Source organism: Labeo rohita, chromosome 10 (assembly GCF_022985175.1).
Source record: "Labeo rohita strain BAU-BD-2019 chromosome 10, IGBB_LRoh.1.0, whole genome shotgun sequence".
NCBI classification, from domain to species: Eukaryota; Metazoa; Chordata; class Actinopteri; order Cypriniformes; family Cyprinidae; genus Labeo; species Labeo rohita.
The window spans coordinates 27365417-27427159 of record NC_066878.1 but is presented as its reverse complement, the minus strand read 5'-3'; the positions used below and the strand labels follow the sequence as shown (position 1 = coordinate 27427159).

Genomic DNA, 61743 nt, shown 5'->3' with positions numbered 1-61743 from the left:
GAAATAAAAAGACAGGTACACATGCATCACACTAACGTACGATAACAACTCTACTCATATCATGCAAAAAGAACGGTCTAGTTTTCGTCGTTTTTTTTTTTTCCTCTTTTTGAAATTTCCCACGTCGACCTGACATCAAAACACAGTACAATACTACAGTAGGTACATGTAAAAGGCCAATCCCATGAGTATGTCTTTCTGAGGGGATCCGTTTGCATATTGACACGTCCGTTCGTTCAGCGACGGTGGTGAGGGACGCCTCGCAAAAGTCACCTAGCTCTCGTTTGGAAAGGAAAAGTAGATCAACGGTCCCGGGACGAGCTTGACCTTTGCGTTCGGCTCGCTTCACTCGGTGACCGCCGCTGCTTTATTTGGTAGGCCGAGCAGGTCGCCCGCGTTAAGGTTTCAAGGGCAAAACATGGAGAATCACAAATATCTGTACGCACTTTACCGGGTGAAGCTTACGAAAAGCATCAGAAAATGGCCAGCTCACATTTCACTCCAAAAATCACAAGAAAAAAGCAGATAAATATAATTTGCAAAAAGATAATATGCAATATATAGACTTTTTTGACATTTTCATTAATGTGTGTTGTCATGAAAATGTTAAAAAAAATAAAATAAATAAATAAAAAAAGGGGAAAAAAAAAATTATATATTTTTGTTTTGTTTTTTTTTTTTTTTTTTTTTTTTTTTTTTACATTTTCATGACAGCACACATTAAAGAAAATGTCAAAAAAATGTATATGTATATATATGTAAATATATGTGTGTATATATATATATATTTATATATATATATATATATATATATATATATATATATATATATATATATATACACATACACATATAACACATTTTCATGACAATTATAACAATGACAATAATATTTTTTAGCCAATCTGACATTTTCATACATCTATAAAAGTGTCTTAAACATTTAAAAAAAAAGCTAAAAGTTAAATTGTAACTTTTTTTTAAACAATAAACTCACGCACACTATGTATATATATATATATATATATATATATATATATATATATATATATGTCAAAAATATGATGCATGTTTTTTTAATTATATGTTAGTTGTCACGAAAAATGTAGAAAAAGGCATATATATATATATATATATATATATATATATGGGTGTGTGTGTCTCAAACATTTTTTACAAGGTCAAAAACTTTTAAATTTTTTCATAACTCACAAACACACTATATATATGTACGAAAATGTCAAAAATGATGCATATATTGTAAAAAATTACAATAAAACAATAAATTTACAATAATAAAATATGAAAATGTAGAAGAGGCAATTTTATATATGCACAATTACATTTTCATAACAATTAACAAATACATTATAATAATATTATAATATATTAATAAATATTATTATAATATTAAAATACACTTAAGCCAATCTGACATTATCATATTATATAGTGTCTTTTTTTAAAAAAAACAACAACTTGTTTTTAACAGTGTCAAAAATATTACGCATATGCTGTAAGTCTTAAAAAAAAAAAAAAAAGATAACGTGTTGTCATGAAAAATATAAAATGTCATTCATAATTTTTGAAAACATTTTTACTTTATTAACAAGACATTTTAGAAATCTTCTCATATATATATATATATATATATATATATATATATATATATATATATATATATATATATATATATATATATATATATATATATATAAATAATGCATCATGGAAAGATTTAGATTGATTAGACTTTACACATTTTTGAGAATTTGAAGAAAATTGTGCTTAAATGTCATGAAAACAATGCTTTTTTTGCAGCACATACTGTCTAGTTCCTTTCCTTTGATTTTGGAGTGTAATCTGACCTGTGCATTTCTTCATGTCACCCTTCTAGTGTTGTGCATCAAATGCAGTAGACAGCGGCTTGAGAACAAGAGAAACGCTTCATGTAAGTGTGAAAACGGGAACGCTGTAACCCAAAGCAGCACAGAAAAATGCAAAACACATGTAGCTGCGAGGACTTCTTCAAACAACCGTAACATTCCTCGGAGGGGGCCTTCGGGTCATTTCGTACGAGTCTAATGGGAACACACACACACAACCTTCAGACAAAACACACACGTTAAAAAAATAAAAAATAAAAACATACTGAAGTCAATATCGAGGCACAGACGTTTAGGCTCGCAGAGAGGCAAAGCGACAGAGAAATCTCCCCAAGGCTGGTTAAAAGAAAAGCAACGCAAAAGTCACGGGGTGCAAAGAAAAACTCCTGAATACTTCCTTCGTTATTGCATGAGCGCTTTCTAACGGTACGGGATTAAACACTTTGTGCAATTAGTTTTGTGTAACATCTCTAAATACTTCGGGGCATTGGGTAACCGTAGTTTTTTTTTTTTAGTGCTAAAGAGCCAAAATCATGTGTTAAGTCACAAGAAACCCATTAATCTACACCATAACAATAACAACAACCCAATATTGCAATTATGATACAATTAGTGGGCATTTTGTACATTTTATGACGTGAAACAAACGTTAAATCCAAATATGAAATGCAAAACGTTTCTTTCATTCACTGAAAAACAGGAGCAAAACAACTCTTTAAATTTAGTGCTTAAGATAATAAAAGCTGCATTAGCGTTTACTCGTGGTGATGATACATATATATATATTTTTTATATATATATATATATATATATATAATAAAAAGTAAAAAACAAAATACATAAAAACAAGACGGTGGGGTTTCACGCCACAAATGCCTACATTTCATTGACAGCGGAGCTCGTGTGCGCAATTCTGGCGAGAACCAGAAGACGGAGGGATAAAACAAGAAACATCTGGCAACCGACTCAAAGACACAAGGGACAGAAAGATGTCTTATTTACAGACATTTTCTCCCGCCCTCCACCTCCTGGCACTTTTACGAGGTTTGGGACGTCCCGAACGCTCCCCATCCTTCACGGGCCACCGCGTCTGAAAGGATAAACGCCTCGTGTGCTCGCCTCAGGATCGGCGCACGCCGCTAGCTTGAATTTCGACCCAAGACGCAGCTGTAACAGTCCAACGGATGAACACTTTAACGTCCCAGAACGGCCAGACGGGTTTTTTTTCCGAACCGACAGGAATGGGAAATGCTCGAGACGAACCTCTGAAATATGAAGCTACGTGTATGTCGGGGGATGTGATGTCCGTTCATCCTACAACGATAAGAGACACTTGACTAGCGGTAATCCACCGAAATATCCAGCGTTCCATTTCCAAGAGATGTTACGAGAAATGTTCCGAGAGAACTTTTGGCAAAAAACGTTTGTGTGGATCACATGGTTTACGCGAAACTCCTCCCCCTCTCCTCGTCCCGCGTCGTCGCCGCCTTACGACGTTTTCACCAGGTCATAGACGTAAATGTGAAAGTCGTCATCAAACTTGATGAAGTAGACGGAGGGTTTGGCTTCCACCTGATGGATAACCATGCCAGTTCGTTTAGAGCCGTCCTCTTTGGCGTATTCCACCTGCTTCCCCACCAGGCTGTCCACCACCTCTCCGGGTTCGCGCTCCGCCGGGGGCGAGTCGTCTGAAGCGCACATGAACGATCATTAATACAGATAGAAATTACTCTTTAAGTAATAAATAAAGTGCATCATTTAACTACACACTGAAAATTCTATACTTAATAATCACAGAAAATAAATAATTATAAAAGTAAATATAAATAAATAAAACAAATAACAATTTTAAATAAAATTTATGTAATAGAATATAATTGAATTTTTTTTTTAAAAACGTTTATAACTTTTTATAACTTTTTAATTTCACAATTCTGTCTTTTTTTCTTACAGTTCTACAAAAAAAAAAAAAAAAAAAAAAAAGCCGAAATAGGTAAATATAAATGCTTTTTCTAAATTTCTAAATAAATTGATTTTTTCCCCCCAAAAGAAAAGATAAAAAGTTGCAATTATCATCCTTTGGTGGAAACAAGCTTCCATAACATTAAACAGAATTCACAAAAACAAAAGAAAAAAAAATTAAAAACTAATTATTTTGATATAAACGAGTAATTCTAAGAGGAAAAGTCACAAGTCACAATTACATAATAATAATAATAATAATAATAATAATAATAATAATATGTATAATATGTATAATAATGTGTGTGTATTTATTTATTTTTTTAAATTTAGTAAAAATTGTAAGATTAAAGTCACAATTGCACATAATAATAATAATAAAACAAACTACAATAAACATTATTTAATTGTACATTATACATACATTATATTATATTATATATATATATATATATATATATATATATATATATATATATATATATATATATATATATATATATATATATATATATATATATGTATATACATATATACATATATATATACATATATATATACACACATATACATATACATATACATATATACATATACATACACACACACACACACACACACACACACATATATATATATATACACATATACATATACATATATACATATATACACACACACACACACACACACACACACACATATATATATATATATATATATATATATATATATATATATTATATAATGAATATTTACAATATCTACAATTAATAATTAATAATTAAAGTATAATTAAGTTAAATATTATTAACTGCAAATATCACAATTATACAAGTTATTTTTTACATAATATAATACTATTATTAATTATATTATAATACAAACATTGAGCATATAAAAGTTTGGGGTTTGGAGGTTTATTTTTTTTTTAGTTCTTGAAGGAAGTCTCTTCTGCTCACCAACGCTGCATTTATTTGATTAAAAATACAGTAAAATCAGTAAAAATTTAAAATACTATTACAATTTAAAGTAACTGTCTTCTATGTGAATATCTGTTAAAGTGTAATTTCTGTGATCAAAACTGAATTTTCAGCATCATTACTCCAGTCTTCGGTCTCACATGATCCTTCAGAAATCATCATAACATGCTGATTTGCTGCTCAACAAACATTTCTGATTATCAATGTTGAAAACAGTTGTGCTGTCCAATATTTTTGTAGAAACTGTGATACATTTTTCAGCATTCAGAGATGAATGGAAAGTTCCATAAGCTAAGAACTTCAGAAATGTCTTTACTGTCACTTTTGATCAATTTAATGCATTTTACAAAAAAAAAAAAGCCATTAAAAAATTATAAAAACCCAAGGCAAGCTCTAAAGACACTCACTAGAGTCTGGCATGATCCTCAGATCTCCGTCTTTGTAGTCATCAAGCAGCTGATACATGTAGAGTACGGGGTCTTTCTCATATGTGATGTAGAACCACGTGTTCATGATTGGCGCCCGGGCCAGAACCATTCCCCTCCACTCGTTCTTAGTGCCGTCCTCCGTCTCGAACATGTGCTCCACGGCTTTGCCTATCATAGTGTCGGCCAAGTGAGCGTCGCTGATGCGCGTCGAGGCTGAAAGACATACGAGAAAACAGTAGTGTGAATGGCAGGACCGGAAACAGTCTGGGACCAATAATTCACTCAAAATACAAGACACATGTTTATAGCTGTGCATGAACATAAGTCATGCTGTAAAAGTCCACATGTAAAAGTCATCAGATGTCAGAGATGCTTCAGACATATTGAGCTTTAGGCCTTACTTGGAGAGAATCCAGCTTACACTGCAGCTTTAATTAAACACTACAATACATTTAACTGAACATTAAATCCAACAACATTTCAAGAAAAGTTAGTTTGATGGTGAAGTTAAATGATAGAGGTTTTATTTGCTTGTGTTTGAGAAGAATATTATAAAAGTGCAACATTTAAAAACATTAACATAATTTTGTATAACTCATATTCAAACATTCAGCCCTAAAATAGCAGAAAAAATGTTTTACCTAATATTGAACTGTAAAAAATGATAATTAAATGTATACATTAAAAACAATACTTCATCTAATATTTAACTTCAGAAATTATAATTATTAAATGAATAAATGTTCTATTTATAAGCGACATAAATGCAACATTTAAAAAATATCAATACCTAAATTTACACATTCAGTCCTAAAACACAAGCAGGAAAGTTATGCTGTACCAAATATTCAACTCTGAAAATTACTTACGCTCTTAAACGTTATACATAATAATACATAATATAATATTTAACACTGAAAATAATAATTAAATATTATTCATATTTTAATAATTCCTATATTTTAATTTATATGATATTTTAACAATTTATAGTATACTTTAATTATATTTTAATAATTAAAATATAATGGTAAATTCAAATATTAACTAAATCATATTTGCATTCAGCTCTAAAGCAAGCAAAAGTATGCTTCACTATGGAATATTTAACTCTATAAAATAAAATGACTAAATTAATAAATGTTACAACTGTTATTAGTAATATTCCTGCAACATTAAATAAAAAAAATAAATAATTACATTCATATTCACACATTCAGTCCTAAAAAAGGTAAAGAATGTACAAGTAAATTAATTTCCTAATATTTAAGGAATATTTAAAGAACTTTTAAAATTATTCCATGCATATAGGTTATATTTATCATTAGCAATATGAATGCAACATTTAAAAAACATATATAATAATTAAATTCAATAACACATTCAGCCATAAAACTCAAGCAAAAAAAAAAAAATAAATAAATATTAAATTCAATATTAAATTCAATATTTACAAATATGAATCATAAACATAATAATAATAATAATAATAATAATAAATTAATAAGAATAATAAAAATTATATATTAGGTGAAGAATATTTTTAACTTGCTTGTAACTGAGGAAAATGTTTATTATAATCAATATTTTTTAAAATATTACTATAATTTAAATTCACACATTCAGCCGTAAAACACAAGACAAAAATTACGCTTCACCTAATATTTAACTCTGAACAGGTATATTTGTAGAAATAGCTAAAAATACATTGTATGGGTCAAAATCATCGATTTTTCTTTTATGCCAAAAATGATTAGGATATTAAGTAAAGATCATGTTCCATGAAGATATTTTGTACATTTCCTAGCGTAAATATATCAAAACTTAATTTCTGATTAGTAATATGCATTGACAAGAACTTCAACTGGACAGCTTTAAAAGTGATTTTATCAATATTTAGATTTTTTTTCCCCACATAAATAGTTGTGTATCGGCCAAAATTTTGTCCTATCCTAACAAACCATAAACCATGTATAAATCTTAATTTAAAAAATGGACCCTTATGACTGGTTTTGTGGTCCAGGGTCACACATAACAATGAAATAAAATACCTTTTCTGCTCATCGCTGCCCAACTCCATTAATAGTCACTAATAATGCAACTCAATTAAACTGGTTTGCACTCTTCTCTCCATGTCTGCTGTCATAAACAGGTCAATGAAATGAAGTAAAGCAGGTACCGAGTCTGTCTGGCAGGACCTCGAGTCCCTGCACCCTCTCGTCTTTGTGCAGCTCCAGGCCGTAGACGCAGTCAAAGCCGTCGTATTTGATCAGGTAGAGCGAGGGGTTGACGGGCACCTGGTCTAAAACGGTGCCTTTCCACTGCGACGCCGCGCCGCTGCCCTCTTTCCAGATGTGCTGGATACGACAGCCCACGATGTTCCTCCGCGGCTGAGCCACTGCTTTGGTGGGGCCTACGCTGCTTTTGTGTTTCCTGTCAGATGATCACATGTCGTTATAACATTTACATTCACCAGATGAGGAATTCTGAGCCCGTTTCAAGGTGAAAAGCGTCATTTCAACAACAACAACAACAACAACACTTGATTTATTTGGTATCGGTTTGGATCTCATCCTAAACACAGAGAAAATATTTTAACATTAAGAATAAAAAAAATAAAAAACACTATTATAAAAACATACAGCTTTAATATTTAATCAATTTTATGCTTCAACTAATATTTAACATTGTAAATTAATAATTATAACTACTAAATTCAAATATTTAATTAAAATCAACTAAAATTAAAATATTTATCATAATCAATATAAGGTTAACATTTAAAAAAATATATAATAATAATAATAATAATAATATAGTATAAAAAAAATACATATTTACAAATTCAGCACTAAAACAAGCAAATAAAATAAAATCAATGACATTTAAAAAATATAATATAGTGATAACAGTTCATGCTAAAGAGTTCAATATTAATACACAATCAAATAAAATAACAAAAAAAAAACTTCACCTAACATTTAACTCTGTGATAAATTAATACATTTAGATATTTATTATGATCAATATTAACTAAACATTTAAAAAGAATATTTATAGATTCAGCTATAAAACAAGCAAAAGTATGTTTTGACTGATATTTAACTCTAAAAATGAATATCATTAAATACAGAAATATTTATTTCAGGATGAACTAAACATTTTAAAAATATAAATATATTATAATAATTAAATATATCATATTCAAGTGCACAATTAAATGCAAAAATATATTTCACCTAAAATATAAATGATTAAAAAAAATAAAATTAAGATTTGTAATTTATGATAAATATGGAACATTTTAAAAATGTTAACATAATAACAAATGTAACTACAAACATGTTTTACCTAATATTTAACTCTGGCAATTATAATTATTAAATACATAAATATTTATTACAATCAGTATGAACTAAAAACATTTTAAAATATATTATATTATAATGACTTCATTCATATTTGCATGTTCTAATTTACCTGGTAATTACATTCAGAAATGTTATATTTATTATGATCAATATAAACAGAACATTTTTTATAATAATAATAATAATAATAATTTGTAATATAATAATAGAATATAATAGAACAGAATATTATAATAATTAATTTCATAATCACACATTAAGCTCTTAAACAACACACACAAAAAAATCGTAATTATTAAATGCATAAATATTTACTATAATTTAGAGCTGCACAATTAATCAAATTTCTAATCGTGATTACAATTACAGATGCCACAATTATGTAATAGTTCAAAGGCACAATTACAAAAAAAAATAAAAAATTGAAAAATCCACTTATATTATTCTGCTTGCTTAAGATGTGGGTGTGCATGTGTTTTGTTTTTTTTCATAATTTTAATTTTTTAATTTTTATTTCTTTTGTATTTAAAGAAGAAACTATAAATAAAAAGGTGGCATGCAGTGCTTCAAACAATGGCATAAAGCTATTCAAAACATCATTAAACGTATATTGTTACATTATATTATGTATATTATGTATATTATGATTTTTGTCATAATCGTGCAGCCCTACTATGATTGCTATGAGTTTAGCATTTAAAAAAAAAAATATTACTAATAATATAATTCACACATTCAGCACTAAAACACAATTAATTAATTACTTAATTAAATTCATTGCTATATTATGATCTATACAAGCATAACATTTTAAATATTTATAATATAATATAAAATAACAATTAAGATTCACAAATTCAGCCCTAAAACACAATCAAAAGAAAACTTACTTATGAGAGTTCTTTTTCTTCATCATATTTGCAGAGACACCAGCATGCCCTTCAATCACAGACACAGCAAACACGGTTAATATTAAAAAGACATTCAGACGATGATCTTCAGAAGGCTCATCAGAAATCAAAGAGGCGCTCTAACCTGCATCAGCTCTGGATCTCTGGGCCGCGTTCTTCCCGAATGGGGTCTTCATTCATCTGTGTGTGGGGGAGCAGCCCGGCTGCCGCACTAGGGTGAAAATATCGTCTACCCTTTCTGATTAGTGAAAGAGTATCAGGGGAGAAAGGGATTCAACCGAAAGGGGGCAGTCAAAATAAAAGAAAAAACGCTGGCATGTAACGTGCTCGCCCGATGCCCGTCTGACGCTGTGGAATGACTGGTGCTCAGGAGCGAGCGGGCGGGACGGGTCGCCCTCTCAGGGCCCGCGCAGATGGGTACTGATCCAGACCTCCTTCAGAAGGGCTTCAGCAACCTAAAAAATACAAGGATACTGGGTTAAACGTTTAGAACATTTAATTTAATTTTAATTAGCTAGTGAATGGGAGTGAAGAAGCTCCACGCTAATGAGCCACAAGAGCCAAATTACATGTGATTTACAGTTGAGGAGAACAAACTTTGTGTAGTTAGTGAAATATATTACAGTACTTAAAAAGTTGAACCCTAATATGTAAACATTAGGGATGTGACGATATCCTTGCAAAACATTTTGCCGTGTTTACATTGGAGCTGCACGATTAATCCTTAAAACATCCAGATCTCGAGTCAAACACCTACGTGATCTTATTCTTGAATGACAACGATTTAGCTGTGTCTATTACGACTGTATCACATCGCGAGTGTCAGAGGAGCGTGAGAAGCACGTTTTGTCGCTGCCCATGTTAATGAATCAGAGGGTCGGGGTACATGTGAACGCAGAAAGAGCAACACATTATAATCATTATTTCTGTGTTACAGACATTTAAATAATAGAAGTACTGGGACAAAAATTTATAGTTTGGGTATAAACACTTACTGTCTTACAGCAGCGATTAAAACCAAAGTATCCTAACACTTGTATGTATAGCAACGCTTATCCTCTTCCGCCAGGAGGTGGCGACAACCGCACGTTTAAAAAAAAACAAAAAACAGTATGAATCATTGAATCATTCATTCAGGAGATTTCAATAGTCAAATAAATCTTAATGACGTGAGACACTGACTCCTCCATTGAAAGTTTTTTTTTTCATTTTGTTTCAATGAATATATGTTTTTAAAAGTCTTTAGCAATGAACAGTTTGTCAGAACCACTAGTAAATTACATTATTTTGTTTCGTTTTCTAATCTTTTTTCTCCAGAATCGTGAGAGAATCACGGTCTCCAATTTATTAAAAACAACTGGGATTCTCAATTTATCCAGCATCGTGAAGCTCTTGTTTAAATGTTGTTTATTACTGCATATAATTCATTAAAATGGAAGTTTAATTTCATAAAGAATAAAATGCACCTACATTTTTTTTTTTTGCATTTTGTCTTTTCCAGTTGAATAAAAGACTATTTCCCCTATATATTTCATCATTGAGGATTTCTTAAGAAAAGTTTAAAAATCTTGTCTCGTCTCATTCTTGTGAACCCGTCTCGTGTCTCATCTTGTATCGTGGGATAAGTGTCTCATCACACCCCTAGTAAACATTAAAAGGACAGTTGACAAAAAAATTAAATTTCTGTCATTATTTACTCACCCTCTAGTCTTTGCAAACTTTGTATGAATTTCTTTCTAGTAGCTACCATCAGCTGTTTGGTTCCAAACATTCTTCAGAATATCATCTTTTCAAAAGAAGAAATAAACTCATTAGAACAACTTGAAGGTGAGTAAATTATGACCACTGTCATTTTTGGGTGAACTGTCCCTTTAAGGCAAAGTCATTGTTTTTTTTTTTGTTTTTTTTTTTCATGCACTGGTCAATTTTGAGATAGATCTAATCTGGCTTTTATAATATGCTGTTTCAGAAAACATCCAAAAAAAAAAAAAAACAAAAAAAAAACACCACATTTAAGTGTTTATTTTATTGCATTTCGTCAATTTGAGTCTGTACATTTCAATGTGTATCTTTAAGGGACACTTTCTCAAAATGAGTTTACAATTACATACATCAAAATGTACAGTTTTATTTATATCTATATTGTGAAGGTTTTTACCGAGGGGTTTGTTAATATATCACTAATTGATTTTATTATTGCACTTTATATATTTGCGTCTGTAGATTTCAATTACAATATCTTTAAGTGACCTTTTCTAAAAATGAGTTATCTCCACTTCAGTAGTACTTAAACCAAATTGTACAGTTTTATTCATATCTATATTCTAAAGGTTTTTAATGAGGGCTTTATTAATATATCATTCACCTGATTTTATTTTTACATTTTATATATTTGCGTTTACAGAGTTCAATTACAATACATATATTGAGGGGTCTTTTTTTTAAATCTCTACTTCAGTAGTACTTATATGAGCCAAATTTTACAGTTTTATTCATATCTATATTCTAAAGGTTTTTACTGAGGGGTTTGTTAATAAATCATTGCCTGATTTTATTATTGCACTTCATCTATTTGTGTCTGTAGCTTTCAATTACAATACATCTTTAAGGGACATCTTCTAAAAATTAGTTTTTATCTTCACTTCAGTAGTACTTACATAAACCAAATTTTAGAGTTATATTCATATCTATATTCTAAAGGTTTTTACTGAGGGGTTTGTTAAATCACTGCCTGATTTTATTATTGCACTTTATCTATTTGCGTCTGTAGTTTTCAATTACAATATATCTTTAAGGGACATCTTCTAAAAATGATTTTATATCTCCACTTCAGCAGTGCGTACATACCAAATTTTACATTTTATATTCATATCTACATTCTAAACATTTTTACAGAGAGGTTTGTTCATTTGTCATTCGCCTGGTTTTATACAGCATTTTATTTCTAAAAACATAGTGGAAGTTTACTGTTGACAGTATTTTCTGAATTATAGAGTAATGATAAGAGAAATCCAAAATCCCTTTTGTAAAAGCCTTTAACTCTGATATGTCAACAAAATTAAATATAGGATTTTGAACCTGGCTTTATCCATTGTTCAGATTCAAAACAGTGCAAAATCAAATATATAACTTAAACACTAGTAACAACAAAAAAAAAAAGTTTGCAATTCTAAATGTAATCAACTGGTAATATGTAATAGCTAAATGTTTTACCCTATTCAACTGTTGTGTCTTGCCTTACACGTTTAAAAAAAAACTATTAAACACTTTAATTAGCCAACAAATGGGAGTGAAGAACCTCCACGCTAATAAGCCCCAAGAGTCAAATTACATGCAGTTTTTCAAAGCGCTTTGTAGTTGAGGAGAACAAACTTCATGAAGGATGTTGGTAAACTAACCATTTTATTTCCCATTGACTTCCAATGTATTCTTTGTCCACATAATGGAAGCCAACTGTAACATATCAACATTCTTCAAACTATCTTTTTTTATGCTCCACAGAACAAAGAAAGTCATTCAGTTTTGGAACAACGTAAAGGTGAGTAAACAATAACAGAATGTTCTTTTTTGGATGAACTATTACTTTAAGTGAAAACTATTTTAAACAATAATGTAATACTTGAAAAGGTGAAATGTAAAAAAAATAGGCTCAAATGTGAAATTCAACCCCATGTGAAGGCTTATGCTTTGCAAATCGGCATTCATTAAAAATTGCACCCATCTGATGTCCCAATACTCAAAATACCAAAGAAAGCAAAGCAGATGAGCCATGACATGAGACTTGCATTATTCAGGAAGCCAAGCAGACACTGTTATACAACACAACAGGAGTACACTACAAGCGCAGGGAGCTCGGGGCTTCCTTACAACCACGTCAGCTGGCCAGACGATGGCAAACTCATTTATTCTACCAGACCGTCCAACTGAATCAAAACCATAACATGTTTTATAAAACAGTCCATTGCACTTGAACACAACCTAGTGCAATCCAACTGCAATATATTTTAAAAACGTGTAAAATGCACAAAAATACACCCGAAAATGCACTTACTGCTATTTTCCAACACAGCTGGACTCAAATAATACTGCTTTTATTTTCAACTTTACAGTCTGTAACTGTCACGATAACAACGAGCAAGACATTAACTCAAGGTCAGTCCTCCTTTTTTAAGGCATCCTGCCATGTTACTTTTAGATAAAGATGGTGAGATGATGCCAATGTTTTTAAATCACTTGACCTGAGCATTTGTAATGTCCTCAAGCACCTTTCAAACAAACTCTCATTTCAGTTTCTACTATTTTTTCCTCATATTGGGTGAATCTCATGAAAACAACATTCAAAGACACATTTTTCCTCAACACAGAAGAATTTTTAGAATTTATTTTTTCTAAAAAAAAAACATAAATAAAGATTTATGCACAGAAGTCTATTTTTGTTAGTATTTTCAATGGTGGTTCTTGCTAGGTTCCTACTCTAAATTACAGTATTTTTGCTTAATTACACTGATTTGCAACAATGCAACATCAATTTAATCAGTTACAGGCAACACAAACACCATCGTAATGCACAAATTCTTTATAGGTTCTTTGGAGAAACAGCTTAACTGCAATGAAAACCATGTCAAATCGCAAAAAAATATTCAATATTTTCTTTAAGCAAAATACAGTTTCTAATTTTGTATGGTGAAACTAGACCCAGACATGTTCTTGACAGGTTTGGCCTAGACTTTTCCCAGGCAAATATATATTTGGCTGAAGTTAACTATATTTTACATAAACCTACACACATGACAATGGATCTCCAACTCTGTCAAAATCTTGGCTGTAACTGAACTCGATGGTGTTGCATTAAAAACCCGCACATGGATGATGGAGCAATTCTGTCTATGCATTTTCCAGCGTATGAGAATCTAATATATTTTGGCTGTAGAGGCAAAAGTACTGAGCTGTATCAAATGTTGGCCAGTGGCTGCTATAATGACAGCGTCTGACAATGCTGAATGCAATTAAAGCGAGGGAATTTACAGCTCAATGATGCAGAAAAATGGTGTTATTGAACAGTATTCATAACATGGGACTGACCAAGTGAAAGGATACAGAAGGAAAACGATAGTTTCAGAGCAGTATGCTTATGCAAAGTGAGAAATATAAATAAAAGCATACATGCACACACATGCATTACGTTTCGGTTCATTTGGAGTGGTTGGTCCACAGAAACAGTGCAATTCAGATGCTAAATAAAGGCTTAAATCAAACCCACCGCAGTGGCTGTTTCTCTGCTGTAATCTCTCCTTTACAAGCCTAATTGATCAATTAATCCTCCAGAGGTGCCCTACAAAACTCTTCAGCAGACTGTCATGAAATACAAATGAACCGCCGCCCCCTTGCAAACAAACCCCCAGAATGATTCATGTCATTGTTCCTCATGGAAATTCAGCAGACTTTTCTCAATGCAACCTGATCATTGAGCATCAGATGAGACTAATGAATTCAAGACCTTACATTTCAAATTGGCCAGAACCTTCAACAATGCAGTGAGATCAGTTGGCCAGATTGGGTTTCAGTGCTGCCATTAACAGGCAAAATGACAAGCAGCACTGCAAGTTGTCTAGTTACAGTGAAAACGACCAAATATACACACTTGCATGTGTGCAAAAGCATCCTTTTTGAGGTAAAAAAGGCATTACGGAGAGATAGCAGCTAAATGGAGGACTAAAGAAAGCACTACATAGCACACAGAGCCTATCTGGTCATTTAACAATCAAAATAAAAGAGAAAAGCACAATAAAGGCGCGTTTTGTGAACACAAAAATCGCTATTTGTCATTAGAAACATTCAAATCTGTCTGGCTAACTGACACAATCTCGCTAGCTCTCTTCATTAAACGCTTTACATTCACCACCAACGCAGCCAGGTATCTTATTCCAAATGCTACGACTCCACACAAATCACCCAAGAGGTAAACAGAGGCATAAACGAGCGTTAAATGCTAAAAGTGTGTGACTAAACGCAGTGCAATAGCTCATAGCTCGACGCAGCTCAACGGCTCCAGCCGCCATTTTGGCTCAAGCTCTTATTTACAATCCCGCAGCAGAAACAAAGGAAGCACAAGAAACACATTTTCAACAGAAACGTCTGGATCAAGCGTCCCCACAGCTCGCCCCAAAAGCCCCTTCACTCCCTCCACTGCAGCCCTGAGCTCAATCTTGTCGCATTTCGCTTTTTTATTCAAGTGCAACGCGTAAATGTGGCATTTGTGGCATGGATGCTCGCTTACCCCGGGTTTATTTTAGAAATTCACGCATATTGCGGCATACAAAATATTTCCACTCCAGCTCTGCCTCACTGTGTGTTCAATGAGCAGCGTTTGATGAGCGCAGGCGGCCCCGAATGCGGCCGAGCTCTTGCCCTCCCCTCCCCCGCTGCCAAATAATGCTCCGCCGCGGGACGACGCTGGCGCTGCAAGCGGAGCCTTCCTGCCAAATAGTGCGCCGTCGACCGTTTGCCATCGGCTTTCTTCGGCCGCTTTCGGAGCGGCTGGGCGAGGATGTCTGCGCATGCGCAAGCACTGCGACAGGAGTTGGGAGACATGACTGTCCCCCTCAAAAACCCACTGACAATAGACAATAAAGTCTGTAATTTGATGGGCTGGACGGTGCTATACTTTATATGAAAATGAGTTTACGAATAGCCTACACACTGTTTTATATAGCATGAAGTGCTGTGCAGTTTTTTTTTTTTTACTAGAACACTGTAAACAATAAATATGATCATAAATTCACTGGGAATAGGTAAATATGATGTGCCGTTCTGAAATATTACTTAAAAATGTGTTTATTAAGATTTCAAGTAAGTTAACAGGATGCACTGCATCTTTACTTTTGATTATTTTATGAAAATGTGTCAGACATTGTAAATTATAAGATAAATACAGTGAGATGTTGAATGTCTGATTTAGTTATTTTTCTACAATAATTAAAATATAAACTATAATTGTTTTTTATACATATAATATTTATATTTGGAATAAATTGTCATAAAATTAGTAATGTAATACGTATAGTTGATATTTATTTTATATTTGTTTTAGATTTATAGACATTGCACTCTATCAAGCCTTTCTAGAGCAAGTATTCAAGTATTTCTAAAACATTAAAAACATATAAATATAAAAAAATACAAATGTATTTTATATATATTTGGGACTGACTGTATAAGGTTTGCAGAAAAATGTGTAATACAATATAATAACTACAGTACATATTTATAATATAGATTTAATTTTTTTTTTAAATTTTCAGAAAATATCTTATATATATATATATATATATATATATATATATATATATATATACATATAATAAATAAATAATATAACAATATAATAATTACAATTTATATTTTAATAATATTTTTAATTTTCACAAAAATGTCATATATATATATTATTTTTTTCGAATTTTCAGAAAAATGTCTTAATGTGTATATATATATATATATACATAAATAATTACAGTATATATTCATTTTTTTTAACTTTCAGAAAAAGTCTTTATATATATAATAGTATATATTGATAATATATATTTTTCTCATTTTTAGAAATGTTTTTATTTATATACATAAAATAATACAACAGTACAACATAATACAACATAATTACAGTATATAATTATAATAATATATTATTTTCTCATTTTCAGAATATATATATATATATATATATATATATAACACAATGTAATAATAATACAGTATATCTTTATAATATAGTTTTTTTATATTTTGTAATTTTCAGAAAAATGTCTCTCTCTCTATATATACTTTTTTAAAATTACTATAATGTTTTTTTTTTCTGTAATTAAACCAGTTTTGCAAGTTGCTTTGAATAAAAGCATCTGCTAAATGATAAATCTTGTGGAGAAACATGAAAAGAAAAGACGGGTCTTGGTGGTAAACCTCAGTTTACTTTATCTCTTCAAACGCGTCACAAATCATCCTGTGCTCTACAGGTATCTCTGGTAAAGAAGCTGTCTAATGCGTTGTGACATTCATTAACACACACACACACACACACACACACACACACACACAGCAGAACAAGTAAACCATCACCAGGCAGACAAACCCAAATATCTGTGAGTAAGGGAGTGGCATCAATAATCTCGCTGTTTCCCAAACAAAACTCAGGCCGTCTCCCTCTGTGGTTGCCATGGAGACAATGTCTTCACATGCCTTTGAACTGCTGCATAATGGACAGGAGCTGCTCACTGCGTTTTTGGATATTGCACTGCTCCTCTTTCAGCCTCTCCTGCTCCTGGAGCACCTCTTCCTGCAAGATTCACACCGAAGCAATAAATAAGGACCGGCATGTTGAAAGGTTAAACAGCCGTCAGTCTCTCCATGCATAAAATGAGACGTTTGCCAGAGCTCTGAATGTGAGTTCAGTGTGAACCGCTCTTGTAGAAACGTTTTCATTCATTACAGTATGAGAAAAATAGACAGTGTGCTATTCTGTAATACTACAGATCCAATCTAGAATTTTCAGCTTTGGGCTTTTTTTTTTGTTTATTATTATTATTATTATCATATATCAGATAAAAAAAAAAAAAAAAGTAAATATAAAATGTATACATACATATATATATATATATATATATAATCTATATTATTAATACATACTACAATTAAATATATTATATATACATAAAACACTTTTTAAATTTCTTTAGAAATACACTTTTTATCTGATGTGGTCACCTTAATAATAAAAAAAATTAACTAAATAAATGTAAAATTTTAAAATAAAATAAAAGTAGCAGATGAAAATTCTTTAACTTATTTCAGCCAAATAACAGAAATAAAAATAAGCAGAATAAAAAGCTGAAGTACTAAAATTGCAAAAAAAAAAAAAAAAAAAAAAAAAAAAATAACTAACTAAAACTATATAAAAATAAAACCTCATAATATTAATAAATATTGTAATAATATGAATAATATAATAATGTGTTAAAAATGTTAAAATAAACACATTGGGAATAATATATTTTGTCATATATACATATACATATACATATATATATATATATATATATATATATATATATATATATATATATATATATATATATATATATATATATATATATATATATATATATATATATATATATATTATTCATTAAGATGACCACATCAGATAAAAGGTGTATTTCTAGATAAAAAAAAGTTATCTTGAAATACACCTTTTATCTGATGTGGTCATCTTAATAAATAAAATAAAATAAAAAAATAAATAAAATAAAATAAAAATAGTGAAAATTCTCAACTTATTTCACCCAATTAACAGAAATAAAATATGAAAAAAATTCAAAATAAATACTGTAATAATATGCAATAGTAATGCTAGTTAAGAATTTCCATCTGGTATTTTATTTTTTTTTTTTTTCCTTTATTTGACTTTTTATCTGAGGTGGTCATCTTTAATAATAAAACAAAATCAAATAAAATAGCAGATGAAAATACTTTCATGCGATGTAAATTTATTTAAAGGAAAAATTTACGCAAATGAAAATTCACTAACTCACTAACAGTCGCTAATGACTTACAGACAATCAGGCAGTGAATGCTACAGTATGAAATCAGTTATTCGCAGATGAAACCGTTAAAACAAGCTCCTTGCTCCAAGCTACAACAAGCTGGTGTCTCCATCTGACAGCGGTTCGTCTGAAGTGAATGTTTGCGGTTATTTTCAGGTCACACACCCTCAGTTTACACAGCTCCTTCCTCTCCCTGTCATTCTCGTCTGCTCGCGCGCGCAGCCAGGCCTCGTTCTGCAATCTGTGTCTTTCTAGCATATCCTGAAGTTCCTGTCCAATCACAAGTGCAAGCTTCCTTTATTCATTGTGAAGAACAAGAACAAACACGTCCAAGAAAATCAATGCAATGACATCAGTTTGAGCAGCAGCACCTGTTTCTGTCTCAGCAGATGCTGGTTTTGAGCGTCTCGCTCATTCCGTAAAGCCTCCGAGTCTCGTGCAAGCGCTTCCTTTTCTCTGTTTCAGACGAGAGCAGATTTAGTTTTGCTTTATAAGATGGTTTTTAGATAATTAATGTGATCTTTACCTGTCTAGTTTCTGGAATTCCTCATCTAACATGGCAAAAGCTTTGTGGATCATATGCATGGCTTCATCACGAACGGCACTGAAATCTCTGTGAACGCTCACCTGGATGAAAGCGAAATAATAATAAATAAGCTTTCCATTGATTTAGAGATACAACTTTTTGAAAATCTGGAATTTGAGGGTGCAAAAAAATAAAAAAAAAAATCAGAAAATCACATTTAAAGTTGTCCAAATGATGTTCTTAGCAATGCATATTAATAATCAAAATTAAGTTTCGATATATTTACGGTAGGAAATTTACAAAATATCTTCATGGAACATGATCTTTATTTTATATCCTAATGATTTTTGGCATAAAAGAAAAATTGATCATTTTGACCTGAACAATGTATTGTTGGCTATTGCTACAAATATACCTGTGCTACTTAAGACTGGTTTTGTGGTCCAGGGTCACGTATTCATTTGTTTAGTCTCTTACACTCTAGGCTGCATTTATTGATCAAAAATACAGTAAAAATTGTGAAATATTTTTTGTATTTAAAATAGCTGTTTTCTTTGTGAATATCTGTTAAAATGTAATTTATTTCTGTGATCAAAGCTGGATTTTCAGCATCATTACTCCAGTCTTCAGTGTGACATGATTTTGCATAAATCATTCTAATTTGCTGATTTGCTGCTCAATCTTAAAAAGATATTATTTTTGTGTAAACGGTGACACATTTTGTTTTTCAGGATTGTTTGATGAATAGAAAGTTAAAAAGAACAGCATTTATTTGAAACAGAAATCTTTTGTCACATTATAAATGTGTTTACTGTCACTTGTGATGAATGGAATGCACTGTAGTGCCTATGTTGATTGTAATGGACGGGGTTTGTACAGATCGTCTAAAATGAATTTCCAGGACTTTCAAGGACTTATCAAGCACTACTTTTTTATTTTCAAGGACTTCAATCAGAGATCTCACTTATGTTTTTTATTTCAAATTCTAACAAAAGAGAAACAGATAAATAAAAACATACTAATAAAAAAAATGGCAAAATAAAGTGAAGCACATGTGAAGAATTACTACTTAAGTATTACAAAGTATACTACTTTTACTATAGTAAAACGGTTAATTTTCTTTTTATTCATTATAATATTTTTTGCCTTTATTTGATTGGACAGTAGAGAGCAGACAGGAAAGCATTCTGTGAAGGTGGGGTGGGGTGGATCGGCAAAGGACCTCGAGATGGGATTCGAACTTGGGTCACCGCAAGCACAGTCGCGCTATATGTCAGCACACTAACCACAAGGCTATTGGTGCTATTGTTGTAACTGTACTGCCTTAATGGTCTGATGTTTTCTACTGTTTAAAAAAATAAAATCAGAAAAAGATCACTCCGAAATCCTTATCAGAATTAAATTATTCGCAATCGCGCTCCGAAGTTCCTGAACCCGCATGAACCTGCTCTGAAGTTCTGATCTAAATCAAACGATTCGTGATCCACGCTCTGAAGTCCCGAACGGAATAATGATTTACGAACCATCATTTCAGATCAGGACTCAGAACGCGGATCGCGAATCATTTAACTTAGATTGGAACTTTGCGCATCGCGAATCATTTGTTTCGGATCAGGAATTCAAAACGCATATTGCGAATCATTTTATTTGAATCATTCAATTTGCAAAATGATTCACAAACCCGTTCCCGAAATTATTTGCAATACGCGATTTGAAGTCTCGATCTAAAACAAATGCTTCATGATCCACGATGCACCATCCACGATCCGATTGGAGTGCTTCGAAACAGTGAATCATTTAGCGACGCAATGGTTTAACTGATTCAGAGTTTCGAAAAGCTCCGTTTTACCCTTCACTACATGCTACTTGAAATCGCTACAAGCAATGTTGAAATTCAAAAATTAATGGTTCTTTAATTTGATCTGGTTTTTGCTAGTGAATCGCTTGAAATGAATGATCGAAGTCGTGAGTTTAAATCAATCAGAGCAGTTCCAGTGTAAATGACTCAATTGATTTGGTTCAACTGTTCCTCTTTTCGCATATTCAGCCATGTTTACATAACACTGTCAGTACTACTACTCAGGCCTGTTGCCAAGGGGGGGGGCAATGGGGGGCAGTTCTCCCCCCCCAAATTACTCGACAGGCCCCCCTGCACATGATCATGAGCGAACTTACTATTGAGAATGAAAAGCATTCATTGTACTGATCTAGCATTAAATATTGGCAAACTAATCATTTAGCGCAAAGAACCACTAATCTCTAGAAGCTAATAACTGTGTTTCCATCCACCTATTTTTATGCACATTTTGGTATATTGCATAAAAAATGCTGGATAGAAATGCCAAGATGTGCATAAATTCTAAAAATGCCAAGGGGGGGCAAAAAAAAAGTGAAAAAGTGAACTTAGCATCCGATGACCCCTTTAAACATTTATTTCATAGATACATTCAAGCACTTTACAAGTACCTCTTCATGAATATGCCTTAAAGGGGTCATCGGATGCTAAGTTCACTTTTACATGTTGTCTGAACATTAACGTGTGTTGTCAGTGTATGTACAAATCTACCCTACAATGATAAAAATCCATGCAGTGGTTTTTAATTAATCTGTAAAAATAATATCCCCTTTTTCAAATCGAGCCGTCATTGGTGCGTCACACCCGCAGAAACCACTCCCACGATAGTTGACTGACATGAGCGTTTTACCTCAGATCAGTTGTAACAGTCCAACCTCTTTTGTTTTGATGCCGGAGCAGGGATGTAAGTTAGACAAGAATATCTCCGACTGAGTGATTGAGGTGTTGTGTTGCTGGATGTAATAATGAACATAGTGGTCGTCATTTACTCCCGACATCTGAGCTGCTGAAGATGCAGTGGATTACGTTTGTTTGTGAAGGGAATGCGCCTCCCGATCTACATATATCCGTCTATTTTCGTGCAAATCATTCATGATCCAGCTTCACTTACAGCAGAAGTGAGTATAAGTATTTTTGTATGAATCTTTGCGATGGCCTTTTCTAATAAATGTGCTAGTTAGCAAGTTTAGCGGCTAAACGCGGCTAAATGCGGCTAAAGTAAACAGGCTCGTCACTCCACAGAGAGAAGAGAGGGGCGGGGCGATCAGAGCTCATTAACATTTAAAGCAGCCTCGACCAGAATGAGATGATTTTTGCAAGACCCTAAAGAATCATATCAACTTGTGGAAAATGGACATCCGATGACCCCTTTAAATTTCAAAATTCAAGCACTTTAAGCAACTGGTGTGTGACATCAATCACCTGAACGTTTTCACTCCTGTAGCTCTTCACAGTCACTGGAGACTGACTCAGCTCGTATTTCACGTTGGGAATCTTTGTAGGGGCAAAGCTGATCAAGTGGAAATGATTTGAATAACAGAACGTTACTTTCATGTGAAACTGCTAATGAAAGCTGTGTTTTAGTGTTTTAGAAACACACCCACCTATTACTGACACCCTGCAGTCCAAACTCAGACAAAATCTCCTTCATCACTACACAACAATCATGCATCAAACTCAGATGAGGTGAAAACAGATGACTGGTACTTACAGTAGGAGGTGGACAGGAGCGTTATTTACCTGGCTGTCTCTCTGAGGGGTTTATTAATTTCATTATTTTCAAGTCATTAAAATCCTGCTCTTCATTTTTGCCTCCAAACACATAAAGCTGCAACCGAGAAAAAAGACGCTCACTTAAAAGCAATGAAGTTAGATTTGAGATATTGAACACAGGTTTGATGTGTCTAACATGTAGTGCTGTTATTGATACTAAAAGCAAAGCTATTAAAATTGTTTTGTTAATTAGCATAAAGCTGCAACAAAATAAAACATATTTGTGACCCCGGACCACAAAACCAGTCATAAGGGTCAATTTTTTTAAAATTGAAGCTGAATAAATAAGCTTTCCATTGATGAATGGCTTGTTAGGACAGGACAATATTTGGTTGAGATGCAACTGTTTGAAAATCTGGAATCTGAGGGTGCAAAAAAAAATCTAAATACTGAGAAAATTGTCCAAATGAAGCACTTAGCATTGCATATTACTAATCAAAAATTAAGTTTTGATATATTTACGGTAGGAAATTCACTAAATATCATCATGGAACATGATCTTTACTTAATATCTTAATGAATTTTGGCATAAAAGAAAAATCGATCATTTTGACCCTACATACATACAATACAATGCATACAATGTATTTTTGGCTATTGCTACAAATATACCCGTGCTACTTAAGACTGGTTTTATGGTCCAGGGTCACATATTTTATCAAAAATGTCAACTTAAAAAAAACGTAAATGTTGCCTTGGAAACTAACTGAAATAAAATAAGTTTAACAATTACTTAAATTACTAAAACTGAAAAAGATGTAATTAAAGCTAAATAAAAAATATAACAAAAACTAATACAAATGACAAAAGCACAAAACAAAATGACTAAAACTTTAAAATTAAAATGAAAACTGAAAATATAAAAATAAACCTTAAAATGTTATATGAACAAACACTATAATAGAATATAAATAACACTAAAATAATACTACATTCAAACATTCAGATACATTTCCTCATTCTTCATATTCATAACTATGGAATCTTATTTCCACCACTGAATAAAGAATAAAAAAGTTAAAGGAGAAGTCCAGTTCCAGAACAACAATTTTCAAATAATGTACTCACCCCCTTGTCATCCAAGATGTTCATGTCTTTCTGTCTTCAGTCGTAAAGAAATTATGGTTTCTGAGGAAAACATTTCAGGATTTTTCTTCATATAATGGACTTAAATTGTGCCCCTGATTTTGAACTTCCAAAATGTAGTTTAAATGCAGCTTCAAAAGGCTCTGAATGATCCCAGCCGAGGAAGAAGGGTCTTATCTAGCGAATCGATTGGTCATTGTTTTCGAAAAATTACAATTTGTATACTTTTTAAAGCACAAAAGCTCGTGTAGCACAGGCTCTGGGATGCACGTTCTTGAATGATTCATTCATTTTTAATGAATCTTTAATGTGACTCGGGAGGAACAAGTCGTCTCAGGGAGTGATTCATTTAGTCGCGCATGCGCAACATCCTATTAGGTTCTGTACTCGAATTAGTTCACCTGTTTCGAGTCTTCGGATTTTTCGAGTCGTTCGTTCATCTTATGGGGCTGTCACGTGATGAACGAACGACTCAAACCTGAAAACTTGTCAGATAAGAGGTGAGGTGAGCTAATCATACACTAAAGACCCAGGTAAACAATGAATTAATCTTTTGTGTTTCTTATAGTATTATAATTTTGTCTTGTTTATAGTGTGATCAACGTTTGTGTAAGCAGCAGATGTGTTAGGGAAATAACACATAACATTTTAATTATATTTTGCTAAAATGAACAAAATGACTCGAAAAAAAAGATTTGTTCATTTTGCTGAACGAGACTCAAAGGTCCGAGTCGGTAAAATGATCTGAATGATCCCATCACTACTACAATTTTCTCCTACAACTTCAGAATCGTCCGACATCGTTGTACCTTTTTGTTTGTAAACAGCGTTTGACTTACTTGCAATTTCTTAGTCTTTGCGCGTTTGCTTTGTAAACACTGGGTCTGTAGTTCCGCGTGACCTTTCGATGTGATTCAATAGTACGTAGTGTCGTGAACGTGCATCCCAGAGCCTGTGCTACACAAGCTTTTGTGCTTAAAAAGTATACACATTTAATTTTTTCGAAAAAAATGACAGATCGTTTCGCTAGATGAGACCCTTCTTCCTCGGCTGGGATCATTTAGAGCCTTTGAAGCTACATTTAAACTCCATTTTGGAAGTTCAATGTCGGGGGCACAATTGAAATCCATTATATAAAGAAAAATCCTGAAATGTTTTCCTCAAAAAACATAATTTCTTCACGACTGAAGACAGAAAGACATAAACATTTTGGATGACAAGGGGGTGAGTAAATTATTTGTAAATTGTTGTTCTGAAAGTGGACTTCTCCTTTAATTGCAACTTTTTATCTTGCAATTCATTCTTTTTTTTTCGCAATTGCGAGTTTACATCTCGCAATTCTGTCTTTTCTTTCTCTGAATTGTGAGATATAAAATCTCAATTGTGTTATAAAGTCAAAATTATGAGATATACACTGCCATTCAAAAGTTTGGGATCAAAAATACAGAAAAAAAAAATGTAATATTGTGAAATATTATTACAATTTAAAATAACTGTTTTCTATTTTATTTTCTTTAAAATATACTTTATTCCTGTGATGCAAAGCTGAATTTTCAGCATCATTAATCCTTCAGAAATCATTCTAATATGCCGATTTATTATCAATCATTTATCAATTATCAAGCATTTATTCAAAATGTATTCCTTTTCTTTTGTTTAAATAAATGCTTTTGTTTGTTTTTTTCACTTTTTATTCATCAAAGAATCCTGAAAAAAGTATCACAGGTTCCAAAAAAAAAAAAATTAAGAAGCAAGTTTCCAACACTGATAACAAATCAGCATATTAGAATGATTTCTAAAGGATCTTGTGACAATGAAGACTGGAGTAATGATGCTGAAAATTCAGCTTTGATCACAGGAATAAATTACATTTTACAATATATATTTACATAGAAAACAGCTATTTTAAATTGTAATAATATTTTACAATTTTACTGTTTTCACTGCATTTTTGATCAAATAAATGCAGCCTTAATGAGCAAAACTTCATAAAAAAAACACATTAAAAATCTTACCGATCCCAAACTTTTGAACAGCAGTGTAAACTTGCATTTACAAGTTATGCAGTCAGGATTGCTTCATATAAACTCACAATTGTGAGAAAAGAAAGTCACATTTATCTTTTTTATTTTTTATCCCATGGCAGAATCATACTTCCATAGTAAACTGATGGAAAATCTGTAAAAGCACAAATGTAAAAGCACAAAATGTCTGGACATTCATCAACTTCATGAGGTGCATCATGGGATCTTTTTTAAGCATTATTGAAAGATGAGTATTTTATGATGCTTCTCTTCAATATCTTCTCCATTTTAAAAAATAATATTAAAAAATGAGTCATTTACTGTAGGCAGAACCCTTCAGATTAAATGTTTCTGTGATTATTAGAACCAGGAGAGTGTCAAAACTTTTGAATGGTAGTGCATGTAAAACACACATTAACACACACATACATGACTGTGGACGATGAAAGCTGTGTGTCCGTGGCGTCTGGAGGGAGGGATGCCAACATACAGCGGTACTTTCCATTTCATCTTTGCTGGTGAAACAGGAAGATTGTTAGCATCTGTTTTTTTTTTTTTACAGACAACAGGTTCTTGGCAGTAGAATTTCAGTCTCAGTTTCACTTCTCATCTTACCAATGCTTAATTTGTGAATTTCACTGGTTGATGACAGCACGCCATCTGCATTAGTGATGGTTCCTCCGAATAAATAAATATCCTAAATCCAAACAAAATGGAAAGTATAACATGTTTTAAGTGATTAAACTTAAGTGTGCATCCACAGCATTTTTGTGTTGTTTTTTTCCCCACTTATTCACATTTATTTCATAAAAAGTACACTGTTCAAAAGTTTGTGTTTGGTAAGATTTCAAAATGTTTTAGCAAGAAGCCTATTGCAAAAAACAAAACAAAAAAAAAAAAACAGTACAATTGTGAAATATTATTTAACAAAGCATGCACTTTCTCTTATATATTATATATAAAATGAAAATGTTCAAAATTTGGGGTCAGGATGAATTTTAATGTCAAAAAAAGTATTTTACGCTCACCAGGGCTGCATTTATTTGACCAAAAATAGAGTAAAAATTGTGAAATATTATTACAATTTAAATTTCTTGTTTTCTATGTGAAGATATTGTAAAATGTAATTTATTCATGTGATCAAATCTGAATTTTCAGCATCATTACTCCAGTCTTCAGTGTCATGTGATCCTTTAGAAATCATTCTAATATGCTGATTTCTGATTATTAGCAATGTTAATTCTGCCACGGGATAAAAAAAGTAATTGCGACTTTCTCACAATTGTTACAATTCTGACTTTATAAAATGCAATTGTGAGTTTACATGATGCAATCCTGACTTTGTAACTTGCAAATGCAAATTTACAAAGAATTTTCAGCATCATTAAACTAAAAAAAACTAGAAAAGGTAATTGCAACTTTTTTTCCCTCACAATTTTGAGTTTATATCTTACAAATTCTGACTTTTTAACATGCAATTGTGAGTTTATATTATACAAACTTGCCAAACGTAGTTTGGGATTGGTAAGATTTTGAATTTTTTTAAAGAAGTTTCTTTTGCTCATCAAGGCTGCATTTATTTAATCAAAAATGCAGTAAAATTGTGAAATATTATTACAATTTCAAATAGCTGTTTTCTATGAGATTGGCTGGTAAAATGCAATTTATTTCTGTGATGCAAAGCTGAATTTTCAGCCTCATTACTCCAGTCTTCAGTGTCACATGATCCTTCAGAAATCAGTTAATATGTTTGTGAAAACAGTGATACATTTTATTTTTCAGGATACTTTAGTGAATAAAAAGTTCAAAAGAACAGCATTTATTTGAAACGGGAATCTGTTGTAACATTATAAATGTCTTTACTGTCACTTTTGATCAATGTAATGCATGCTTACTGAATAAAAGTGAAAAAAACATGACTCCAGTAAAATAAACCTGTTTTACCTTGTCATGATGGGGCGTAAAGCTTTGACCGGCACAAACAACAGGAGCCTCTCCTTTTACCTTACACACTTCCCACACCAGAGTCTCTATAGGAAAAACACATTCAGTAGTTCATTACAGTTTATAAATTATTCTTACCACTTCAAGTGCAATCTTCACAATGTGAAAAAATGTGTTGTACCTGTATTCAGCGCATACAAGTCTTTGATTTGCGTCCCGTCCTCTGAACATCCACCAAACAGGAATATCTGCTCACCGACCACAGCTAAAGAGTGATCATATCTGCAGAAGAAAACAGAAGACGACAGTCAGATGGAAAGACAGCAGATGGTGAGATCGAGTCTCTGGAAAAGGAAAAGCACAAAATACACAGTTGATAAAATGCAGTTCTAAACAGATGGTCGACAATTACAGCTTCACCTCCAGTTCCAACAATCATTCAGTCTGATAAAGTTACAATATATGCTCTTTTATGTGTCTTTCTATACACAGATGAATCAGTATTTACCTTGTTGAAGGCAGAGCTCCTGTAGTTTTGATAGGCATCCAATTCAACGACACTAAAAGAAGTGAAGTAAGAAGTGTACACTCTCTCAGTTGTACTTTACACTTCTTTATATCACCGAACACGTCTAATAATGCAGTCTAGTGTCTGATACTGACCCGTGTTGAACATCATGAGGTCATCTGTAGGGACTCCGTTCAGAATCCCTCCGTACGCGTAGATATTTTCTCCCAAAGCCGCTGCGCCGTGTCTCAGAGTCCGCAGACACACTCCTCCAGTCAGCAGCTTCTCCCACGTCAACGTCACTGACGCACAAGACGATCCACATCAACATGATGACAACACAAGCTGTTCAGTTTCATCTAAAAGTCACATCCATTTACACAATAAATGGTTTAGAGTCGCACCAATGTCAAAGCAATAGACGCCTGGGAGACACTCTTTAGCTTCAGGATGAGAGGAACCTCCGAACAAGTAGAGTTTTCCTTTAACGACACTGTGGAAACAAGGAAAAAGATGTTTTGATGACATGCTTTTGAAAAAATCTATCACCGTTTCCAAAAAACTGCTTTCAACATCAGTAATAAGAAGAATTTTGAGCAGCAAATTAGCATATTAAAATAGAAAACAATTATTTGAAATAAAAATAATATTTAAAAATTTTACTGTATTTTTGATCAAAACCAAAAGCTGGATTTATTTAATTATTTTTATATTTTGGAATAAACAGTTTTATCATTTTATTCATTTTTTAAAAAAATTAAATTTTACAAAAAATCAATTGTTGTTTTTTATTTAACTGATAACACTTCTCATTTGAATATTTTATTATTATTATTTTAATTACTCCAAAATAAATCATTAAATACATGTTAATTATTTAAATGTTATATATATATATATATATTAATTTATTTATTTAAAATATATTAATTAAAAATGTAGAAAAAAAAAAAAAAATCCTACCAGTCAAAAGTTTTTCTTCTGCTCACCAAGCCTGCATTTATTTGATTCAAAGTACAATAAAAACAGTAAAAGTTTGAAATATTTTTACTATTTAAAAGAACTTCTTTCTATTTGAATATATTTTCAAATGTAATTTATTCCTGTGATCAAAGCTGAGTTTTCAGCATCATTACTCCAGTCTTCAGTGTCACATGATCCTTCAGAAATCATTCTAATATGTTGACTCGCTGCTCAAGAAACATTTGAAGAGTTCAGATGCAATAGCCTCTAAGTGCCATGCGAAATTTGCTTCTAAAATTAGCATTTTTATCAGACTTCTATGTGTAGGTTCAGTAATTTCACTTTAATGGCAATGAATAGGTTATTTTCAAGTGAAATAACTATACAAACCTGAGAGAGCCTGAGAAAAATACTAATTTTAGAAGAAAATTTCAAATGGCATCTGAACTCTTCATTTGTTATTATTAAAACAGTTAAGCACATTTTTTTCAGGATTCTTTGATGAATAAAAAGATCCAAAGATCAGCATTTATCTGAAATAAAAATCTTTTGTAACATTATGCATTATACCATTCAGAAGCTTGGGGTCAGTATAATTTTTTATTTTTTTTGGGAAGGAAACTTTAAACTGATCAAAAGTGATGAAAAAGACATCTATAATGTTACAAAAGATTTCTATTTTAGATAAATGCTGTTCTTCTGAACTTTCTATTCTTCGAAGAAACCTGAAAAAATTCTACTCAGCTGTTTTCAACACTGATAATAATCAGAAAGGTTTCTTGAGCAGCAATATTGAAACGATTTCTGTAGGATCATGTGACTGGAGTAATGATGCTGAAAATTCAACTTCGAAATCACAGGAATAAATTACATTTTAAAAAGAATTAGAAAACAGCTATTTTAAATATTTCTATAAATATTAAATAAAAATATTTCAAGATTTTAGTGTTTTTGTAGTTGTACTTTGGATCAAATAAATGCAGGCTTGGTGAGCAGAAGAGACTTTAAAAAAAAAAAAAAAACATTAAAATTCTTACTGTTCAAAAACTTTTGACTGGTAGTGTATATATTAGAATGATTTCTGATGACACTGAAGACTGATGTTGAAAATTCAGCTTCGCATCACAGGAATAAATAAAATTTTAACACAGGTTCACATAGAAAATGTACATTTTAATAATATTTCACTTTATTTTTTATCAATTAAATGCAGCCCTGGTGAGCACAAGAGACTTCCCTTAAAACATTAAAAATTTTGTACAGAGGAAGTTTTAGCTTTAAATATTAATATAGGAACTCTCTCATTACCATAAAGTGTGTCCTTCTCTTACTGTAGGAACGTCACCTTTCTGAGGCATCAACTCCCACGTAACTCGATTAGGTGAAACTAAAACAGAAGAAAAATACACTTGAAAAGATGCAAACTGCCATGAAATCAATAATGCATGTACTTCTGTGTTAACAGCAAAATATTTGACCAAAGGTACCTGTAATCATGTAAAAGTCATTCAGATAAATTGGAGGATCTTCCTAAGGATAGAAAAAAAAGTTGCACAGCCACTACGTTTGAATCAATAATCTTTATGAATGCTGTAATAAGAGCAGTTTTCAGCAGTTTATTGGATTCACACACCTCTGTGATCGCGCTCGATGCTCCTCCAAACAAGAAAGCGATATTTCCTGCAACAGTCATTGCGTGGCCATATCTGTAAATAGTAAGTATAATGTTTATTTTCATAATCGTTATGGGATTAAACATCTGAAAGCAGAATGAACTTACCTTGGGCTTGGTGGGACTCCTGCAATTTCCTTGTCAACCCAATGTCCACTTGCTAAAGCCATTTTAGCGTTGGTGTAAAGTTATTTTCTTGCAATTAATTTCTTTGAACTATGTCCTGTGATAATCAGCAGGGAATGTATCAGGTGCTAAATGTTTTCCTGTCCATTGGGATTCATTCACACGCAGGTTCAGTGTCTCTAGCAGTGGTAAGATGAGGAAAGCGGTTGCCTAGTGATACAGATAAACAAACTTCAGCCGCCCCTGAGACCCATTTAACTTAATGGAGGCCAACCATAAATATAATTACACTTTAAGCCAAATTGCTTCAGTAAAACCCATTAATATTAAATTGATTCACTTAAATAGACTGGTTTCTAACCTGATAATAACTTTAAAGAATGTATTTATTTTTTAAGACAATGTCATAAAACTACATCTGAAAATAGATGCAAATAAAATGAATAGCTTTTAAATAAAAATAATAAAAAATGAAATATTTTATATATATATATATATATATATATATAGATAGATAGATAGATAGATATATTTATCTATTTCTAAAACAATGTTATATAACTACATAAACTGTAATTTTATTTTATATTATACATGAAACACACTTTTAAATAAATAAATAAATTGTAAACACTTTTAAATAAAAAAAAAATAAAAATACAGAACTGCGTAATTTATTAAATTTTACAAAAGGTCTTTATCAGGCTACACAACAAAAACTGTTTAAAGTAAAAAAATATGAAACACCTTTAAGTAAAAATACAACTTACACAATCTGTTTTTATATTTTATAATAAATAATGTATTTTCGCTTTCTGTTTTTCTCATTTCATTTCTTATTTGTACTATTTCAGGTTATTTAAAACTTAAAAATGCTCAGTAAAAAACATCAATATTCACCATCTGTGTATATGAAGGACAAAACTATTTAAAATTAAATCATTTTAATATAAAATAATGAATACAATATTTGAATAAAGGTTCAATGAATAATGTCCCTACCAATATCCAGCGACTGCAATAATTTTGATCAAGCAATTAAATATATATGTATGTAACCACTTTTGTAACTTCGGCTGACATACCTGCACAATTCAGTTGAATGATTAAGTTGTTTACCCTCTATGTTTGTAGATTTGTGTTGGATGTTTCGACGTGAAATGCAGTTATTTTCGGAATTTTGTTTGTAAATATCATACTTCTTTCGTTTATTTTAGTTCTCATGAAACTAGCGAGCTAAGCTGTATCAAATAAACATGGCTGAAGAAACCGATTCAGTTGACTGAGTATTTACGCTGAAACCGCTCATTCATTTCCAAACCAGTTCAAAAGATTAAACTGAGCTTTCGAAACTCCAAAATCAGTTAAACCACAGCGTCACAAAATGATTCTTTTTTTTTTTTTTTTAAGAATACACAGATTTGTTGCCAGGGTAACAAACAAAGAAAAAAACAGCGTAATAAAATTACATCTTAAGATGACACAAAGGATGAATACAGAGATACAGTTTTCACAGCTTTCAAATTAGTAGAACTTTGGATAGTTTCCACATACATATCCAAATCCACTTTGAACCAAGAAAAAAGAGGTTTAGAGCCAGTAAACTTTTGTTTATGAATGTGAAATTTAGCTAACAGAAAACATAAATTAATTATGTAATATTTTCCTGTATTCTCCTTAGAATATTCAAATAAGCCCAACAAAGCATCTTTAAAACAAAATGAGAAGTCACTTACAAAATAAGATTGAATAAACACCAAAAAAATCAGACCAGAATTTCTCTGTGTGGGTGCATTGCCAAAACAAATGAAGTCTTCTTCAGAAGAATCACAAAAACTGCATTTCACGTCAATGTCAGGCTTATATTTCCTAAGAAAGACTTCAGTCGGGTAACATTTGTGAATCAGTTTAAATGTCATTTCTTTTACTTTATTGGTAAGCAGATACTTATGAGGCAAGGTCCGTACTTTCTCCCAAGGTATGTTCTCCACAATATTATTCCAATACGATATTACATATGGAATTGTTGTTATCTCAGCCTGGAAGAGAGCTCTGATTTTATAGTTATTTTTTGACGATCTTCAGAAAAGCAAACACCTCCAATCATGGTGTCAGTTAAATTCAGATAGTAAGAACATGGCCATGGAAATGTAAAACCTTGCAACAGAAAAGACACACCAGAGGGAATGGCATTGAAAACAATCGCATATTCATCAGCAGACACAGGAATATTATATTTCTGTAAAAAATCTGAATAATTATAAAGTCTGCCTTGTGAGTTAAAAAGCTGTCCGACTAAAAGAAGGTTGTTTTCAAACCAATCCTCGAAGAAAAGTGATTTATTCTTGTAAAGAATATCCATATTGTTCCATAAGTAATATTTGTGCGGAGAGAAGTTGTGTTTGTATACGAGGGACCAGGCCAAGAGCATCTGCTTATGGAAATTAGAAAGTTTGACAGGGATTTTTGAGATATTATAATTACAGAGTAAAAGAAAATTCAGGCCACCAACTTTACAGAAAATATAATTGGGGATAATATTCCAAAGGGAAGAGGGATTTTTAAGAAAATTCTTAAGCCAATTAATTTTAAAAGTGTTGTTTAAGGTAGCAAAATCTAGAAAATCCAGTCCCCCTTGTTTTGTTGGATTCATTATTACTGATTTCCTGATATAACGGGTTTTATTTTTCCAAACAAAGTTGTTTAACATGCTGTCAACTTTTTTTAATGTTCCTTTATCAACCTCCAAGGAAAGAGCAGCGCAAGTCAGTCGAGACAATCCTTCAGCTTTAGAGAGTAAAATTCTTCCTCTTATAGATAAATCTCTCTGCAGCCACATATTGAGTTTCCTTTGTGTTTTCACTATTAAAGGGTCAAAATTTAGTTTACATCTTGTTTTTTGGTCTTTATTAATGACAATACCTAAGTATGTAACTTGATTTTTCACAGGGATGTTGCATATAGAGGGAATTTCACAGCGTTTAATTGACATTAACTCACATTTGTTGATGTTTAGACAGAGACCCGAAGCTCTGGAAAAGGACTCGATCAGTTGCAAAGCTAAAGGGATTTGGGAAGCGTCATTCAGAAACAGAGTAGTGTCGTCAGCCAGCTGCCTAATTAGAATTTGTCTATGGTCAATTGAAATACCTTGTAAATTATTATTGGAAATATGCAGGGCTAAAAATTGAGAGGCGAGTAAGAATAAATATGGAGATATAGGACAGCCTTGTCTTACTCCACGTGACAAACTGAATCTTGGTGAGGTTCCAAATTTTAATTTAATAGCACTATTATTATTTTTATATAGTGTTCTGACGGCTCTACAAAAGTGATCTCCAAAGCCAAATTTGGCAAGAGCTTGAAATATGAACTTATGCTCAAGCGAATCAAAGGCTTTGTAGAAATCTAAGAAAAGCATGAAACTGTCATTAGGGACGAGATCCTCGTAATCTAACAGATCTAAAACTAATCTTATATTATTTGTAATGTGACGTTTTTCCATAAAACCTGATTGCGATTCATCAATAATAATACTAAGTACATCTTTTATTCTTTGTGCTAAAACTAAAGCTAAAATTTTATAATCGTTATTTAATAGGGTGATTGGCCTCCAATTTTCTAGACATTCTCGATCTTTATTGGGTTTGGGTATCAGAGTAATGACTCCTTGTGTCATGGTTGGTGGAAGTGCTTCCAGTTCAAAACTTTCCTCGAGCACTTTTAGTAAGAAAGGAGATAATTTTTCATCAAACATCTTATACAGTTCAGCGGTTAGACCATCACTGCCTGGACTTTTATTATTTTTTAAGCTCTTAATTGCCTGTAGAATTTCTGATTGAGATATATCGCCATCACAAGCTTCTTTATCTTCAAATGAAATAACTTTTTGACTAATAGACTCAAAAAAGCATTTGGCTGAATTATGACAATACCTTGAAGTATACAAGTTGTTATAAAATTTGGAGCAAAAAGCAGCTATTTCTTTAGGATTATCAAGAACACCATCATTTGTTTGGAGACGATCAATAGATGCGTTCATAGCATTGGATCTTTCCAACCTGAAGAAATAGGCTGAATTTTGTTCTCCTTCTTCCAGCCACTTTTTTCTGGATCTGACATAGGCTCCTTTAGCTTTGGCTCTATACAGTTCATCTAATTTATTCTGGAGTTTGGAGTATTCAGTATTTTGAGTATCTGTCAATGGTTCTTTAAGTGATAAAGCAGACAGCTGTGAAAGAATGTCATCTTCAATTAATCTGTTTTGTTTTGCTACATTACTTCCAAATTTTCTTAAGAACTTTCCTAATTCATATTTTAGAAGCTCCCAGTTACGTCCATAAGCTTTTTCTGATTCAGCCCTTTTCCAGTAAATTCGGATTAACTCATCAATCTGTTGCTTGACCTTTTCATATTTAAGAAGGGATTTCTTTCTTATTAAATTTTTTCTTAATGCAGACGACAGTTTTTGATCTAGCATGTTAAAGAACGTATGGTTTTCTGGAACAGAATTGTATCCAGAGATGTTGACAATGATCACTATAAACTCATTGACAACAACTACCATAAGCAGGAAATGACCTGAAGGATCAGTACTGGTTTCCAGAATACTCCCATTAAAATTATACTTCATAATCCCTACTCCCGCAGAGTATTCTGACCCGTGTGACAGCCATATTTCGTTGCCCCACTGTGACCTCCAAAATCTGGCATCTTTAGATGTAGAGTGACTTTCTTGAAAAAAACAAGAAAATAAAAATAAAGCCTTCTTTTTCTCTTAGAAAATAAAAATAAAAATAAAGCCTTCCTTTTAACATTATTTTTCAAACCCCTGGCATTTAAAGAAAACAAAGACAAAGACATAAAAATGAAACAAGAGAATAATATCTAAAGAACTAGGTACTAGAACAGAAGAAACTTCACTCGAATAACACAAAAAAAGCGATATTTCGCCTAACTCTGCAACGGGATGAGTAAAAGGGCTTGAGTAAAAGTCTTTTTCGTCTTCTTTTCTTTTATCCTTTTCTGAGTTCTTTCGTTCATCTGTTAGTCACTAAAATGTAACATCTTCTTTCAAACGAGCACTCAGTCTCATAAACAACAAAGGATGGATTTAAAAGTACATATTCCAAATTTATGACCAATGCCCTACAGAGTAAGTCCCAAAATAAAAGTAAAAATTGAGTTGAGGATCCAGCTCGTGAAATAACACTAAATAAGTAACGGTACCTTTAAGTCTTCTGGTTCCAGATTCTAATTGGCTGAATACAACACAGTGTACAGTCTGTCCATCCTGTCAGGGAAAAAAAGAACAAAGAAGCCGCGGTGCAGTTCGTGTTTACCCGCGAGTATCAGAAAAGTCATTCGGTGCGCGGAATTTCGACGAGGATGCCACAGCATCATTCAGCCAAACTGATCTTTAGCAGAGATCCTTTTACTATCAATGTAGGCGAAGGGGCCTCTGAAGCCTGCTCTCTTCCCCTCCTTCCTCGCTTGCTCGACAAGAGGCCAGAGTCGGTTCCGGGCGTCTTTGGTGCTTTGCGTCAGGTCTTCGAAAATCCTGATTTTCCTCTCTTTGAGGATGGCGGCGGTTCTCGCATCCCTCCAGATCTGATCTCGGACGTTGCGTGAAAGAAACTGCACGATGATTCTTCGGCTGGAGCGAACTCCTTCAGTCTATGAGCGACATCCAGCGTGTAGATGAGCTGATGTGCGATCACAGGAGAAACTTTACTGAACAGATCGATGAGAATCTTCCGGACGTCTTCTCCTCGCTGCTCCTGAATACCGGACACTCGAAGATTCCACCTCCTCTTGTAAGAATCCAGTTCGTCGCATTTGCCCCGCAGCACACGGTTCTCCTTTTCCAGAGATTCCACTTTGATCTGAAGCGAGTTCACCTTGTCTGTCACCTCTTCTACCTGATTGTTGATGAATTCGAGCGCCTCAGTCACACTGTTCAACGAATTCGTGTTGTCTTTCACCGTTGTCTCGAGGGATTGAATACGAGTCAGAAGTTTCGCTTGCATTTTTTCAACTCGCTCCAAAACTTCCAGAAGGTGTACATTTGAGACCGTCTGACTGTCTAGTGAAGCTTCGATCTTATCAAATGATTCGCGAACCCGCTGTGAAGCTGATTGAATCCGCTGTGAAGCTTCGATCTCATCAAATGATTCGCGAACCCGCTGTGAAGCTTCGATCTTATCAAATGATTCGCGAACCCGCTGTGAAGCTTCGATCTTATCAAATGATTCGCGAACCCGCTGTGAAGCTTCGATCTAAATCAAATGATTCGCGAACCCGCTCAGAAGCTTCGATCTAAATCAAATGATTCGCGAACCCGCTGTGAAGCTTCGATCTAAATCAAATGATTCGCGAACCCGCTGTGAAGCTTCGATCTTATCAAATGATTCGCGAACCCGCTGTGAAGCTTCGATCTAAATCAAATGATTCGCGAACCCGCTGTGAAGCTTCGATCTAAATCAAATGATTCGCGAACCCGCTGTGAAGCTTCGATCTTATCAAATGATTCGCGAACCCGCTGTGAAGCTTCGATCTAAATCAAATGATTCGCGAACCCGCTGTGAAGCTTCGATCTAAATCAAATGATTCGCGAACCCGCTGTGAAGCTTCGATCTAAATCAAATGATTCGCGAAATGAAAATGATTCGATCTTATCAAATGATTCGCGAACCCGCTGTGAAGCTTCGATCTAAATCAAATGATTCGCGAACCCGCTCTGAAGCTTCGATCTAAATCAAATGATCGAACCCGCTGTGAATGATCTCATCAAATGATTCGCGAACCGCTGTGAAGCTTCGATCTTATCAAATGATTCGCGAACCCGCTGTGAAGCTTCGATCTCATCAAATGATTCGCGAACCCGCTGTGAAGCTTCGATCTAAATCAAATGATTCGCGAACCCGCTGTGAAGCGATCTAAATCAAATGATTCGCGAACCCGCTGTGAAGCTTCGATCTTATCAAATGATTCGCGAACCCGCTGTGAAGCTTCGATGAAATGATTCGATCTAAATCAAATGATTCGCGAACCCGCTGTGAAGCTTCGATCTTATCAAATGATTCGCGAACCCGCTGTGAAGCTTCGATCTAAATCAAATGATTCGCGAACCCGCTGTGAAGCTTCGATCTAAATCAAATGATTCGCGAACCCGCTGTGAAGCTTCGATCTAAATCAAATGATTCGCGAACCTTCGATCTAAATCAAATGATTCGCGAATCTGTGAAGCTTCGAAATCAAATGATTCGCGAACCCGCTGTGAGCTTCGATCTAAATCAAATGATTCGCGAACCCGCTGTGAAGCTTCGATCTTATCAAATGATTCGCGAACCCGCTGTGAAGCTTCGATCTAAATCAAATGATTCGCGAACCCGCTGTGAAGCTTCGATCTTATCAAATGATTCGCGAACCCGCTGTGAAGCTTCGATCTTAAATCAAATGATTCGCGAAAATCTAAATCAAATGATTCGCGAACCCGCTGTGAAGCTTCGATCTAAATCAAATGATTCGCGAACCCGCTGTGAAGCTTCGATCTTATCAAATGATTCGCGAACCCGCTGTGAAGCTTCGATCTTATCGCGAACCCGCTGTGAAGTTTCGATATAAATCAAATGATTCGCGAACTCGCTGTGAAGCTTCGATCTTATCAAATGATTCGCGAACCCGCTGTGAAGTTTCGATATAAATCAAATGATTCGCGAACCAGCTGTGAAGCTGATTCGCGAATCCGCTGTGAAGCTTCGATCTCATCAAATGATTCGCGAACCCGCTGTGAAGTTTCGATATAAATCAAATGATTCGCGAACCAGCTGTGAAAATGATTCGCGAACCCGCTGTGAAGCTTCGATCTTAATCAAATGATTCGCGAACCCGCTGTGAAGCTTCGATCTTATCAAATGATTCGCGAATCCGCTTAGAAGCTTCGATCTAAATCAAATGATTCGCGAATCCGCTTAGAAGCTGCGATCTTATCAAATGATTCGCGAACTCGCTGTGAAACTTATCAGTCATTTGATTTAGATCGGAAATTCAGATCAGGTTTGCGAATCATTTGCGTCAGACTGGGACTCCTGAGCGCGAATAGCCTACCGTTAAAAGAGACAACAAAGAGAACTGAAAGAAAGAAACTAAACACACAAATCCCTTACGAAAATTAACCATGGTTTTGTTATAGTAAAGGCTTGAAAACTATGTTTTTTGACATTTTTAATAACATTTGTATAACCACAGTTTTACTACAAGTACCATGGTAAAACTATGGTTACTGTAGCAAAACCATGGTTAATTTGTGGTTAACGTGTTTTTTAATGTTCAAAAGGGATATGTTGCCCAATTAACAAAAAATTAATACATTTACACTTTATGAGGACACAGAGGATAGTTTTCTTTACTTTAGGATTAACGGAGCTTTGGATAGTTTCCACAAACTTGTCTAGATCAACTTTGAATAAAGGAAAACGAGGTTTAGAGCTATGTGTTTGTGCATGTGAAATTTAGCTAGCACGAAACACAAATTAAGCCATAGTCTTTCGAATAGTCAAACAATCTAAAGAAAACATCTTTTTCTTGCAATATTATATAACAATATTACAGTTTTTGCTGTATTTTTTAATTTAAAAATGCAGCTTTGGTTAAATTTCTTGTAAAAGCATTTTAAAAATCGTAATTATTTCAAAGTGCTGTAAATAAATAAATTAATAAATAGCTAAAGTTATTTATAGCAACCTGTAATAATAGTGAAGTGTCATCCTCCACTGTGATCTATTGGTCTGAGCCTTGGTAACATCCTCTGAAAAGGGAAAACATCATCTGATAAGGCAATAAAGTGTGACGCACCTCTGTCACTCGCCCAGTGAGAAACCGGACTATCATTCTGAGTCCAGATCAGCCGAGACCAGCCTCCTCCGCCGCGCATGAATCCACAGCACCATATGAAGCTGCTTCAGGAACAGCCGCTCGCCGTTTCACGCTCTCGCCGCGCGGGGTCGCTGTTCTGCGCGCTGCAATCACGTAACACACGGCAGAGGGGAATTGACAGAGAGGCACCATTTCATCCGTACACTCTGTTCATTACTGGATGTAAATAACCGATCGGAAGTCATTTTTTGGCCGGTTGGACGGCTGAACTCGGCGGTAAAGCTGGAAGGAGGCGGCGGAGCGCAGATATGCACGCAGCAGGACGGATTTTACGTTACTCACATGAGATGTGATGAGATGGTGATGAAGATGATGATGGCCCAAGGCGAGAAAGACCCAAAACACACCAGCCGAGTTGTGCTGGTCAAGAGAATCATAATGAAGCATGACAATCCGGTAAGAATAGCGTAAATGATGCAAACACGTCAAATTCACCGTGCCATTGACACTCGTTCATTCATTCATTCATCCATTCATTCATTGGAGCGCGTTTTTGTGTTGATATAAGCTACAGTAACTTCCGTTAAAATATTTAAATATTTAAAACAATCATATGTGTATTTACATGGGGCTCTGATTTATAAAACATGTATAAATATTAATATCTTAACAATCGTACATACGTGCGTATGAGCGCTGATAGCTCTTGGGCTAGCTGACAGATCACAATATTTTGAATTTTTAACTACAATTTAATTGTTGTTTTGTCATGTTACGTATCGTATAATAATGTTTAGGGTCATTATAACATTTGTCACGGTGTATCGATACGTGTCATGTGCGATATCGATGGTTTTGAGCCGGGTGAGGTGATGCTAGCGGATGCTACTTCGGCCGATTGAAGCGCCGCTGTCCGTTATTACGTAACCGACGCGAGCGCGCGCACAGCACCTATCTGACGCACGCGCGCCTTTCACGAGCGCAGTCTGTTGTCATGGGGACGCCGAAATCTTCATTCATTTATTCATTACTTGCTGTCTGTGATGTCATTTGCGCATCCTGTTGATCTGAAGACAGAACAATTTCTTCAAATAGGAGACATTGATCATCTTTCTGTCTGTCTGTCTGTGTATTTAATGTTTTTTTTTTTGACTTATTTATCCACCTTATTTTTCCCATAATAGTGGGTGCAGCCATTTTTTTTGTGTCTGGCTTTCTGCTTCATATTGCAAACTGGTGTCTTACCATATTATTTTAATGTATTATCTTAATTATGAACAATAAATCATGGTTTGTAGTGCAAACTGTTGTTCCGTCTAACACATTACCAGAAAACAGCTTACTTCTGCATTGTAAAATAAAGTGAATATTTGTTATATTTTTATTGTGAAGCATATATATATATATATGCCTGTATTTATGTGTGTGTATACATGTAATTAATTTTTTTTTTATTTTATAAATGCATATGCATAAATATATTTACATTATTTTATATGCAATATGAATTATATTCTATAATATAATGTCTAATAAAATATTTTTTGCTGTACAAGCTTAAATGATTAATTTAAATGAATTATTACTATTATTATTATTATTATTATTATTATTATTATTATTATATATATACACACTACCGTTCAAAAGTTTGGTGTCAGTACATTTTTATTGTTTCTTTTTTTTTTTTTTTTTTTTTTAAAGAAATTAATACTTTTATTCACCAAGGATGTATTAAGTTAATAATTAAAAGTTTATTAAAAGTTAATAATAAATAATCTACATTGTTATAAAATATTTATATTTTGAATAAACACTGTACTTTTTAAACTTGTTATTCATGAAAGAATCCTGAAAAAAAAAAAAAAAAAAAAAAAAAAAAAAAAAAAAAACACAGGTTCTTCCAACATTGATCATTCTAATAATAAATCCGCATATTAGAATGATTTCTGAAGGATCATGTGACATTTAAGACTGGAGTAACAGCTGATAATTCAGCTTTTCATCACAGGAATAAGTTCTATTTTAAAGTATGTTAAAATAAAAAACATTATTTTATATTGGAAAAAACATTTTGCAATATTACTGTTTTTTTTTCTATATTTTTAATCAAATAAATGCAGCCTTGATGAGCATAAGAGACTTCTTTAAAGACTATTACAAGTCTTACTGACCCCAAACTTTTGAACGGCAGTGTATGTGTGTGTGTGTGTGTGTATAAACGCAACTAAAATAGTTTTTCTTATTTAATTCTAAATGGATTATTTAATTATTTACATTATATTTATATAATATGTATTACATATATATTTAATGTCTGATAAAATACTTTTTGCTGTACAAGCTTAAATTATTAATTTAAATGAATTATGACATTATATAAATAATAATTATATGTTAATAACAACATCTGATGGAACTTAATTATATTAAAATATTTATATTTACTTTATAGTGTATTATAAATGCATGTATATGTGTTTATTTAATATTAAATTGAATTAATTTAGAAATAGTAAAAAAAAAGATTTTAAAATATGTGACCATGGACCACAAAACCGGTCATAAGTGTCAGTTTTTCAAAATTGAGCTGAATAAATAAGCTTTCCATTGATGTGTGGTTTGTTAGGATAGAACAATATTTGGCCGAGAAGCAGCTATTTCAGTACGTGGAATCTGAGGGTGCAAAACAATCAAAATATTGAGAAAATCGCCTTTAAAGTTTTCCAGATTAAGTTCTTTGCAAAGCATATTACTAATCAAAAATTAAGTTTTGATATATTTACAGTACGAAATTTAAAAAATATCTTCATGGAACATGATCTTTACTTAATTTCCTAATGATTTTTGGCATAAAAGAAAAATCTATGATTTTGACCCATACAATGTATTTTTGGCTATTGCTACAAATATACCCATGCTACTTAAGACTGGTTTTGTGGTCCAGGGTCACATATGTTTATTACAAAATGCCATGCTTTTCTACTCTTTTCTAAAAATACTGTAATGTAAAATATATTTTTACATATTTTTATGTGTTTGTGTGTGTTGTTTTTTTAAATATATATAAAATGTGTATGTGCAACTTTACAAGAATGTTTTTCTTATTTTATGTGTGTGTTACAAAAAAAAACCTAACTCTAACTTCACTATTCTTTTTGTATTCTATCTTTTTTTCTCTTTGTTTATTATAGAATTAACAAAAAGCAAAAATATATGGCCTCTAACACTAGCTTGCTTTTTTATTCTATCTGTTTCCAAACATCAATGGAAAGCTTATTTATTGCATAAATCTCAGTTTTAAAAAACTGACCCTTATGATTGGTTTTGTGGTCCAGGGTTACATATAATAATAATACTATAATGCACAATAATAATACCACAATACCATCTGATAGAACTTAATTATAAAATATTTACTTTATATTTTATTATAAAAGCATGTATATATGTGTGTTTAATATTAAATTGAATAAAAAATTGAAATATATTTAGTTGCAAAATGCCATGCTTTTCTACTCTTTTCTAAATACATTGTCAAGTAAAATATCTCATTGCAAAATAAGGATAAATAGATACAGCAGCACATAATTTTGTTCCAATTCATAGATAACGCATTACATTTTCTTTACATTATTGATGAACATTTGAAAGTTTTATATCACATTACACAAGAAGTGCTCACAGAGCCTTGAAAATCTTCACAGATCCATTAAAGATTGAGAAAACTCCAGAGATTTAGTTAAATGTTGTCCATTACATAACATCTGTCCTGAACTCTCTTCTGCATCATGTCTGGATGGGAAACAAGTTTCCTGTTTTCAGCCAAATAACGTCTCTTTGTTTGTATGAATGAGATTAAATGACATTAATAACTCACTCTGGGATTCATAAGACATTCTGGCAAGTGCTTATTAAGCATCACAGTGAATTCTGTGAAACTGTGAACTTCTGTCAGCAGTGGACTGAGAGTTTGGCACAGCTGAATTTCTTTCGTCTTTTGTGTCCAAAGTCCCGGAGGAATAGTAATGAGACGAGTCCTATTGAAAGCTGAGGAGTCTGGAAATGTGCCGCATTCACGATTATAATTTGCATTATTAATAAAGGGCTGTTTTATGTGTGTGATGTCGCAGGTCCAGCAGGGAATCGGGAAGCCGAGCGTCTATCATGCTGTTGTGGTCATCTTTCTAGAGTTTTTCGCCTGGGGTCTCCTGACCACACCAATGCTCACAGTAAGTTACTCTCATTTCTCATTTATGTTTCTAGTTCAAATTTATCAGGATAAAAGCTTAAATTATAGGTGTAATAGTTTATTTCTGGCAACATTCACACCAGAAAGTGTCAGTATAAGACTGTAGACCACCGTCTAATCTTGGGTTGATTTTCATTGTGTAGAACATCACAAAAATGTAAACCATTTCTGTAAAAAAAAAAAAAAAAAAAAAAAAAAAAAAGTAGAAAAAATTAAAATACAAAAAAATAATATATATATATATATATATATATATAAATGTATATGATTATAATTAAAGTTAAATTAAATTATTAAAATTAAATAAATGTTTTTGAAGAATTTGGGTTTTTCAAGACTTGTCTCTAAATCTAAAACTGATTAGAATTTTTTTTTCTGTAATTCAGAAAGCTGAAATAAATAAAACCTTTAGATGGAAAACCCAAACCTAAAAAAAAAAAATTATATATATATATATATATATATATATATATATATATATATTCACAACACACACACATATACACACACACACAGGTGCATCTCAATAAATTAGAATGTCGAGGAAAAGTTCATTTATTTCAGTAATTCAACTCAAATTGTGAAACTCGTGTATTAAATAAATTCAGTGCACACAGACTGAAGAAGTTTAAGTCTTTGGTTCTTTTAATTGTGATGATTTTGGCTCACATTTAACAAAATCCCACCAATTCACTATCTCAACAAATTAGAATATGGTGACATGCCAATCAGCTAATCAACTCAAAACACCTGCAAAGGTTTCCTGAGCCTTCAAAATGGTCTTTCAGTTTGGTTCACTAGGCTACACAATCATGGGGAAGACTGCTGATCTGACAGTTGTCCAGAAGACAATCATTGACCCCCTTCACAAGGAGGGTAAGTCACAAACATTCATTGCCAAAGAAGCTGGCTGTTCACAGAGTGCTGTATCCAAGCATGTTAACAGAAAGTTGAGTGGAAGAAAAAGATGCACAACCAACTGAGAGAACCGCAGCCTTGAGAGGCTTGTCAAGCAAAATCCATTCAAGAATTTGGGTGAACTTCACAAGGAATGGGCTGAGGCTGGGGTCAAGGCATCAAGAGCCACCACACACAGATGTGTCAAGGAATTTGGCCACAGTTGTCGTATTCCTCTTGTTAAGCCACTCCTGAACCACAGACAACGTCAGAGGCGTCTTACCTGAGTTAAGGAGAAGAAGAAATGGACTGTAGCCCAGTGGTCCAAAGTCCTCTTTTCAGATAAGAGCAAGTTTTGTATTTCATGTGGAAACCAAGGTCCTAGAGTCTGGAGGAAGGGTGGAGAAGCTCATAGCTCAAGTTACTTGAAGTCCAGTGTTAGGTTTCCACAGTCTGTGATGATTTGGGGTGCAATGTCATCTGCTGGTGTTGGTCCACTGGGTTTTTTGAAAACCAAAGTCACTGCACCCATTTACCAAGAAATTTTAGAGCACTTCATGCTTCCTTCTGCTGACCAGCTTTTTAAAGATGCTAATTTCATTTTCCAGCAGGATTTGGCACCTGCCCACACTGCCAAAGGCACCAAAAGTTGGTTAAATGACCATGGTGTTGGTGAAAATGAGAAACAAGAGACTAAAAAATGCAGATGAGCTGAAGGCCACTGTCAAAGAAACCTGGGCTTCCATACCACCTCAGCAGTGCCACAGACTGATCACCTCCATGCCACGCCGAATTGAGGCAGTAATTAAAGCAAAAGGAGCCGCTACCAAGTATTGAGTACATATACAGTAAATTAACATACTTTCCAGAATATGTTTTTTATTGGTCTTATGAAGTATTCTAATTTGTTGAGATAGTGAATTGGTGGGTTTTTGTTAAATGTAAGCCAAAATTATCACAATTAAAAGAACCAAAGACTTAAACTACTTCAGTCTATGTGCACTGAATTTATTTAATACACAAGTTTCACAATTTGAGTTGAATTACTGAAATAAATGAACTTTTCCACGACACTCTAATTTATTGAGATGCACCTGTATATAAATGACAAAAGTACATCACTATCTGTTATAATCTGGAAAAAAAAGATAAATATTAGATGAAAAACTTAAACTTCAAAATGAAAATGAGAAAAATTACCTTTGCAGCAAACTGAAAATAAGTTTTAGTTGAAGTACTAAAAATAAACTGAAATTAAAAAAAGTAAATTAATGCTATAGAAATGTTTTATGAAAATGAATAAAAATGACAAAATTGGTATTTTGGTGTTATTATTGAAAATGAAACAATTAAAAATCATTTTCAGTAACTAAAAGCTGAAATACAATAACATTTAAATATTAGATGAAAAATGTAAACTTCTAAAACTTACTTCAAAAATTAGAAAAACTTGAAATTAGAAACATTTTAAATGCTGCTTTGGCAGTTAACAGAATCGGAATTTGAATGACTGAAAAAAAAAAAGTAAAAATAAAAATAAAAGAAATGAGAAATAAAAAAGTTCTAAGAATAAGGTAATTAAAACTAAACAGAAATGTTTTAAAAAAGGAAAAAACTAATAAAACTTACAAAAGCACAACAAAATGTGCAATTAAAAAAAATAAAATAAAAATGTAAGCAAATTTAAAATATTAATAAATGAATAATATAGTAGTATATAAATGATACTAAAATAACACTGGTTAACACCATCTCTAGTCTCTGGTTGCAAATCAAAGCCAGAGAAAAATACACATGTATTCATTTCATTTTGAGATATAAAGTGTATTATATTTGATCTGTCTATTAAAATGTGCATTTTTCATTTGTAGGTTTTGCATGAAACATTTCCCAAACACACGTTCTTAATAAACGGCCTGATTCAGGGAGTGAAGGTATGTGATGTTACATGAATATATTGCACTGGTTAGTTTGTCTGTGTCGGTTTTCGTTGTCACAGTGATGTTTCTGCTTTGATTCATCAGGGTCTGCTGTCGTTTATGAGCGCTCCGTTAATCGGCGCTCTATCAGACGTGTGGGGCAGACGATCATTTCTATTGGTTACCGTGTTCTTCACATGTGCGCCCATCCCGCTCATGAGACTCAGTCCATGGTAAGACTGTCCTCACGTGACCTCAGACGATACGATTTTATAACAATTTTACAATAATATTTATAATAATAATTTTCACATTTTTATATTATGTTTTATATTATTTCATTTGATATTTATTTAATATTATTTATAATAATTTTGTGGTAATATTTGTAGAATTATTGTATAATAATTGTATTAAAATAGTATATAAAAAAGGTTATAATTATATTTTTAATAATAACATTTTTCTTTATGCTTATTTTTCATAAAATTCTATATTAAATATATAAAATATATGTAATTAAATATTTGTAATAATGTATTACTTTGTGTACACACATGTATATATAATCTTAGAGTATGAAATAAATATATCAATACAAATATTACATAATAAATAATTATATCATATTTAACAATATTTATATAATTACATTATAATTTTATACAGTATATTATATATAATTTAACAATACAATTATTATTGTATATTTTATATGGTATTTGTAAAATTTCTTTATACTTTAAATACTTTATATATTAAATATAATATATATGTAATATAATATATAATATTTGGAATGCATATACATATATATAATTATAAAGTATATAAAAAATACATAAATCGATGTAAATAGATATTACATAATATATAAATACTTATGATTATATAATATTTAACAATGTTTATAATTATATTATATATAATTTTATATATTATATATATATTATCATTTATATAAATTATTGTATTTCATACAATATTTGTAATTTTTCCTTGCACTTATATTTTCATAAAATTATATTAAATATATAATATATTTGTAATATATTATATACACATATACAGTTGTAAAGTATATAATAATATATATCAATATATATATTATGTAATAAATTATTATGATTATATAATATTTAACAATATTTATATAATTATATATAATTTTATATATTACATATTTAAATAAATTATTGTATTTCATACAATTTGTAATTTTTCTTTACACTTATTTTTATTTTCATAAAATTATATATTAAATATATATTTGTAATATATTATATACATATATGTGTAAAGTATATAATAAATATATATATCAATATAGATTACGTAATACATAATTACAATTATATAATATTTAACTATATTTATATAATTATATCTAATTTTATATTATTATATATAATAAAAAATGGTATTGTATATTTCATATAATGTTTGTAATTTTTCTTAATACTTATATATTACAAATATAACATGTAAAATAATATTTGTAATGATATATTACTATATATATATTTTAAAGTATAAAATGAAAAATATAAAAATAAATATTACATATATAAATAATCAAGTATATTATAAACAATATTTTTAATAACTTTTCTTCATACTTCAAAAATGATTATATTTATCTATTTAGTTTTTTAATACATCAGTGTAAATAAATATTAAATGATATATAATTACGAGTATATAATAAACAATATTTATATATATATATATATATATATATATATATATATATTATATATACTACCTCTCTATTTAATTCATTTTTTTATTATTATTATTATTTTGTTTTTTTATATAATATTTTTTTTATACTCAGCTTTGAAATGTTCAAGCTTTGAAATGGTTTATCCAATATTCTGATGCTTAAAAATCTTATGGAAATGCATTGTAAACATTAAGGGAGCTCAAAATCAACATCTTAATTCATCTTAAATTTCGCTTCTTTTTTTCAGGTGGTACTTTGCCATGATATCAGTGTCTGGCGCTTTTTCCGTCACCTTCTCCGTAATCTTCGCTTACATCGCAGACGTTACAGACGAGCGTGAGAGGAGTACGGCGTACGGACTTGTGAGTTGCTCCTTTATTAAATATAAAATGCATTTTGAATAGATCTCAGAGTCACACGGCCGCCCAAATCAGTAAAGCTGTTTTAGGATATTTCTATTTCCAAACTTCTTCTGCATGACCTGGATTCAGCGTCCTTGACCCAGCTGGATAGACGAGTTATATTTATATCCGCTTCCAGGTTTCTGCGACGTTCGCAGCGAGTCTGGTCACCAGCCCGGCCATCGGCGCCTACCTGTCGGCCAGCTACGGCGATAACCTGGTGGTGCTGGTGGCGACTCTCATCGCTCTGGCCGACATCTGCTTCATCCTGCTGGCCGTCCCAGAGTCGCTGCCCGACAAGATGAGGCTCAACACGTGGGGAGCGCCGATCTCCTGGGAGCAGGCCGACCCGTTTGCTGTAAGGAGAATTGACCAATTATTTACTTTTTGGTATTACGATATGTATTGATTTATTTATTTCTATGTGTTTCTTCACAGTCTTTGCGTAAGGTCGGACAGGACACGACCGTTCTGCTCATCTGCATCACAGTGTTTCTGTCCTATCTGCCCGAGGCGGGTCAGTACTCCAGCTTCTTCCTCTACTTACGTCAGGTAAGGTGTTTATTTCTTAGTTTTTAATGAACAAATGTAAAAAGTCTATATTTAATGTATCCCTGTCAGCTTTCATTAAACTTTAATCAGTCGTTTATCCTGCAGGGTGCTTTATGCTGCATGTTTTCACAGTCCCATGATTCATTAGCTCAGATGGAGCTGCACTGATGACTGGAAGGGTTTTAACAGCAACACACTTCCAATTAGCTAAACAAGTAGTATTAGTAAACAAAAACACTACTATACTACTCATACTGCCTCTGTATGAAAACCAACAAATTGTGCTGTAAGTTTAGAACATTTTGAAATTTTTGAAATGCAAATCATACTTTGTATAAACCCTATATAAAATCCAATCAAATAATTAATTGCATCTTTTTTTTTAGAAAAATGCTACCAGTCAAAATTTTTTGAACACTACGATTTTTAATGTTTTTTTTAAAGAAGTCTCTTCTGTTCACCAAGCCTGCATTTATTTGATCCAGCAAAAACAGTAAAATGTGAAATATTTTTACTATTTAAAATAACTGCTTTATATTTGAATATATTTCAAAATGTAATTTATTCCTGTGATTTCAAAACTGATTTTTTTAGCATCATTACTCCAGTCACATGATCCTTCAGAAATCATTCTAATATTCTAATTTGCTGCTCAAAAAACATGTATTATTATTATTATTATTATTATTATTATGTTGAAAACAGCTGAACAGATTTTTTTTTCATGTTTCTTTGATTAAGAGAAGGTTCAGAGGAACAGGATTTATCTGAAATAGAAATCTTTTGTAACATAAATATCTTTATCATCACTTCTAATCAATTTAAAGCATAACAATAACAACAACAACAATAATAAACGTTTCTTGGGCAGCAAATCAGCATATTAGAATGATTTCTGAAGGATCATGTGACTGGAGTAATGATGCTGAAAATTCAGCTTTGAAATCACAGGAATAAATTACATTTAAAAATATATTCAAGTAGAAAGCAGTTATTTTAAACAGTAAAAATATTTCAGAATTGTACTGTTTTTTCTGTACTTTTGATCAAATAAATGCAGCCTTGGTGAGCAGAAGATACTTCTTTAAAAAACATTAATCTTACTGTTCAAAAACTTTTGACTGGTATTGTAATTAGACCTAACAAAAAAAATTCAGTTTTATTTTTTTACCCACTTTTTGTGAATTTTGTGCTCATTGCAGTAAATACTGTATTAGAATGTAGTAAATAATATTCTATTAAATAGTTGTTAAAGTTTCTTTTCCGCATTTATTTGATCAAACGTACAGTAAGAGAGTATTATTGTGAAATATTCCATAAGAAAAAAACAATGTAGAAAATGTTTTGAGCTTTTACATTTTTATTTTTTTAAATTCTGTTAAATATTGTAGTAAATATATAAAAATACATAGTATAGTATATAATATAATATATAAATACACATACACACTAAGGTTTAATATTGGCAAGTGTCGTGTGTTAACCAAGGCTCCAGTTATTTGATCAAAAATACAATAAAAAGTTGTAAAATTAAGAAATATTATTACAATTTCAATTAACTGTTTTCTATGTGAATCTCTGTTCAAATGTAATTTATTTCTGTGATCAAAGCTGAATTTTCAGCATCATTATTCCAGTCGTCAGTGTCACATGATCCTTCAGAAATCATTCAAATATGCTGATTTGCTATTCAAGAAACATTTCTGGTTATTATCAATGCTGAAAACAGCTGTCCTGTCCAATATTTTTGTGGAAACTGTGATTCTTTGATGAATAGAAAGTTCAAAAGAACAGCATTTATTTTAAAAAAATAATAATTTAATGCGGCCTTGCTGAATAAAAGTATTATTTTTTTCCTAATAGCTTTCTAATTATTTATTTACAATAACTGGACTTCACATGCTTAATTAACCATGCATTGTAACAAGGTCATGTGACTGCAATGTAGCAAACTGCAGTTTGAAACATTGTTGCATTCTCCAGAATTCCATTTCACGCACTCGTCAGCTTTCTCAGGAAGTTCCGGGTTCGGCTGGATTGTTAGTGGCATTCTGTCTAAGTGCTGAGTTGAGTTCAGTGACGGCTCATTACTGGACATAACAGAGTTCATCGGGTGCGGGCGCGCTGGTGCGGACTGATAGTGATGCGGCTCTTTCTCTCTGTCTCTCAGGTCATTAACTTCTCGCCCAAAACGATCGCGGTGTTCATCGGCGTGGTGGGAATCCTCTCCATCCTGGCACAGGTATTTAATTGAGGCAATATTCTTCGCTCTGCCTTATTACTCGTGTCGTCGAGCCGACGAGGCGTCTAGTGAAAGTGGCTCTCGCAAACGCTTTCTAATTGAATTGAATTCCTTTAAAAGTTCAACGGTAAATGTAATGAAATATAGGCAGGGCTGTAATGAGCAGATAGCATGGTGTTCGCTGGTTTGTTTAAGTGGAGGGGTTTTATTTTTAGCCCCACAACAAGCAAGGTGAATTCTAGCAGCTTTGGTCCGATTTAATACGACACAGCAATGAAAATAATGACAATTCAGTATATCAATAATACAGCCCTGCACGTTAAAAAAAAAAAGTCTGCTGATTTGCAAAAAAAGGCCTAATTTTATCAGAAGTGACACCCATTTCACCGAATGGGTGCTATTTCTGTCCCCAGGACATAACTTATACAAATATGCATAAAAATTAACTATGAAATACATTTTGTCTTGCACAGTAATCTAACTGCAAATTTAAAATATTTAATTAAAAAATGACCTAAAACACTGAAAATATAGCATTTATACATGTCCCCTGTGTCCAACGCTACATTTTACCATGAAATATAATTTTTAAAATCACTCAGAAATCATTTTTATTTCATATTTTTGTGTACCTTCATATCCCATCTGTGATTTAAATACATTTATTTTAAAATAAATGTATAATAGTTTAGATAAAATACACATTTTAGTTGTGTCCCCAGGTTTTCGCTCAGTCCTGTTACCATAACATATTCCCCCCTCTAAAAAACTGGGGAAATTCCACAAGACACATTTTCAAGAAAATATTGCAACATCTGGATCTTCTGAAGGCAATTAAATGACCTGAAAAACATCTGGTCTTTTTTTCTTTTCTGCATATTTGATGATATTGTAACAGTGGCAGGGAGCGTCATTATAAATATTCTGTCCTGTTACCTCAATTATTTCTTAGATGTTACTTGTTTATTTTAAAAATACAAATCTTTGATGAATCACTATAATTTGCTGAGTATCCTCATAATATTAGTATGTACTCCATGTGGCTATATTTTATGTATTTGCTAATTTTATCCTAAAATCTCAATCCTGTTACTTTCAGTCCTGTTACTCATATACTCATATATCCTATACTCAGCTATAGTAACTGAGTAGTAAAAGGAATGAGTGATTTACTAATGTAAATATTAGGCTACATCCATATTAATCTAGATACATTTGAAAATGCATCTTTTATCTTTTTTTTTGCACAGAGAAAACGTATGGTTGTTCCTGCATTGTTCTTTTATATGTTGACAGAAAATGCACTTGCAATTTCTGTCCTGTGGCAATTATGTATTAGAGCCAAACATGGAATGGCATTTGGGTGTGAAGTTTATTATTTATAATATAATTTTTAATTTAATATTTTATATTTATCATTTTTCGTTATTTATATCATACCTCATAACCTGTCCTCTTTTTAAATTAAGTTTGTTCCACCATTTGTCCCATTGTTTAATAAACTAGACCACAAAAAATGTATAAGCTTGAGGTTTGAGTCAAAAGAAAAATGGGTTTGTGTACTTTAGAAAAATACACCTTGTGTAGATAAATAGTGTTTTTTTTATGATAAATATTTTTTTTGACCATGAAACCAATAATTCCTTTAAAATAAACACCTGCCTGAGGGGAAAATTATGAAATATGTTGACATATTTTTAAACCAGCTTTTTTAAAAGACATAAGAGTTTTGGTAACAGAACTGAGAAAAAGTACATCTTCCACTTTAAAATTCTGTAAAAAATTAAATAAAGTCACCTGAGATGGACCAATACAGATTTTGAATAGTTAAATATGTGTACTACTAGATTCCATCTGAAAAAAAAAAAAACTAGAAAATTTTTGCTGAATTCAAAAATATATATCGTATAATAAACTAAAAATAAAAATATAATATATATTATTTTAAAATGTATATTTTAACATAAACTTAATATAAATGTTTTTTTAATATAAAATATATTTTAAATATAAAAAATATAAATAAAGAATAAATTAGAATGATTTTTTTCAAATGATATACATGTATCAGCTTTAATGCACTACACTAAACCGCTGGTGCTCTAGTGTTTCAGGAACACAAAAATGGTACAAAATGCATCACATGTTGTGAGAAAGTATGATGTGCCCAAACAAAATTGGTAAAATCAGCACTTAAAACTAGTATGAAATGAGTATTTGTTCAGCAAATATGATTCAGGGCAATGTAATTACTCATTCTCTCCTCTTCCCGACAGACGCTGTTTCTGACTTTATTAATGAGGACCATTGGGAACAAGAACACAGTTCTTCTGGGTCTGGGTTTCCAGATTCTCCAGCTGGCCTGGTACGGTTTGGGGTCGGAGCCGTGGTGAGTTAACATCTAGTTAACATCTAACATATAGAGAGAAATTACCTGCTTATGCAAACAGTATAAAACAACCATGTGGTTTAAGAAGAGCTAGTCGCTTCTGTTTGATGTTTATCGTGTCCAGAAGCGATTGTCATTTATGCTGATGTTATTTTTGTCGTCATTTAGGATGATGTGGGCGGCCGGCGCAGTGGCGGCCATGTCCAGCATAACATTCCCTGCAGTGAGCGCTTTAGTTTCACGCAGTGCAGATCCAGATAAACAGGGTAAAAATGCTAACTTTCAAGATTTTAATTTGATTTTTTGAAATTTTAAAGATTGAAGACAACAACACTGGTCTTTAAAAATAACTAATGAACTGTGTACTGTGAGTGCAGGACCGTGTATTCAGAAAGTACATGTGTTTATTTCAAGTGAAAATTGAGGTATTAAAAGCTGTTTTTCCATCTGTGTGTGCTGTATTACCTCAGGTCTGGTTCAGGGCATGATAACAGGGATTCGAGGTCTCTGTAACGGTCTGGGTCCGGCGCTGTACGGCTTCATTTTCTTCCTCTTTAATGTGGAGTTGAGCGGGATCAGCTCCATCCAGCCCGACTACGCCATCCCAATACAGACGTCCACAGAGGTACATGTGTCAATCTGTCTGTTTTACAGGAAGAGTTGGAATTGGTTCAGTGAATCAGTTCAAAACATTGATTCAGTGATTCATTTCCATCATTACTCAACAGCACCCCATGGATGGCATTTTAAATGCATAATTATTGAATCTGTTTGATGATGGAATCTATTTGGCTGAAATGAGTAAAAATTAACTTTTAAGGTGATTTAAGGGCAAAAAAATGACTACTAATAATAATGATAAAATTGGTAATACAAATAAATGTTTCTATATACGCAATTTCAATTAATCAATTTAAGAGCAAATGTAAAAAAAAAAAAAAAAAAAGAAATATAAAAAAAACTAATATAAATTTTATATATATTAAATATTTTACACAAAACTATTTTTCTAAAAAAATAGAAAATTGTAATTATATTAAATATACATATAGAAAATGTGTATTTAATACAATTACAATTTATATATAATTGTAATTATATTAAATATAAATTTTCTAAATATTATCTAGTTTTCACAAAACTTTAGCTGTATGATGTAAAGATTATAGATATAAAAAATTGATTGTTAAACCTCGATGTGTATGTGTGTATATATATATATATATATGTGTGTGTGTGTGTGTGTGTGTGTGTGTTTTTCTATATATTATATATTTACTACATATTTGCTATATATTATTTTGCATGAGACTTTTGCTGTATGATATAATGTAAAAAACAAATTAACATTTATTTATATACATATTTGCTATATATTATTTTGCATGAGACTTTTGCTGTATGATATAATGTAAAAAACAAATTAACATTTGTCAATTAAGTATATATATATATTTATTAAGTATGTATATATATATATATATATATATTTTTTTTTACACGTGTCACTATTATACGTATTACCTTTTTTGTCATGTTTATTAATTTGCATCACTCAAAAGCGCTCCTTGCATGGCATTTTAAATGCTTTAAATGTTCATTTTTTGTTTATAAATCTAAAAAAAATATTTATAAAAAAAATTAGTTTAATAATATAATAATATAATAAAATAATAATATAATAATATCGAATTTTGCATATGGGTAAAATCTTATTACAATCATAAATAATATAAATTACTAGTACAAGAGGGAAACTTCTGCAAACATTATAAACCCTATATACATGTATTTTAGTTTCACCTTACCTCAGCAAATCCTTTAAATTGAATGTTATTCAAAACAAGAATGAAAAATTTAAGTATAAAACAAGCATTGATTATAGAAGCATTCATTATAAACAACATTTATTATAAACACCATGCTTAAACTTTATAAAATTAATTTAAACAAACTTCCGGCATGTGGAAAATGCGCTAATTATGTAATACATACTTATTTAATACATAAGTTTTGTTTCGGTATCTAAGTAAATACTCACTAGTAGCTCAAACAATGTTGTAAATCCTTGATGACTTCCTCTAATGTTGCTTTCCTTTCGCCTATTTTGCACAGAAGACCACAATCCCCGGTCCTCCGTTCCTCCTGGGTGCCTGTACGGTGGTGGTGGCGTTTCTAGTCGCTCTCTTCATCCCGGACCACCCGACGCCCCCATCGACGCCCTGCCAAACCCGTAAGAGCAGCGCGAGTCTGGCCGGCGCTCACACCAACACGCCGCTGCCGGGGAGCGACGAGGACTTTGAACCGCTGCTGGAGGACAGTACCGTCTGACTCTGAAACAAAATCACATTCAGAAGAAAAAATGAAAAGGCGTCAACACATCGCAAACCCTCCACCTGTCCGGCGACTAACATTTGAGAGCGTGCAGTATTTATTTAGTGTGTTTTTTTGTTTAAGACAAAACGGTCATTGGTTTTAAACTCAGAGGCTTTTTTATTAAGCATTTTTACAGTGTTCAAATGAATCAACACACTAAGGGCTCGATCAGTGGGATCGGAAGAGTTCGATTTGATTGGGTTTAAACACAAAGCTCTTGATGTATATAGATACTTGGGCAAAGTGCAGTAAGTTTGTTGTATGCGGAGCTTGTGGTGGCTTGAAACTTATTACTGTTGTGAGATTGAAGAAAAACTGGGTGAATTTCATGAAAACATGGTTTAGAAGAAAATAAAGCCTATTTTCAGACCTTTCTTGACATTATTTCCCAGCATTCTTTCCTAAAAAAAGGCTTTAAATGCATTTTTTGTGATTCTTAACAGATTTCATGAGATTCACCCAAACAGAATTTGAGATTAATACGTCGACAGTATTTTTATACTGCAGAGGCTGAGCGAAGTTTCCTAACGCAAGCCTTAAAGTCACATATCCTGTGGCGTATGACAAGGTTTTAACAGATTAGAGGTGCATCCGGTTGCATGAACAGTATTTGTGGCGATGTTAACTAAAACCGAAACACTAGAGCACCAGCGGTTTGGTGTAGGTACTGATGCTAACGTAGTTCTTTTAGGCCAGTTAGTTGTTTCGGACACGGCTTGATTGTGAAGTTCTTGAATTGTGTGTGTGTGTGTAAAGGTTCTATGCAGTAGTGATAAAAATGGCATTAAATTTAAAAATAAAATGGGTTGCTAAATGCCATTTCATGTTGAGAAACATGGGTGTTTAAAATCACAGTATTGCTTAAAATATTTACAATGGCGTTTTAGTGCCACAATAAAAAAAATTAATCTAAGATTACAAGATTGAAGTCGTAATATTTCGAGAATAAACATGAAATTAAAAAAAATAAAGTCTGAATATTAGTATGAGAAGGAAGTCGAAATGTTTCTAGAATAAGGTAGATTATTTTGAGAATAAAGTCAAAATATTACTAGAATAAAGTTGAAATAATACGAGAATAAGGTCGAAATATTTTGAGACTAAAGTTAAAATATTACGAGAATAAAGCCGAAATGTTTCTGTAATAAAGTCAAATATGAGAATAAAGTCAAAATATTACGAGAATAAAGTTGAAATGTTTCGAGAATAAAGTCGTAATATTACGAGAATAAAGTCGAAATACTACGAAAATAATGTTGAAATGCTTCAAGAATAAAGTCGAAATGTTTCAAGAATAAAGTCGAAATGTTTCAAGAATAAAGTCGAAATGTTTCTAGAATAAAGTCGATTATTTTGAGAATAAAGTCAAAATATTACTAGAATAAAGCTGAAATAATACGTGAATAAGGTTGAAATATTTCGAGACTAAAGTTAAAATATTACGAAAATAAAGTCGAAATACTACGAGAATAAAGTTGAAATGTTTCTAGAATAAAGTCGATTATTTTGAGAATAAAGTCAAAATATTACTAGAATAAAGTTGAAATAATACGAGAATAAGGTTGAAATATTTCGAGACTAAAGTTAAAATATTACGAGAATAAAGCCGAAATATTACAAGAATAAAGTTGAAATGTTTCTGTAATAAAGTCAAATATTACGAGAATAAAGTCAAAATGTTTCGAGAATAAAGTTGAAATATTACGAGAATAAAGTCGAAATACTACGAAAATAATGTTGAAATGTTTCAAGAATAAAGTCAAAATGTTTTGAGAATTTAAATCCTAGAAATTAAAGTTATAATATAGCATATATTGCAAATGCAAAGGCCCAGATTGAGAGCACCAGGAGAAGTTGCCAGGCCACCGGAATTTATTGCAATATTTTTGCATCCGAACGGCCACATCATCTCACTGGGACTATATTATCGTAATTTATTCTCAAAATATTACGACTTTAATCTTGCAGTTTTAAATTTTATCTTTTTTAACGTGGCACTAAAAAGCCGTCGTAAAATATTACATTTGTACAAGTGAAATTTTACCTTCATTTTTACTTTTGAGAATTGGCAATGTGCGTTGAGCCATTTTACTCAACAATATTTATATATTTCCTTACGGATAACTAGTATTTATTAAAAATCAGCCAACATCTATGTACCAGCTACCTCATTTTTGGAGGTTTCAATGATTTTTTTTTTAAAAATGAGGTGAGATTCGACCTATATTTTTATCTGCGTTTTGTTTTATACCCACGATCCATTTTCAATATGTGATTTTTCCAAGATTCATTAGAGTTCCATATTTTCTCATACAGCGAATGTTTTCCAAAATGATGTTTTGTTTTGCATGAACACCTGTATGAATGCTTTATAATTCCACTGTGGAGCATCTCATTAGAGTTTGAGGTCATCATTATTCTGACCTGTGCTCATTTCCTGTTCCACATGCTTAGCATTTCCTCCATTTTCAGTATTCCATACAAATTTGGCAGATATTCCATTCAGAAGTGTTCCGGTGACCTGTGAATCAGACGGAGATGGTGAACAGAATCTGAATATTTGCTTTCCATCATTTATTCTCCACCCTTCGCCCTCTTTTCCATGTGTTTGCTTTATTTCAGTCATATTTATAATGCAGCGATGTGAAATTTTAAGCTTGGTGTGTATTTATGACGCGATTTACCTTTCAGAGCGTGTAACGGCTCAGCCGTAGTTCCCGCTCTTTTCAGTTTTGTATATATACGTGCACAGCTTGTAACGGCCGTTTTAAAATGTAATATAGCGACGGTCATATTCATCATTATTTTAGGATTGTAAAGTATTGTATATGTATTGAATAGTATTACAGACAAACTTTTACATGTTGCCAGACCTGCAATATTTTTGGAAGAACTAACGTGCCGCTCCAAATAACGTAAACCGCACGTCAGGATCGACGTGCGCGTTAACGAGAATAACTTTAGCGTTCTGAACTTGTCAAGTATTTGTGTGTCTTTCAACGGATACACAAGGTGCCTGAACTGTAAAACATGTTCATTTGTAGTAGATCTGAGTCTGACTGTAAATACCGAGTACACTGAGCAGCTGATGGAGATGAAATGTACAGGGACCCTTATGTATTTATTGTCATGTATTGTGGGAATCAATTAAATAGGTGCAAACGAATAAAAAAACACTAGGAGTCATGACATGATGCGTGTTTTTCTGCAGTATTTCCCTTGACCGTTGGATGGCGCTCTTGCGCTACTTACGTTCTTGGATTTCTTAGAACCCTAACAAGTGACTTTGCATTACCTTTTTTGTTGACCTGCACCATGTTGACAGCATGCAAACAACCAAGGTATGTTCTCTCATAATCATATTTAGCGCAGTGCAATCAACTAGTTGCAGTCTTTAATCACAAACATTTCAATTTACAGTGCTTCAAAGAAAATTACTAAACATTTTCATACCTATAAATATTCCAGATGCATGATAATTTACTGTAAATCAGCCTGGATGTGCATTTCAAAATGTTAACTAATCAAGATGCAATAAATTCCCGCCCAATAAAACTCACAGATGCAAAGTCATCAAAGGTTCCTTGGTGTTTTAATGCATGTGAAATACTGTCAGTCTCCACTTGAGTCTTCAGATGTCCTCTGGATGGCAGTGTTGATTTATCTCAGACGTCTGACTTATTCTGAACCCTTGAGATCTCATCAAAATAACCTCAGAATGGTATCTAAATGCCTCTGATGCATTTCAGTTTAGTGATGCTACAAAACGTCCAAAATAGAGTTTAAAACAGCGTTTCTGTTCACTTCATTAGGAAATGACCAGTAAAAGTCTATTGGTTTAGTTTTCACATATTGACACGATTACTAGCACAGCCATTACTATTGATTACATTAGTGCTGTTCCCACCTAAATGAACAATGCAGCCACAAATTAAATCATTAACTTGTTTACTTACTTGTGTTTATTCAAATCAGTTGTTGCTTCATGGACCTCCAAAGTTGTTTAGCAGCATATGCAAAATGTTCCTTCTCCATGCAATGACAGTGAACGAAGACTGTAAAGTTAAAAAAATGATTAAAAACTATACATGTATCAAAAGATACTACATTATGGCTATATACACACTATCTATTTTTGTGACCCTGGACCACAAAACCAGTCTTAAGTAGGACAGGTATATTTGTACCCAACAATACATTGAATGGGTCAAAATGATCGATTTTTCTTTTATGCCAAAAATCATTAGGATATTAAAGGAGTCCACTTCCAGAACAACAATTTACAAATAATTTACTAACCCCCTTGTCATCCAAGATGTTCATGTCTTTCTGTCTTCAGTCGTGAAGAAATTATGCTTTTTGAGGAAAACATTTCAGGATTTTTCTGCATATAATGGACTTCATTGGTGCCCCGATTTTGAACTTCCAAAATGTAGTTTAAATGCAGCTTCAAAGGCTCTAAATGATCCCAGCCGAGGAAGAAGGGTCTTATCTA

General features: G+C 32.2%; 3 protein-coding genes across 9 annotated transcripts; 1 reads left to right on the top strand and 2 right to left on the bottom strand.

The window, feature by feature from the left end:
• Window positions 1-2422: 2422 nt before the first annotated feature.
• LOC127172284 (spindlin-Z) lies at window positions 2423-15970 on the bottom strand. 5 transcript variants are annotated; one of them, XM_051121528.1, is made up of 7 exons: window positions 15819-15970; window positions 11243-11327; window positions 9666-9996; window positions 9521-9569; window positions 7439-7692; window positions 5239-5472; window positions 2423-3574 (listed from the first exon to the last, which is right to left on the bottom strand). In XM_051121528.1, exons 3-7 carry the CDS (start codon window positions 9715-9717, stop codon window positions 3375-3377), a joined length of 789 nt encoding a protein of 262 aa, XP_050977485.1. In that variant the 5' UTR covers window positions 9718-9996; window positions 11243-11327; window positions 15819-15970; the 3' UTR covers window positions 2423-3374. The 5 variants fall into 5 exon arrangements, with proteins under 5 accessions (XP_050977485.1, XP_050977484.1, XP_050977489.1 ...); XM_051121527.1 differs by lacking the exon at window positions 11243-11327; XM_051121532.1 differs by lacking the exons at window positions 11243-11327; window positions 15819-15970 and adding an exon at window positions 12940-15600.
• Window positions 15971-17314: 1344 nt separating this feature from the next.
• Window positions 17315-40584, bottom strand: zmp:0000001301 (rab9 effector protein with kelch motifs). 3 transcript variants are annotated; one of them, XM_051120998.1, is made up of 19 exons: window positions 40474-40584; window positions 31600-31827; window positions 31453-31525; window positions 31307-31349; window positions 31128-31206; window positions 29261-29349; window positions 29012-29158; window positions 28857-28908; window positions 28530-28630; window positions 28349-28434; window positions 27020-27101; window positions 26834-26919; window positions 23262-23349; window positions 23126-23174; window positions 22944-23031; window positions 19667-19767; window positions 19512-19596; window positions 19306-19410; window positions 17315-17873 (listed from the first exon to the last, which is right to left on the bottom strand). In XM_051120998.1, exons 2-19 carry the CDS (start codon window positions 31659-31661, stop codon window positions 17769-17771), a joined length of 1521 nt encoding a protein of 506 aa, XP_050976955.1. In that variant the 5' UTR covers window positions 31662-31827; window positions 40474-40584; the 3' UTR covers window positions 17315-17768. The 3 variants fall into 3 exon arrangements, with proteins under 3 accessions (XP_050976955.1, XP_050976956.1, XP_050976957.1); XM_051120999.1 differs by lacking the exon at window positions 40474-40584 and having other exon boundaries at window positions 31600-31909; XM_051121000.1 differs by lacking the exons at window positions 31307-31349; window positions 40474-40584 and having other exon boundaries at window positions 31600-31646.
• Window positions 40585-40650: 66 nt separating this feature from the next.
• mfsd14ba (major facilitator superfamily domain containing 14Ba) lies at window positions 40651-60437 on the top strand. Its single transcript, XM_051121001.1, has 12 exons — window positions 40651-40950; window positions 44628-44726; window positions 47515-47577; window positions 47668-47795; window positions 49536-49650; window positions 49829-50047; window positions 50128-50241; window positions 52412-52483; window positions 54760-54872; window positions 55041-55138; window positions 55343-55497; window positions 56988-60437. Exons 1-12 carry the CDS (start codon window positions 40837-40839, stop codon window positions 57201-57203), a joined length of 1506 nt encoding a protein of 501 aa, XP_050976958.1. The 5' UTR covers window positions 40651-40836; the 3' UTR covers window positions 57204-60437.
• The last annotated feature ends 1306 nt before the right edge of the window (window positions 60438-61743 follow it).

Coding starts and splice junctions, on each gene's coding strand:
- LOC127172284 (XM_051121528.1), bottom strand. CDS start 9,717: ATGAAGACCCCATTCGGGAAGAACGCGGCCCAGAGATCCAGAGCTGAT. Junction 9,570..9,665: donor GAGATCCAGAGCTGATGCAG/GTTAGAGCGCCT, acceptor CTGTGATTGAAG/GGCATGCTGGTGTCTCTGCA. Junction 7,693..9,520: donor AAGAAAAAGAACTCTCATAA/GTAAGTTTTCTT, acceptor ATCATCTGACAG/GAAACACAAAAGCAGCGTAG.
- zmp:0000001301 (XM_051120998.1), bottom strand. CDS start 31,661: ATGGCTTTAGCAAGTGGACATTGGGTTGACAAGGAAATTGCAGGAGTC. Junction 23,032..23,125: donor CTGCAGGGTGTCAGTAATAG/GTGGGTGTGTTT, acceptor CCACTTGATCAG/CTTTGCCCCTACAAAGATTC. Junction 17,874..19,305: donor AGGAGCTGTGTAAACTGAGG/GTGTGTGACCTG, acceptor TGAATCTTGCAG/GAAGAGGTGCTCCAGGAGCA.
- mfsd14ba (XM_051121001.1), top strand. CDS start 40,837: ATGAGATGTGATGAGATGGTGATGAAGATGATGATGGCCCAAGGCGAG. Junction 47,578..47,667: donor GCCTGATTCAGGGAGTGAAG/GTATGTGATGTT, acceptor TTGATTCATCAG/GGTCTGCTGTCGTTTATGAG. Junction 47,796..49,535: donor CTCATGAGACTCAGTCCATG/GTAAGACTGTCC, acceptor TCTTTTTTTCAG/GTGGTACTTTGCCATGATAT.